At 41.4% G+C, this 72,089-nt stretch overlaps 1 long non-coding RNA gene across 1 annotated transcript; it reads left to right on the top strand.

Annotated features, from left to right (window-relative positions):
- The first annotated feature begins 25,865 nt into the window (after positions 1–25,865).
- Positions 25,866–39,821, top strand: LOC117128190. The gene is made up of 3 exons (XR_004451411.1): positions 25,866–25,989; positions 32,692–32,699; positions 37,784–39,821. It is a non-coding gene; the product is annotated as an uncharacterized LOC117128190 (long non-coding RNA).
- Positions 39,822–72,089: the final 32,268 nt, after the last annotated feature.

Raw genomic sequence — 72,089 nt, forward strand, 5'->3', positions numbered from 1 at the left:
TGACAAGCCATTCATACAATCCTAGTTTAGTTTTGAATGCAGTTTTCCATTCATCACCTTCCTCCATGCGAATTTGGTGATAACCACTTTTCAAATCAATTTTAGAAAACACAGAGGAACCGTGCAACTCATCCAGCATGTCATCAAGCCTAGGGATTGGATGCCTATACTTTACCGTTATGTTGTTGATGGCTCGGCAGTCCACGCACATGCGCCAAGAACCGTCCTTTTTGGGCACAAGTAGAACAGGAACGACACAAGGGCTGAGGCTCTCCCTGATGTATCCCTTCTCGGACTGGTGGCAATCCCTTAGGATTCTCATCTGGAAACAAATCAGAGTATTCCTGCAACAGATCTGTAAGATCACTCGGAATTTCTGGTGCAATGTTAGAGGAGGAAGCCATTAGAGTTTCTTTATAAACGAGCAAAAGAAACGGCTGTTCTGAGCATAAGGATTTCTTTACCTGGCTTCCCTTGATAAAGAAGTTAGAGTTCCTAGGAGATACCTCAGGTCCGAATGGCTTTGTGATAGACCATATATTTTACCCATTTTTAATCATGGTCTATAAGTGTTTTAAAGTGTTTTAAGATACAGTTATTATGTTTTAGAGTCTATTTAGAGTATTTACAGGTTCAGGGACGTTCAGGAGAAATATGGTGATTTTGGATTTTTTTTAGCCTTTGGAGGTGCAGAGTTGCACAGACGCGTCAGATGTTTAGCTATGGATGGAGACCTTCCGACCGTTAGATTGAGCCCATATTTGACACAAGATAGAGATTTGAGTTAGCTTTCCAATGCCACCGCTCTCAGGTCAATCAGCATCCTTTAACAGATGTTATGCCCGTTTTACTGAAGAGTGGTCAGTCTGCCTCACGAGAGGAAGCTGCCGAGAAAAAGAAGCCACGTCGATCGATGCAGCACTCTGCACGTCGATCGATGGAGATCCCAGATCGTGGGCCTTGTATATTTTATGACTGCGTGAAGCCCAGAAGCCACAAATTACCAGAATGCCCTTGGACGACCAGAAACCCTATTTATGTTATTTCTAAGCCATTGTTGACGGCTACGCTTTCTACACGCTTTCATTTTCATTGTTTCTCTTAGAGGAGAGAAGGGAGGAACTCTTATCAGAGTCCTCCTGGAACTCCATTGGTTTTCTTATCTATTCTATTTCAGTTTTATATCTATTCATCTATGATTTCTGTTTTCATGTCTGATTAGATCCACCTGTTAGAATCATGGTTCAGATAGGTTTGTGGGATTAGCCCCAAACTATAGATCTGCCTTGTTGTGATATTCATGATAGATCTATACTTATTGCTTGTTCTAGAGTAATTAACTAGAATATTGATCATAGGATTGGATACACAAGCATCCTTTTTATCCCATCCTGACATCTATCTATCATATTAGGATTGCTAGAGAGGGCTAACCGCCAATTTAGCATCCTAATATGGCAAATCATCTCGCGCATAGGCCTGGCTAGAACCCGTCGATCGATGTCCTCAACTGACTATCGGTCAACGTAGGTAAAGGTGTATCGGTCGACGTCCCAATAGGACCATCGATCGACACTCTTTCGTTGTCAACATACTAACCGTTGAGACACGAGACCTAGCGAGTTAACCAGTGAAACATGCGACAGCTGATCACTGAGTTAAGCGGTTGAGCTCTAACATATCATGCATGCAACAAATAGGTACCTATAGGAATTATAATCTCCACCACCTGAATAGAAACCCTAGATCTAGCAACCATCCTTCCATCAAACAACCCTTGCCAAGCTGAACAATTGACTTGTTCAACTTGCTTACTGCTTTATAATCTATTAGCCTAGTTTATTATAAATTGTTTAGATCTAATTGGTTCCCTAGTTCCTTGTGGATTCGATCCCTAAGTACTATAACTCGACCTCTTTTGATGAGAGTAATACTTTTTAGGGTAATTTGAGTGATATCAAATTTGGCGCCGTTGCCGAGGAGCTTTGATCGCCATTAGATCTTGTTTAGTTAGATTTAGTCTAGGTTTTGTTACTGTTCAAAAAACTCATAAAATTTTTTCTTCTATTTCAGGTACATAACTCTTAGTACCAGAAAACAATGAAGAGAGGATTTCTACAAGGAAGGAGCCTGCTGGTTTATGCACGATCCGTAAGTCAACGAGGGATGTATCGATCGACACCCTCCAAGCAGCATCGATTGATAGCATGAGCCAAGCGTCGAATGACACTATTCATCATGTGTCGGAAAACACTATTCGTCGCGGTACTATTCATCCAGGTACTGCTCATCATAATACTATTCATCCTAGTACTGTTTATCGCGATACTATTCATCGCGTCACTATACATATCCCGTCGATCGAAACTGTTCATCCCGTATCGGTCAACACTATTCATCTTCCGTCGATCGACACTGTTCATATTCTGTCGCTCGACACTGTTCACCCGAACACTGTTCATCGTGATACTGTTCATCGAAACACTATTCATCGCGGCACTGTTCCTCCAATGACGAACACCACTTACGGAGAGATAGAGAAGGTCGAAGCGCTCATACTTAAGATCGACAAGAAAGGTATTTTGCGAGACGAAGAAGGTCGCCCTTGTAGCCCCACAGGACAGTTGATTAATGCAGAGGGTAGTGTAATCCCTGACGTAATTGTTGTGGCTGAGACGAATACCTTTAATCTGACAAGTCAATGGTATGATTGGGGAAGTGAGGATCCATTTTACGGTCTTCCTCATGAGGATCCCAAAGATCTTATCAAGAGACTTGAGGAGTTAGCCTCAGCAAACAAGCACGATGTAATATCTGCAGACCACATTATCTGCAAGATCTTCCCCTATTGTTTATCTAGAGATGATTTTAGTTGGTTCAGTAAGCTGCAACCAAGATCTCTAACCTGCTGGGAAGACATCAAAGAAGCCTTCATAGGCAAATTTTTCAGCGAGGCTGTAGCAACTTGAAGTAAAAGGCTTGATTACATGATTAAAGAACGGGAGAAAGGAATAATGATTAGTATGAGTCAGATTCTTGACTTAATCTACAGCGAGGAGAATGGAGATATTGAAACACCGACAACTCATGTCAAGCAGCCAGACATTCAGGTTCACCATGCAGATGATAGTAAGCAGAAGGACGAACTGAACAGAGAAAAGCTGATCAACCATGATACAGTTGAGGATGATGAATATCATGTATCAAGAGAGCAGAGCAAAGTAGAAGAAGCTGATACAAAAGATCCAACTTCAGCATCGATCGACAATAGTAACTCAGAAACAATCGATATCCGCACATCAGAAACGATCGATACAGATATTTGTCATCGATCGATACCTTCTACAATCCCTGATGCTACCACTGTGTATGTTAGGACTGGACGACCAAAGGCAATTAGAGACTATAACAGTCCTGAGGATGCCTATGCTAACAGGTCTGCATTGCGTCGTTCAGCACTTCAGAATATTGTCCTTGAGCTGCACCCTGCATATATCTCTCTTGTGGGTCAGCATTCTTTCCATGGTTTTCCTCATGAAGATCCCACTAGCCACCTAGAGACATTTATAGATCTGGCATCGACCATCAAATGCAATGGAGTCTTTGAAGACTACTATTTATGCAAATTATTCTCATACTCTCTTGCTGGAGAAGCAGCATATTGGTTCAGGAAGTTGCCACTAGGATCTTTCACTACCTGGAATGAGATCAGATACGCCTTCCTCAACAAATTTCTCTATGATGCTGCAGCAAATCTAGAGATTGAGATAAGGTCTATGCTGAAATATATGGTGGAGGATGATGAGCAACATGAGTCTGGAAAGCTGAGCACAGTAGAAGTAGCTGATATTACTGACACGAGCTCATCATCGATCGACACCCTTACCATAACATCGATCATCACCCCCACCTCATCGTCGATCGACCCCAGTACCTCAAAAATGATCGACACAGACTTTTGCCATCGATCGATTCCACTTGAAATCCCTGAAAGATCGAGTTGTCCTCAGGACATTGCAAACTCGACACAAGAGAGCATCAATGAATCAAGCTGTGATCTTACCTCAGATGTCGACAAAGTCACTCTGAAAGACTTTCTGGAGTTGGAAGAATGGCTTCGGCAGAAGCTTGATGATCAGCCCGCTTCGGGAAAAGGTCTGGAAAATTCCTTAAAGGCTAACGACATCGACCGATATAAACCTGATGAGATCAATCGACACCCACCCCACGACATCGATCTACAGTCGCCGTCTAACATCGATCAACATACACCCGACTGTATCGCTTGATACCCACCCGATTGCATCGATCGACACCCATGTTTGGATGAACTATCAGGATACATGATTGAACCAGAACTGGTTGGAAGAAAAGAACACATGTCTGGAGCCTCACACCTTGCTGTCCCCGAAAATCTAAGACCACCTCTATGCGAAGAAGAAGCTGTTGGGATTTGCAAAAGAGTGAAGAGGATACATGATCATGTGAAGTTTGTTGTTCCATATGAAGTGTTTGAAGCTGAATCTCCTATCCCACCAGATAAAAGTATGGAGTTAAGTTCCTATGGTGGAGTATTTGATGATAATAAGTACGTAGAAGCTTCTCAAAGAGGGCTGCGATTTAGAGATGAAGTAGATAACTGCCCAGCAGAAGTACCATCGAGCGACATCAACAGAAAAAAATCGATTGACACTATCATTTCATCATCGATCGATACCGGTCAGATACCATCGATCGACACCCTTCGCGAATCAGAGCATAAAGAGTTTGAAGTGTGTCAGAATCATTTTGATGGAGGCACCACCATGCGACCAGACAAGTCTGGGGGGGGGGGAAAGAAGAGGCGGAATTGGAAGAAGAGGAAAAGGATCAAGGGAGATCCTCAGTTATCATTGATTCCCCACTTCTCAGATGGTGTCAGAAAACCTAGGGTGCACAGCAGATGCTTCTCACAGCCTTTTGCAAAGCTCAAAGCACTCCTTATTGCTGAAATGATAGACAAAGGAGAAGGGTATATGGAGGAGGCTTTCACACAAAAATGATAAAGTTTCAAAGAGTAGACATTGAGACTTGGTTTGGAGCAAGTTCTCATTCTTATGCGGACTTAATCAGATCTCCAGCAGTCAAGCTAATGACTAAAAATAAGCGCTGAGTGGGAGGCAACCCACTGTTAGGTAATTTTAAATATGGTTTATCTTTCATTTATTACTGATTCTTGGTTTTCTAAAGATTTCAGGTAAAAAAAATAAAATAAACAGTAACGACGGTATTGTAACAGAGACACTGTAGCAGCAACATCGAGCGACACTGTAAAAGGACAAGATCCGAGGAAGACGAGATTGCAGGAGAATCGATGATGGCTAGGTAGAATCGATCGACAGAGCATCAAGAGTATTGATCGCCACTTAACTGTGTTGCTCGACACTCACATCCAAGCAGGTATACCGTTTTTTCTTGTTAAATATTGTCCTTATGATTTATTTTCCCACAAATCTTAGACTGGATAGCGCTAGTGATAGTGTTGTTTAAGTCTGGGGGAGGAGGTTCTACTAATATTGTGTTTTAGTTAGTTAAAAAAAAAAAAAAAGACAGATCCATGTAGACGATTGCTCAGCACATCGACCGATGACACCAACTCGATATCGATCGATAGCGCTTCATATCCAACAATCGATTGCCTCTTCATTGTGTCGAATGATTGCTCTAGCCATCGACCGATGAGACCATGTCACTATCAATCGACAACACTTCATCAACATCGATCGATTGTCTATTCATTGTGTCGATCGACACTGATGTCGAGCAGGTTATCGTTCTTACTTGTTAAATTGTCTACTTATTATTTATGTTCTAACCATAACTCCGACTAGATATACACTGGGGACAGTGTAATTTAAGTCTGGGAGGCTGTTTACTGATATTTGCTTATCTATTGACTTTTATAAAATGTTTTCAAAATTGTTTTTATTGAGTCAAGAAGGGGATAATGAACTTATTAGATTCATGCTTGTTATCTAACCACTCTTTAGCACCATTCTAGACTTACTAATTGCAGATAGTACTAAAGATACTAAAGTGGATCAACCTGTCAACTATGTTCACACTTGCTGAGATTGTTTGAAGGAACTGAAGCTGATCTCCAACCTAATTTGACTTAACTGCTTGTCTTGGGGCTTGGTATACACTGGATCGGATTCCTCTGTCAGGTCTGAAAGGTAAAAGTCTGAGTGATTTTGGTTTCCTTATCTCCTCCCTTTGGCATCCTAATAAAATAAAATAAAAGATTGAGATGATTTCTTGCGGTTTAGAGGGATGGGTACATTACCGATGACCCCATTATTCTACTCTACTAGAATGATCACCCATTGTTGGAAGCGAGGAGTAGGTAAATTACCGATGACCCCACTATTCGCCTACACTTTGTCAAGAAAAGAAAAAAAAAATAATAATAAAAAAATTGAAAAGAAGGTGAATAAGATAGACTGCATCAGTTCCTTTGTTCATTGGAATTGTGATAAAAAAGGATTCAGAGAATGGAGATATAGAGTAAGAGAAACCAGAACAAGACTACCTGTTTAGTCAGATACCTGTTGGGGTAAGAGTCCATGTGTCTTGTGATCGATAGTCCCAAGGTAAAGCATACACATTTATTTATGTTAAGAAATGAGGTTGGTAGAGGGGAATGTCATACATGATTTGCTAAGATGTTGGCTAGGTGAATTTGGTTGCTAAGCTAGGATATTGTATAAAGTGCTTATGTGATTAGGACTTCTTAGATGTGGATTGCAATATTGTAGAAGTGATGATTCTAAGTTTTAAATCATGTGAGTCCCTGCTGTTTTCAAAACCTCTTTCAGAGAGACTGCCCGTCTGTTTTGCTTGAGGACAAGCAAAAGGGTAAGTCTGGGGAGTTGATAGACCATATATTTTACCCATTTTTAATCATAGTCTATAAGTGTTTTAAAGTGTTTTAAGATATAATTATTATGTTTTGGAGTCTATTTAGAGTATTTACAGGTTCAGGGACGTTTAGGAGAAATATGGTGATTTTTGAGTCTTTTGGAGCCTTTGGAGGTGCAGAGTTGCACAGACGCGTCAGATGTTTAGCTATGGATGTAGACCTTCCGACCGTTAGATTGATCCCATATTTTGACAAAAGATATAGCTTTGAGTTAGCTTTCCAATGCCACCGGTCTCAGGTCAATCAGCGTCCTGTAGGAGATGTTATGCCCGTTTTACTGAATAGTGGTCAATCTGCCTCGCGAGAGGAAGCTGCCGAGAAGAGAAAGCCACGTCGATCGATGCAGCACTCTGCACGTCAATCGATGGAGATCCCAGATCGTGGGCCTTGTATATTTTATGACTGCGTGAAGCCCAGAAGCCACAAATTAACAGAATGCCCTTGGACGACCAGAAACCCTATTTATGTTATTTCTAAGCTATTGTTGACGGCTACGCTTTCTACACGCTTTCATTTTCATTGTTTCTCTTAGAGGAGAGAAGGGAGGAGCTCCTATCAGAGTCCTCCTGGAACTCCATTGGTTTTCTTATCTATTCTATTTCAGTTTTATATCTATTCATCTATGATTTATGTTTTCATGTCTGAGTAGATCCACCTGTTAGATCCAGGGTTCAGATTGTGGGATTAGCCCCAAACTATAGATCTGCCTTGTTGTGATATTCATGATAGATCTATATTTATTTCTTGTTCTAGAGTAATTAACTAGAATATTGATCATAGGATTGCATACACAAGCATCCTTGTTATCCCATCCTGACATCTATCTATCATATTAGGATTGCTAGAGAGGGCTAACCGCCAATTTAGCATCCTAATAGAGCAAATCATCTCGCGCCTAGGCCTGATTAGAACCCATCGATCGATGTCCTCAACTGACTATTGGTCGACGTAGGTAAAGGTGTATCGGTCGACGTCCCTATAGGACCATCGATTGACACTCTTTCGTTGTCAACATACTAACCGTTGAGGCACGAGATCTAGCGAGTTAACCAGTGAAACATGCGACAGCTGATCACTGAGTTAAGCGGTTGAGCTCCAACATATTATGCAGGCAACAAATAGGTACCTATAGGAATTATAATCTCCAGCACCTGAATAGAAACCCTAGATCTAGCAACCATCCTTCCATCGAACAACCCTTGCCAAGCTGAACAATTGACTTGTTCAACTTGTTTACTGCTTTATAATCTATTAGCCTAGTTTATTATAAATTGTTTAGATCTAATTGGTTCCCTAGCTCCTTGTGGATTTGATCCCTAAGTACTATAACTCGACCTCTTTTGATGAGAGTAACACTCTTTAGGGTAATTTGAGTGATATCACTTTGGCTCTTTGTCTCGGCTCTTCTTCAGCTGGAGCTGATCTTGGTGGACTTCGGCCGGTGCGAGGGGAACTATGGTGATCTTCTTTCCCTTATGATCAAAGGAGTGGCGGTTGGTGTATCCGTCATGTATAGTCTTTTTGTCAAACTGTCATGGTCGTCCTAACAGAATATGGCATGCATCCATGGGCAGAACGTTGGACAGGACCTCGTCCTCATATCGTCCAATAGTGAGAGGGACCGCGACCTGTTCCCGGATGTACTGTTCTCCAGTGTCGTTCAACCACTCCAATCTGAAAGGTCGAGGATGTGGTTTGGTCACGAGTCTTAACTTCCTGATAAGAGACTCACTAGCAACATTAGTGCAACTACCACCATCAATAATCAAAGAACAAACTTTTTCTGAAACTAAGCATCGAGAATGAAAAAGATTCTCCCTTTGTTCTCGTTCGTTGGTTTTGGGTTGAATACTCAATGTTCTTCTGGTAACAAGAAGTGGACCGTAAGCTGGGTAGTCGAGATGTCCATCCTCATCATCATAGATCGGCTCAAGTGTCTCATCAAAGGCCGGTTCTAGATCAAGGTCTGAATGTTCTTCAAAGATCGGAAAAAGTCTTTCGTCTGTGGTTCTCCTGGCAACTAGAAGTGGCCCTTGGCGTGGGTAGTCAAGAACTCTCCTTCCTCATCAAATATAGGACCATGGTCGCCCGTGTCCTCTAGATCGTCCTGATCATCCTCGGACTCAACCTCGCCATTCTCCATGAGGATCATCACTTTCCGGTTCGGACACTTCCTGGCATAGTGGCCAAGGCCTTGACATCTTTAGCACCGGATGTCTCGTGCCCTATTGTTAGTCTCAACTGCTTTGCCTTTGTCAACATGAACCGGGGTGTTAGTCTTAACAGCAGTATTTGTTGTGATTGGAGACTTACCTTTGTCTTGATAGCTAGGCTTGGGAGCAAAGGCCGGTTTAGATTAGCCCTTTCTTTTGGCTTGTTGCTCCATCAAAATAGCCTTGTGTAGCATTTTCTCCAAACTGGTATACTCTTGATGCTCCATTCGATCTTGAATGTCTCTGCTGAGACCGGACAGAAATCTGGCCATAGTGGCGTCTAGGGGCTCGTCCACATCCGCCTTTAACATCAAGACCTCCATTTCTTGGTGATAGTCCTCCACGGATTTGGTTCCTTGAAGAAGCCTTCTGAGCCTTTGGTGAAGTTCCTGGTGATAATGTTCAGGAACAAAACGTCTCCTCATCATGGCCGAGAGCTCGTCCCAAGTAGAGATTGGTGGTCCACCATTCCTTCTCCTGTGAGTCACAACTTGATCATACCAGTTAATAGCATAGCCAACAAACTCAGATGCGGCCAATCTAACCTTTTACATTTCAGAGAAGTTTTGACAATCAAAAACAAGTTCTCCCATTCAAGAAAAGCATTTGGGTCGTTTTTAATCAAAAGTTGGGATCTTAAGTTTCACTCCTCCTAATCCCTCATTAATTTGATCAGTTCTAGCTAGCAAAAGGATTAACATCACTTGGGTACGGTTTTGGGTTCTTCTCCTAGGGCGGTTGATGGAACGGTCGTCTTGGTTCTCATCCTCTCCGACTTCTTCATTCGGCCGGTTGTTCTTCCGTGGGTGATCTCGCCTGGTTCTAGATCTGGCCGGTTGGCTACCCTGGATCTCATCAAGTCTGAGATGGATCTGTTCTAAACCTGCATTCAAAAGGTTAGTCATAGAATAATTGAGAGCTCTCATCTGCAAGTTAGATAAACAAGCATAAGAATTCCCGGTTTGGTTCCTATCTTCTTCACTCTCCATAGTTCCTGAAAAGTCTAACACAAAAGATTAGTTCGCAAAATTCCTCACGCACTCAAGTGTTTGATCTTGCCCACTATGTTTCTCTCGGAATTTGGATGGTCACTCAATAAGTTGTCTCTCAAAGTTCTAAGAGAACAAGACTAGTAACAAGTTAGGATCTCCAAGCAAACAGGGGTAGTTAGATAGAAAGATAAGAAGTTTTTGGGTTTTGAAATCCGTATTAACCACTCTAAGGATGGATTTCTCTTCAACAGCAGGATTTCTCTTCCACCACCTAGCCACTAATCGAACTTTTGATTATTTTTTTTTTATTATAGATAGATCTATTTTTCTCTTTTTTATTTTTTATATAGATCTAGTGGCTGGTAAAGAGATGGCCTGGATTTGAGAGAGATAGAAGAAGATGAACAGATTTAGAAAATGAAGATGAGAAGACGAAACGATTTAGAAAGATGAAAAGATGATACCGGTTGAGTGGCTCTGATACCACTTTGATACGTCCTAGATTCGGACAAGGATCACTCAACAGGACTTTGGATATGAACTCGCCAAAGTAGGGAGATCTGATGGTTTGATTGGCGACACACAAGGTTGCGGAAAGACCTTATGATACTAACGGCTTTGATTGTGGTTTCGGAATGTTACGTCAAGACCAACAAGGGAAGATATGTTTACTTGGAGAATCACTCGATAAGAAACAAGACTGTTCTAAACGAAGAACAAAGAGATAAACTCATAAACTTTGAAAGAAAATCGATTTTTCTGATAATGAAGAAGAGTTTACATATTTATAATACTTGTGGTAAATGAAAGACATTAATAAAAACACTTAAAAAAAACAAAATTGACTGAGAATGTGGAAGGTCAGTCAAGAAACTCTTCATCTTCAGATCTGGTCGATGTGACTCTTCGGCTGATGTCTAGATTCATTCGATCAAGTTGAAGTCACCGTGGTAAGGAGCTGGACGAATGCGGGACGGTCTGGACAGTTCGTGGCCTGATCAAGCAGTGAACTGATGCGGCCTAAGTCTTCAGATGGTTGGATGATTCGTGCCTTACAGAAATCTGAATGATAGAAATCCAAGAGAGAGTCGGACAGGAGGGTTAGTCCATTGGCTTGATAATTGGAACAGTCAGTTCGTGCCAAACTGACCAAGAGAGATAAGTCTCGATCATTTTGGGAAACCTCACGATCCAAGTCAAGTCTGGCATGATCCAAGTCTAGTCTGGCATGATCCACGTCAAGTCCGGCATGATCCATGTCAAGTCTGGCATGATCCAAGTCAAGTCTGGCTCGGCTGTTAACTTTGGCTTGTCGAGATGGTTGGGAAGGACGCATACTGGTCCGGTCAGATTGGTCTTTAGGACATGGACTTGGTCGAAGCTTTATTCCGGATGTAAGTGGGTCGAGGCGGTACACGGCTCGATCGTCCTGGGGGTACGACTAGAAAGGCGAACCTCGGCTGAGCTGTCCTGAACGGTCTGATCTCCATTCTGGTACGTTTCCATGTACTGATCCATGGACTGAGGTGCATCACACGCCCTCCAGGGTGCGACCCCATCGTTGTTTCTTCGTGACCTTGTTCCGTATCGCAAGAACAATGTAATGGGGAACTTTCGGGAGAGTGAGTATACAATAAGACTTCACATGATTTATACTAATATATTTAATAATATACATATATATTAGTACTTGAGAACAAGTACTAAGGTTTGGAATAAATCTCTACGATCATTCATAAATATTTATTGAGTGTTCACACTAAGTAAACACCTCACCAATTCAATATTTGATCAAGAGACAAAGCCTATCAATCATTTACATTTTCAATCATGCAACACTAATTCATAACTCTTTAATCAACTATCTAGACTCACCTTAAAATCCATGAGATTGGTTAAGGAAGACTACACTCGAGCTCAAGCTAATCACACTCGGCTTCTGGAACATTCTTAATTGAAAACCACAACAAGGATCCGACTGATCCGACCAGTCTCCTTGACCATCTAGACTGTGTATGGTTCTACTGGATGAGCAAGGTTGAGCCTTTAAACTTTACTCAACTACTGACCTGAAACGGAACAATTCGGAACATGATCATCAACCCGCCAGTTCGGTTCTGAAGAAGAAATTTAAATCAGTTCCTAACAGCTCGGTTCTGGACAAGCTTAATCAATTCAGTTCAAGTGTAGTTAAGGCCATGATCAGCTCAGTTTAGATTAAATCCAATCAGTTCATAACAGATGAGCTAATTATTTCAGCAAACTGATTTAATCTGAAATAAATAAATCTGAACCGAAGAAAGGCTTAGACAATTGATCCATGATAACCGCTTAACTAAATAACATATGATTCTGACCAACACAGTTTGAGACAAGAGACTTAAGCTTACAACAGCAACTGATGGATATGAACTCAGATAATCCTCCCCTTGAAACTGAACTCATGGCTGGACTATTTTAAAAACATAAATCAGAATTGGTTCATCACAAAAACAGAACAAGGCCTAGGGTTTACTCTGGGTACCTCACCTTATGTTATTCTACACAGCAGGGAACTGAGCTAGAGGATGGAACAAAGTGATCTAAGGTCGTGGCTAATTTTCCCATATTTGTTTATGATTTGTTTCTTACTTTTTCTCTTCTTTCTCTTGTTTTCTCTCTTAAAATTTCTCTTGTTATGCTGCAGGTTATGAACGTCCAGAGGAGAGAAGAAGGTGTTTTAAAGCATAAGGAGTTACTTCAGATGATGGTTTACTCCCACACAAGGCAAAGCTGAGTCTAGACAGGTGGAAACATGCTTCAGCACACCAAGCAGCACAAGCAGCTTAACTTTTCCTTCCCATGAAGAAAGCTACAAGCAACTGAAGCAAGTAGCTTGTGAACGCATGTGACTTATTTAATGAACAAGTAGGCAGGTAGCTTGTGACAGTCACATGATAATCTAAATGAAGAAAGCAGGCAGAAATGAAGCAAGCAGGCAGGCAGCACAAGACATGCACATCACTCGCAAGCGGCTGAAAGTATTCCCGACCATTTCTCGATCAAATGTTTCCCGTCCATCGGTTTCGCCTTGCTTTTATATAAACCCTTACGGATTGAATAAAACTTGACCACAATAATTAAAACTTGACCATAATAATTAAAACTCGACCAGAACTATCAAGAGTAGGTATTTTGGCCACGAGACAGTCCCGTCGAAGATAATTCACCAGGTCGATTTTTATTTTTAATTCTAGTTGAACCAACTCAAAATTGGTCGAGTGGAATTTTTCTCGACCAAAATTCTATCTTCTCATGAGGGTTATGACACCGGAAGTCATCTGGCAACCCCAGAGGTTTTCCTAGACCCTGACATCACATTTGGGATCCGGAGGTCATAGGGCAACCCGGAGATTCTCCTTTAGATCCTGAAATACTATCTGAAACCCGGAGGTTCTTCTTTAGATATTGGGATCATGACTGGAGCCCGGGGGCTGTATGGGAACCCGGAGATTCTTCCTTAGATCCTGAGACCAAATTTGGAGCCCTGACGCCATACAGGAGCCCTGAGGTTCTTCCTTTGATCCTGATATCTTTGCTAGGAACCCGTAAGCTATATGGGAACCCAGAGGTTCTTGAAGTCGTAACTGGACCCTGAGGTCATGTAGGAACCCGGAGGTTCATGAAGTCGTAATGACCCTGATGCGCCTTAGGCTGCACATGGGTTCTAGCTTCTTCCTGAGATCATATTTGGAACCCTGAGGCCATACATGAACTCGAAGGTTTTTCCTTAGATCCTAAGATCTTTGCTTGGAACCCGGTGGCTATATGGGAACCCTGAGGTTCTCGCTTAGATTTTTTACATAGGACCCGAGATTGTATGGGGAACCGTGGGTGTCCTCTTTAGATCGCGGGCTGGTATATAGGCTCAGAGTTCCCTTGGGAACCCAGAATATTTGTTTTCACAAGGACTGTACTCCGCCTTTCTAGGCAAGACTACTATCGGTACCTGTTCGGATTTTGCATTCTTCCGCTCGGAAGCTGGCCACTATCGAAATTCTATTATGTATTCTACTTCTGCAGAAAGTCACTAACAGGCTTAGAGGGTGCTTGTATGGGTGTAATGACCCAAGTGCCAGGCTTTGCTGCTTTCCACGTCTGGATTAGCAAAGATTATGAGGTGCTCCTGGACTTTTGCACTTTCGCTCCCTGTATTTTACAGTATTTTTGCAAGTATACCCAGTGTTCCTTGTGTTGTATAGCACGTAGAGTTTTAATACATATACTTTGACATGTGGTACTCTAGGGACCCCGATGCGCCTTAGGCTGCACATGGGTTTTAGGTAGTTTTGACAGCATACTCAGGCTTGCGCATACCCATTCATGCTTTATGTCTCATACCCATTTTGATTTTCTGTGGACGTGCCACTGTTGACATGCTACTTTTTGATAAGGGTTGGCCAAGATCGGAGGTATCTGGAGACCTGATCCAGCTCGTATGCCCCTTTAAGTATAGTGACCTTACAGTTGGAACTATTTTTATTATAAGCTTTGTCTGGAGACGTTTAGCATACATAGGAGTAGGAATCATAAAGCTTAAATAGTATATAGTAAGATAGTAGAAATCATGGTTCGGAGACCGTATTAAAAATGATAGGTTTTGAGGGTGATACCACTCAAATTACCCTAAGGAGTGTTACTCTCATCAAAAGAGGTTCATATGTAGTACTTAGGGATCGAATCCACAAGGAGCTAGGGAACAATTAAATCTAGTGTTTATTAATTCTAAGAGTTCTAAATGTTTAAATGGAATAGCAATAGTAACAAGCGAAGTAAATAGTAAATGTAACTTGGTTGGAAATGATATTAGATGCAGGGCCACTATTCAGCTGTTGGAGATTATAATACCTATAGATGCCTATTTGTTGCATGCATGATATGTTAGGACTCAACCGCTTAACTCAGTGATCAGCTGTCGCATGTTTCACTGGTTAACAAGCTAGATCTCGTGTCTCAAGGGTTAGTATGTTGACAACGAAAGAGTGTCGATCGATGGTCCTATTGGGACGTCGACCGATACACCTTTGCCTACGTCGACCGATTGTCAGTTGAGGACATCGATCGATGGATTCAAGCCAGGCCTATGCGCGAGTATGATATGCCCTATTAAGATACTAAATTGGCGGTTAGCCCTCTCTAGCAGTCCTAATATGATAGATAGATGTCAGGATGGGATAACAAGGGTGCTTGAGTATGCAATCCTATGATCAAGTTCTAGTTAGCAAGGCTAAAACAACCAATGAATAGTTTGGGGCTAATCCCACAAACCTATCTGAACCCTGGATCTAATAAATGAACTACTCAGACATAGCAAAGCAATTCATAACAATGAAGAAATGGAAATTCATAGTGTAGTTGAAAAGAAATGAAAACAAGGAGTTCCAATCACAAGTGATATTCTCTCCAAAACTCTCTCTTCTCTCTCAAAGTGAAACTGTAACAAAAAGCTCTCCTCTGCCGTCAAAACACTTAGGCAGTATATAATCTACTAGGTTAAAAACTCGTCAGGGCTTTTTCGTAATTTGGCTTGGACTTGGATTTTAAGTCCGCTGGATCCAAAATGTCGCGTGTCCAATGTCTCGACATCGATCGATCTACCATCGATCGATATTAATCTTCATCTGTCGAGGCATCTCTTGGTGTCGATCGACAACACTACATGGTCAGCTCGGGTGAAATGTCCTTTAAGCTTCAAAATGCTCCAAAGTCATAGCTTTACTCCGAAATGCACCTGAGCCTGAAAACATACCTAGAAGAGTAGAAAACATAGATATATATATAGTAAAACACCTATATAACATGGATGAAAACGGGTCAAATCCAAGGTATATCAACTCCCCCAGAATTACCCTTTTGCTTGTCCTCAAGCAAAACATACATGCAGTCTCTCTGAAAGAGGTTTGAAAATATTAGGGACTTAAGATTTTAAACCATAGAAATCTTTTCCTCAGCAATTTTGCAACCACATTTAAAAAGTCCTAATCACAGAAGCACACTATGTAGTATTCTAGCTTAGCAACCATTTCTAACATAACACAACTCAACAATTCACGTCTGACATCCCCTCTACTGACTTCATTTCTTAGCATAAATATAAAGTGAATGCTTTACCTTGGTAGTATCGATCATAGGATGCAAGGATTTCAGACAAGTATCGGAAGCTGCATGTAAAAGTTAGTTCCTAGTTTCTCTCTCTCTAATTTTCTCTTCTGAGTCAGAGTCTGCTTCCATTGAATCAAGATTGGACAGGCTTCCATGAATCAAAACTTAATGGTGGTTGCCACCAATCTCTGTTCACTTCTTTTTGACCTATATCCAAGAGTTCTTTGCGAAAGCGAGCCTTGAAGATTTCCGCCTCCAAGTCCCGTTTCGAACTCTTTTATTGGAGTCTTTATGAATCAAGCCTTAATGGTTTTAGCCACCAAGTCCTGTTCAGACTCATCCTAAGTAAACAATAGATCTTATTTTATTTTATTTTTTATTTTTTTTGTAATGTAACTCACTAACTATTCTAGGGTCGAAATTTAGAGAGAGAAAATGTGATAAATAATCTACACAAGGCGTTACCTTCCAGACTTGCCTGAAGTATCCGATCCCATGTATACCAAGCCCCAAGACAAGCGGTTATGTCAGGTTTAGTGTTGGAAATCAGCTTTGGTTACTTCATACGTTCAAGGCAAGTGTGTAGTTGATAGGTTTATCTGCTTTAGCATCTATAGTGCTATCTGCAATCAGTAAATCTAAAATGGTGCTAAAGACTGGTTAGATATTCAAGTTTAAATCAATATAAGATTATAGTCCCTATTTTCAATAGCTAAGCATAATTTATTAAAATTCCTTTTATATAAGAATAAAATAAATCATATCAGTAAATCTCTCCCCAGACTTAAATTACACTGTCCCAGTGTAACTCAGCCGGAGTTATGATGGAATAGTTCATGATGTACGAAATGTAACAAGTTGGGAAGATACATCTGACCGGATTAGATATCGATCGATGGGAAAATGTTACATCGATCGTCCTGTGGTTGTCTATGTCGAGCGATGTCGACGTTTCATCGGCGGTCGATATTCAGGTCCTCCTACTTGGGTCTCCTAAATCTGAAAGAAATAAAACGAAAGTAAATAAATGCCAGCTAATAAAACCAAACTAAAATACCTAATAGTTGGTTGCCTCCCACTCAGCGCTTGGTTATAGTCATTTAGCTTGACTGTAGTAGTGATTGGCTATTTGGTGGAGAAACAGCTGCTTGTTGGAAAACAAGCATCCACGTCATCTCTGCACATTCTTGACCAAGATGCAATGAAAGTTCTTGTGGCCCCATCATTTCTTGTCCATTTGTCATCCATCTTCTCAAGTACATTGGAGATGTTCTGTAGCCTATCTTGAACGTTGTCAATGCTGACCTGGTGCCAGCCTATGTTGTCATAGGCGTATGCTGAAGGTTCTGTCAGTTCTTGTGCATTGACTCTATCATCTTGTGTATCAGCTGCTCGCCGGCTGGTGTAGACTCGGCGTCGATCGATGCGAATATTTGTTCGTCGGTTGATCTCGGCGACTTACCATCGAGCGATTTCGCTCGCTTCCTGTCGATCGATGTTGATATCTGGTGCTGAGCTGCGAGTTGCCTCTGAATGGCTTTGACTTCTTTATGTAGCCATTCTGCGTGGCTACCTAGTCCATTGATTTTGTTGTCGAACGAAAAGTAGATGTCATCGCAGTGTTTGTCAAGTCGTTCCTCCATGGTGTCTACAGCAGTGTAGATCTTGAATGTGATGTTGTCAACCTCTGCTTCTGTGTAGGGGAGTAACTTCTCAGAATACTTGCCATTGATCCAAGGCCCTCGTAGCCTGTCGATCGAAGATGAGTTTGGCTGCAAAAATTTTTTATTAGTAATGTTATCAATATCCCCTTGGGCATGAAGTATTTGACTAGACAATTTGTTTAAATCTAGCATGACTGGTGATACGAAGCGGTCATGCATGATTTCGTAAGTCTGCAGCCTATTATCCATGGCTGAGTTCTTAGCGTCGAGCGATGTGATAGTATACACATCGATCCATGTGGCTGGTTGTTGGTCCTTCTTGCGAATGGTGTCTAGATCTTGCTGTAGTAGCTCAATTTTAGTGCTCGGCCAGTCCACGTTGTTGTTGAGAGGGTAGTACACGTCGTTTATTCTCGTGTCGATGTATGAGACTTCCCATTCATCCTTGTGTTTTGCTGAACATTGTGGTTCTGCAGGGATCTGGTCTGTAGGAAGACTGACGTCGATCGATGGTGCATGTGGTGCGTCGATCGATGCTGAGGTCGTGGCTTCCTTCTCAAGTTGCTGACGTAAACTCTCAATTTCTGTCCTCATTTCTACCATACTTCTGAAAAGCTCATTGTAGCCTCTATCCAAAGGTTGATGTGTATCTTATACCAATGACTTGAGCTCCTCTCCCAGTTTTTCCTGAGCTCCACAAATACCAGTCACCATCTCATTGATTTCATCTTTGGTGTAGAGTTCTGGTGCCAGTCTTGTGAGTGTGAAGGAAGTGGCATGTTCTGGAAAACAGATGTGGCTCTCTTCAAAAAGAGATGCTCTTTCCACTATTTTCCTGATGTCATCCTTTGTGACAGGTATCATCTCACCAGCTACGCCTCGGGCGTGTCCACACTCATCTCTGTAGACTCCATACTCGTCTCTTTGTTCCCAAGTGAACTTTCTGGCTCCGTACATGTCATAAGCGCGATTTCCAAATTCATAACGTCTGTCGATCGACGTCGGGTCATCCCTATCGTTCGACAGTGGTGTTATCCTGTCGATCGATGTCTCAGTTATCCCGTCGATCGATGCTTGCCTTTTGGTTGGCATGATAGATCTGGATTGATTTCTGTTGCGGCGACTCCTACGTGTTTGTTTGGATCGGTTTGAATGACGTCTGGAGTGCCACATTGCTATGAGAATAGGTTGTCAGGTCCATTGGCCACTTGAAGGATATCTGCTATGTCCTCTCTGGACACTTGTAAGATCCTTCCATCTATTGCACGTGCGTTGCCATTTGTGTCCCTAAAACTACCAAATTCATCAGCTGTTAGAAAACCATAATCAATGTTTGCATTATCAGTCAATTTAGAAATAGAAATATTAGGGTTTAGAGTAGTATCGATCGATGTTGATACTGATGCTTCGATCGAGGGCAGAATAATTTCTGCAGAACTTGTGTTCTTGAGATGATTGCTCTTCATGGATTTTCCTGTTGATGTAGTTGGAAGAGTGTTCATCTTTTCTGCTTGTGTGTCTGCTCTGGTGTGTGGAGGTGGTTTCAGGGGTGCAAAACGTTTTAAATAGGTATCTATAAACCTAGTTGGAGAGGGAATATTCTCCTGCTCCTGAATTTTTGCTGCGGCGCGAATATCGATCGATGTTCCTGTATGGGTGTCGATCGATGTGAGCGGTTGTTTTGCTGGACGAGGGTGGGTATCGACCGATGTGGAGTGCACTTCGTCGAACGATGTTGGAAACGTGTTGGTGAACTTATGTGTTTCAAATCTTTCATCCTGCGAAGACATTTCTATTGCACGTTCCTTCCAATAATCCTCATCGTATTCCTCTGTATGTTCCTCGTTAGGTGAAGTAATTACAGTGTCAACTGCAAAGCTTTCATGGAAACCACTGTCTGCCCAACTGCCTATGGAATAATCATCACGTCCTCTCTTGCTTGGATGTTGGAAGGCAAAGTGTGGGTAACAATGATTAGGTGGAGCGAAATGGTTAACCGACTGATCAACGTCGAGCGTTGTGTTGTTGCGGTTATCGGTCACTGTTGACTCATTGGAATCGATCGATGGAAAAGTGGGGGTGTCGATCGATTTCGAGTACTCTGTTTCGTACTCCGATTTGAATTCTGCTCCACAATGGCATGCGTCAATGAAGCCAAGTTCTTTCCCGTAATCCACAGAATTAATAACCTTTCTCTTAGGTTGGATAGGGTCGTATAATCCACAGAATTAATAACCTTTCTCTTAGGTTGGATAGGGTCGTAGTAGATGTTGGGGTCTATCAGTGTCAGACACAATTTGTTTTTGTTCATGTCACAAACAGATCCTACTGTAGCTAGGAAAGATCTTCCAAGCAGAAGTGAAGAGTTCTAGTTAAGCTTGATTTCTAGGACATAAAAATCTACTGGGACAAGGGCATTACCAATCTGTACCTCCAGATCTCTTATGATACCTCCTGATCGTTTTTCTGAAAGATCCACGAAGGTGAAGGATTCTGTTGAAGGTTCGATGGTCAAACCAAGCTGGTCTGCCATGATCCTAGGGAGGATACTAACTGATGCTCATGTGTCACACATTGAATGGGGAAATTCAACACCCTTGACTACGCATGGTATTGCAAACTTCCCAGGATCACTATTCTTCGTCAATGTGATCATGTGTTTCATCTTCTCTCTGACTTGATGAAACATTCTCCTCCTCAGTTACCTTTGTTTCTCTGAAGAACATCCACAACCGGTGTGTGAAGTAAGCTTCATCAAAACTTTTTCGATTGGGATTCTGAGGATTCTTTTAGTGAAACCATCCATCTCCTTATCGTTAGCTTGCCTCTTAAGGTTCTTAGAAATTTTCTCCTCTCTTTTCCTTAACCTTCTCCCTTCAGTTTCCTGATCGTCTTGAACTGGTTCTGGTGATCTATTTAAAGGGTTGGTATTTGGTTCTGGTGGGCTAGCTAATGGTTTAGGTGGTGGTCTGACTGCGTTGATATAATCATTATCGATTGAGGGTAACCTCACTCGGTATGTCAGAGGTGCCTGTCGATCGGTGGGAGGTGTGTTGTGACGATCGACGTCGGACTCACTCTGTCGATCGATGGTTGGGTCAACCGATCGATAGATTTTATCATAGAAAGGGGATGGTGGGTGAGGATGCTTAGCTGAGAATTCCTCATGAGTTAGAATTCGAACTGCATTGCATTCAGTCGATTTAGCGGACAACGTCGATCGATGACTGGAGTAATCCGTCCATCGATCTTCGCCATAGTCTGTCAATCGATGCGAGTTCATCGACATCGGTCGACGCCATTGGGATCCGCCGAGACTCATGGAGCTTTCGATTTCGAAGTCTCCTTCCTCAAGCTTTTCATGTCTCACCACTTGCCAGAAATCATCATCTATGATGGCATTTACGTGGTGTTTTCCTTTATCAGCTCCTGCCTCTCTAGCGAAAGCTTCTTGCCTCCTTATAGTCTCGCCAGACTGAATCACTTGCGTTTCATGTTTTCTCACCTGAGTCCCTAAGGTCTCGATTTTTGTGTTCAGATTGTTGTAGGCGGAGTCTATTTTACCATTGAAATCCACGGTGATTTGTTGTTGTCCCAACAGTACTCGATCAAGCATTTCTTCGATTTTGCTTTCCTGAGTATGGGTGGTGAATTCTGGTAGTAGGAGTTCGAGTAGCTTTTGCTGTTGTTGAAGGGTTTTTGAAATTGTGAACTCTGGTTACTTCTTTAACCATTTCCAAAGAAGTTAATGTTTCCGCCCTAGTTTCCAAATTTCTGGAATCTGGTACCTCCGATGTAGTTCACATTTTCTTCTCCTTCCGTATATGATACTTCTCCTTCAGCTAAACACACTTGCTTCCTAAGAAGCTCGTGCACCACATCTAACTTAGCTCTTACTTCGTCCATATGTTCCTTCCCGATAGAGGCTACAGACTTCTTCCGTTCAGAGTCAGTGTTTTTGGTGCTGCTGTTGTTAGCAACGTTTTCGATAAGTCTCACAGCTTCCAACGGATTCCGAGTAGTGAAGTTTCCTTCACTCGCCATATCAAGAGCCATTTGATACTGAAAGGTGAGACCTCGGAAGAAATTGCTTAGCAGCTGCACTTCGTTAAATCCGTGGTGTGGACAGTCTCGCTGGAAGAACCTTAATCTAATCCACGCATCTTTGAAGGACTCTCAAGCCTCCTGCGAGAATGTGGAAGTTTTGTTCCGAAGTTCTTCAGCGCGCGCCTTATCAAAGAAGTTTCGTAAGAAAGCATTCTTTATGTCGGCCCAGGATGTTAAGGATCCTGTGGGTTGCTGCCTAAGCTGGTGCATCGCTTCTCCATTCAGCGTGTATCTGAAGAGCTTGCACAATATGTAATCTTCGGGGACTCTTTCCATCCGAATAGCAGCGATTAAATCCTCAAACCGTTCTAGATGGTCCATAGGATGCTCGTGCGGTAACCCAGAGTAGGGTATCTGCGACACGAGAGTGTAGTATTGGGATTTCAGCTCGAAATTCTGCTTCTGGATCTCCGGAAGTCGAATAGCTGATCTGTTGGAATAGTACTCATCTGGGCGATTGTAGTCGGCCAGTGGTTTCGATCGAGCGTCCTCGTGTACAGGTTGAGCAGCTCCTGTAGCATCAGCATCAGGGGTTACAGTACCCTGAGCGTCTATTTTCTGACCTGTTGCATTACGGAGATGACCGTTCTGGTCATACAGGTTTCCGTTCTTGTTCTGTGTTAGAATAATAATGTTTACCATTTTTGACGACACGGTATCGATCGACGTACGCGGTGTAGTATCGATCGTTGTCGAATGATTAGAATCGATCGACGATGAAGGTCTGGTGTCGGTCGACGGTTGGTTGTGAGTATCGATCGACGACGAAGTTGTTGCGTCGAGCGATGTGGAACGTTGACCTCTACGGATGGTGCGTTCCAAATGAGCAGGATCGTCTCCGAACAGCAAGTCTTTCTTCTTGTTGCTTCTATTACCGCTGGGCATGCACCTGAAAAGACAAGAAAAAGATTATGTTAGAAAGGGGGTAGAGAAAAGAATAAGAATCAATAAAACTAAATCTAATGGCGATCTAAGCTCCCCGCCAACGGCGCCAAATTTGATACCACTCAAATTACCCTAAGGAGTGTTACTCTCATCAAAAGAGGTTCAGATGTAGTACTTAGGGATCGAATCCACAAGGAGCTAGGGAACAATTAGATCTAGTGTTTATTAATTCTAAGAGTTGTAAATGTTTAAATGGAATAGCAATAGTAACAAGCGAAGTAAATAGTAAATGTAACTTGGTTGGAAATGATATTAGATGCAGGGCAACTATTCAGGTGTTGGAGATTATAATACCTATAGATACCTATTTGTTGCATGCATGACATGTTACGACTCAACCGCTTAACTCAGTGATCAGCTGTCGCATGTTTCACTGGTTAACAAGCTAGATCTCGTGTCTCAACGGTTAGTATGTTGACAACGAAAGAGTGTCGATCAATGGTCCTATTGGGACGTCGACCGATACACCTTTACCTACGTCGACCGATTGTCAGTTGAGGACATCGATCGACGGGTTCTAGCCAGGCCTATGCGCGAGTATGATATGCCCTATTAAGACACTAAATTGGCGGTTAGCCCTCTCTAGCTGTCATAATATGATAGATAGATGTCAGGATGGGATAACAAGGGTGCTTGAGTATGCAATCCTATGATCAAGTTCTAGTTAGCAAGGCTAAAACAAGCAATGAATACAAATCTATCATGAATATCACAACAAGGCAGATCTATAGTATGGGGCTAATCCTATAAATCTATCTGAACCCTGGATCTAATAAATGAACTACTCAGACATAGCAAAACAATTCATAACAATGAAGAAATGGAAATTCATAGTATAGATGAAAAGTGATATCACTCAAATTACCCTAAAGAGTGTTACTCTCATCAAAAGAGGTTCAGATGTAGTACTTAGGGATCGAATCCACAGAGACTCTAGGATTACTCAACAGACTTAAATAATTAGAAATGAAGATAGACTAAAATGTTTTAATAGTTTTAAAAGCAATAAATGATAAATCGAAAACAATAGTGAAACGATAGATTGAATTGAAGTGGTTTTAAGAATGGGAAAGCAGCTAGATTCAGGTAAATCTCAGGTATGAAATACATGCACTTAGTTTAGACTAAAGGGTTTGATGGTTTTTAAACTAAACAATGGTTTAACCGGATAGGTTATTTTCGTTAGATCTCGGATCTCAACTGTCGTATTTTAATCTCGAGAGAGTGTCGATCGATGTGACTTTATGTTCATCGACCGATACACCTTTGTAACGATCGACCGACATAACGATAGTTGCATCGATCGATGGTTATTCTAGCGAGCTTTGCGAACGGGTTTAACTTGTTATCTAACCTTCTCAGACCAACTGTCGTTGCGCCTGAGTTAGTTAGATCACGCAAGTGGGTTCAGGTATTGAGGGGAAACGGTTAGTTGGACTCAATTAATCCTAAGATCTAAAATAAAGGTGATCAATCTCAATTTTAGCATTAAGTTCACAAGCAAATGAAAGAACAATCAAAACACCTTTTTAATAGTCATATTAGCAGTACATAATTTCAACCATGGTGAGAAACCTAAATCTAACAATTGGTTTACTCAAACATATTCATGAGAGACAAAGTCATGATGGCATGAAATAAACTCAAATGAAACATAGAATACAAATAGATGGAGTATTAGAAATAAAGGAGTTCAAGATCTTCTCTGTTTTGCAGTCTCAGATATATCTCTCCAAATCCTAAGCTCTTCTAATGGTAGCCAAAATGCTCATTCTCCAAACTAGGTCTTTTGCAAGTGTCTACCTAAAATGATACAAAACCCTAGTACATATAGCCTAACAGGCGGCTAGGGACTTAAGTTGCAAATAATAGATCTTCTGGGAAATGAAATCTTTAATTCGCGATCTCATTCGTGTAACTGGGCATCGATCGATGCACATGTATGTTTGCCGATCGATGGTAAGTGACTATGATCGACCGATGTTGCTCTTCAAGCATCGATCGATTTTCCTTGCGTAAAAGTATTCCAAAATGTCCCAAAAGTATCATTTCCTTCCATCAGGTGAATAAACCTGTAATTGCTTTGAAAAGACTCTAAAACATGATTAATACATCTTAAAACCTTTATATACCATGTATAAAAACGGGTGAAAATCATGGTATATCAACTCCCCCAGACTTATCTTTTGACTTGTCCTTAAGTCAAACCAACGGATAGTCTCTCTGGAAGAGGGTTGAAAACATCAGGGACTCACAGATTTGAAACATTGAAATTATCACCTCTGTAATATTGCATTCCACATCTAAAAGTTCCTTCTTACAGAAATACATTATGCAATATCCTAGCTTAGCAACCAAAGTCATCTAGCCAACAATCTTAACAAATCTTATTATCAATCTCCTCAATCAACCTCATTTCTCAATGTAAAAAGTGTAAGCTTTACCTTGGGAGTATCAATCATAGGATGCAAGGAATTCAGACAAGTATCTGGAACTGCAGGTAAAAGTTAGTTCCTAATTCTTCTCTCTCTAATTTTTCTCTTGAGTCAAAGTCTGCTTCCATTGCAGGATCGGTGACCAAGATTGGACAGGCTTCCATGAATCAAAACTTAATGGTGGTTGCCACCAAGCTCTGTTCACTTCTTTTTGACCTATATCCAAGAGTTCTTTGCGAAAGCGAGCCTTGAAGATTGCCGCCTCCAAGTCCCATTTCGAACTCTTTTATCGGAGTCTATTATGAATCAAGCCTTAATGATTTTAGCCACCAAGTCCTGTTCAGACTCATCCTAAATAAACAATAGATCTTTTTAAAAAAAAAAAATTCTAGAATAGAAATATTAATTACTAATTAATCTAGGGTCGAAATTAGAGAGAGGAATGTGATATATTAATTACTACACAAGGCTTTACCTTCCAGACTTGTCTGAAGAATCCGATCCCATGTATACCAAACCCCAAGACAAGCAGTGAAGTCAGGTTAGTGTTGGAGGTTAGCTTTGGTTCTTTCTAACAAGCTAGCATGCGTGTATAGTTGACTGGTTGATCCACTTTAGCATCTATAGTATTATCTGCAATCAGTAAATCTAGAATGGTGCTAGTAAGTGGTTAGACATTCAGGTAGAAATCATTAGTTCATAATCCCCTTCTTGACTCAATAAAATTATTTTTGAAAAGATTTTTGACAAAAACTCAAGAAAGTGGTGTTAGTAACTACCTCCCCCAGACTTAAATTGCACCGTCTCGGAGCAAAGTGCCCAAGGGTAGTTTAAAAGCAAGTTAGATGTTTGAGAATGTTAGAGTAAAAATGACGTACCTATCCGTACTACACTTCGATCGATGTAATCCTCTCCATATCGATCGATGTTACTCGCCGAGAATCGATCGATGTAATCCTCTCCAAATCGATCGATGGCGAAGCACAAATATTTTGCATGTGCTTGGAGTCGAACTTGAAGTTCCTGCCTAATGTTAGCTCTGTTAGACATCCAAGCATAAGAAATAATAATCATTCTCAGACATAAAATATAAGTTTAAGAAAATAAATCCTACAAGTTCAGAAAATAAATAAACAAGTTCATAATAGGAAGATAAGAGATAGAGATATGATGACTAGTCGGTGTCCTCGTTAGTCGCCTCATCGTACTCCGGGGAAGGGTCCCTGCGTGCTGCTGCTGGTGCTGGTGCATGCGCTCCTGTAGATCTCCTGCTCCGATAAGACACTCTAGCCCAGATTGCCTTAAGAGCGTCCACAACGAACCTCTGAATGTCTCCCTGGTCGTGCATGGGGATATCCGGTATGTTCGGGAAGTCGGGGAGAGGCGGTGCCTGTGCGTCCTGAGCTTTGGTACGGCGAATGCTGGGAGGTCGGCGTGACATATTCCGGGGGGTTGCGGAGGAATGCCTCGTCTGGCATGCATCGAAGCTGCTCCATGATGTTTCCGAAATCAGTGATCCTGCTATCCGGTAGGGGTAGAAGGCGATGCTCATCGCGGATCCTGAAACGCCGAGTTTCCCTTCCTCGAGCCATAGCGAGTGCACCAAGTGCTGCTCGTCGAGGAAGGTGTGGTCGCGGTCGGCAGAGTGAGGGTCGAGGCGGATGCCGAGGTACTGGAAAATCGGGGTCAGAAGACTCCCAACTGTCTCCTTCGTCTTACCCTTGCCGTTGAAGGGCTTCTTCTTCAACTCTACCAAGTGCGCGGCAAAGACAGCTCCGAGGTTCGGCGGGCTTACTTCGCCATCCTCATTCAACTTAACCAAATCCACCACGCCATTCACTGCGCAGAAAAGTAATGTGAGCTCCTTTATCCTGACCTTGTTTGACTCCATCTTGCAAACCAGTATGTTTGCAAGGAGCCGTAGGAAGTAGCGAAGTGCAGGATGGCAGATGTCTGATAGCACGGCCCTGTTTGTGTCCCAAACTCCTGTGCCGGCGATGTCCCAGAATCTCTCGAGGTGAGGGAAAGGGGGGACCGTGTAGGAGGCGACGCTCTCATCGAAACCGTAGATGCGGCAGAGCTCGGTGATAGTGATCCTGTAGCGTGTCCCTCTGGCGAAGAAGGTCAAAGTACCATCTCCCGCTACCCTCGCTGATGAAGTCCTGTAGGTGACCTCAACAGTGGCCATGAACTGGCGGACGAGATCGGGGTAGAGGTCGTAAGCGCGAGAGGGCATGGTGCCGAGTCCTAGCTGTGTGATCATGTCCTGAATATCTCCCTCGATCCCGAGCTTCTTTAGGATGGGTCGGTCGAGGACCATGGGCGCTTTTGCTGGTGGTTTTTCCCAATAATGCTTAACTCGTTGGCCATTCACTGTAAATTTCTGGCCTTTATCATTTTGTAAGGTGATAGCTCCAGAGGGTTGAACGTTTGTTACGGTGAAGGGTCCAGACCAACGGGATTTTAGCTTTCCAAGAAATAAAGTTAATCTAGAGTTATAAAGGAGGACTTGATCATCCGGTTCGAAGTACCGGGATATGATCTTTATAAATTTTCGAATTTTAGAAAGCTAAATGTCTGATTTCATCAAGCTCGTTAAGCTGGATGAGTCTCCTTTCTGCAGCTGGTTTGATATCAAAGTTCAAAAGTTTGGTAGCTCAAGCCGCTTTGTGTTCCATTTCGACTGGTAAATGACATGATTTGCCATAAAGGAGGTGGAATGGTGTTGTTCCTAACGGCGTTTTGTAGGCGGTCCTGTAGGCCCAAAGTGCATTATCTAGTTTCCTAGACCAATCTTTTCTGGAGGTTCCTACGGTTTTTTCTAAGATTTCCTTAATTTGCCGGTTAGAGACTTCTACTTGTCCACTGGTTTGTGGGTGGTATGGTGTGGCTACTCTATGATGAACACCATTCTTTTTAAGCAATCTATCAAAGATTTTGTTAATGAAATGAGTTCCACTGTCACTAATGACTACTCTTGGAACTCCAAATCTCGGAAAGATTATACTCTTGAAGAGTTTAATAACCACAGATGCGTCATTGGTAGGAGAAGCTACTGCTTCGACCCATTTGGATACGTAGTCTACAGCGACTAGTATATATTTGTTTCCATATGAAGACGGGAAGGGTCCCATAAAATCGATACCCCAGCAATCAAATACTTCAACTTCAAAAATGAACTTCTGTTCCATTTAGTGTCTTTTGTTTATTTTTCCGCATCTTTGGCATCTGTCACATTGGGTTATAAATGCGTGGACATCGTGAAAAGTGGTCGGCCACCAAAATCCTGCTTGGAGAATTTTCGAAACCGTTTTAAAGGTAGCGAAATATCCTGCATAATCAGCTTCGTGACATTGGTAAATAATGTCTGGAATTTCAGCTTTGGATACGCATCGTCTGTATATGCCATCAGAACAATGCTTATAGAGGTAAGGTTCATCCCAATGATAGCGTCTTACTTCTCTGAAAAATTTCTTCCTCATATATCCCTTGAGTTCGTCTGGCTCAACCTCATCTGCCAAATAGTTAACTATGTCGGCATACCAGGGTCGGTTATTTGAGTTTCTACCAATCGCGTCTACCTCCCGTTGTGATAATTCCTCAGGTGTGAGATTAATCTCATCACCGGAAACATTAACTTGTAAATTAAAGGTTATTTTAATAGACGGGGGTTCGTGATCTTGGTTATTGGAGAGTTGAGAAGTTACATCAGTCTCGTCATCGATCGATGTATCATTACGTGAATCGACCGATATGCCATCTCTCTCATCGATCGATAGATCTTCAGATGTGAGAGATATTTGACCGACGAAAGATGTATCTATGTGTGCAACATTCTCTGTGGGGAAGAAGTCGTCTATAGGGACATCATCCTCTATTCTTATCCGGGAAAGATGGTCAGCGACTCCATTATCTACTTTTCTCTTATCCTTAATCTCAATGTCAAACTCTTGGAGTAGTAGAATCCAGCTTATGAGTCGAGGTTTAGCATCTTTCTTTTGCATTAAATATTTGATGGCAGCGTGATCAGTGTGAACTATCACTCGTGAGCCAATCAAGTATTGACGGAATTTTTCAAAAGCGTAAACTACAGCTAATAGTTCTTTTTCTGTTGTTGTGTAATTCCGTTGCGCTTCATCAAGCATGCGGCTGGCGTAGTAAATGGCATGTAGCTTTTTATGTTTCCTTTGGCCTAAAACTGCTCCAATTGCGAAATCGATCGCATCGCACATGATTTCGAAAGGAAGATTCCAGTCGGGGGCTTGTACGACGGGGGCAGTGATAAGGGATTTCTTTAAATCTTCAAAAGCTTTCATGCATTCAGCAGTAAAATCGAATTTAATATCCTTGCATAAAAGGTTATTTAGAGGTCTAGCGATTTTGCTGAAGTCCAGTATAAATCTCCTGTAAAAACCGGCGTGTCCGAGAAAATTTCGTACGTCTTTAACAGTTTTGGGTGGAGGTAAACTGGTCATTACTTCAATCTTAGCTCTATCTATCTCTATACCAGCAGCAGAAACCCTATGTCCTAACACTATTCCATCGTTAACCATGAAACGGCATTTTTCCCAGTTGAGGACAAGGTTCTTTTCTTCGCATCTTTCCAATACTTTTCATAAATTAACGAGGCAACTCTTAAAATCTGATCCGTAGACAGAAAAGTTATCCATGAATACTTCCATGAAGTCCTCGATCATATCTGTAAAGATTGACATCATGCAACATTGGAAAGTGGCGGGGCGTTACAAAGACCAAATGACATTCTGCGATATGCGAAAGTTCCATAGGGGCATGTAAACGTTGTTTTTTCTTGATCATCCGGGTGTATAGGAATTTGGAAAAGTCAGGAATATCCATCAAGAAAACAGTAATACTGGTGATTAGCTAATCTCTCCAGCATCTGATCAATAAAGGGAAGGGGAAAATGGTCTTTCCTAGTAGCGGCATTCAGTTTCCTATAATCAATACACATCCGATGACCAGTAACGGTAGGAGTCGGAATGTGTTCGTCCTTTTCATTCTTCACTACAGTGATACCATACTTTTTGGGTGCAACATCTACGGGGCTTACCCATTTGCTATCCGAAATAGGGTAAATAACTCCAGCATCAAGGAGTTTTATAATTTCCTTTTTAACTACTTCCTTTAGATTCGGATTCAATCTCCTCTGCTGCTCTATTGACGTTTTAGCGTCATCTTCCAAGTTGATTCGATGCATGCAAAGATCGGGACAGATTCCAGGAATGTCATCGAGAGAATATCCGATCGCTTTCCTGTACTTGCGTAATTTATTCAGTAATAAAGCAAGTTCTCCGCTAGTGAGATTGGCGTTGACGATAACAGGGTAGGACTGGTCATAAAGGTAACCGTACTTAAGACCGCTAGGTAGAGGTTTTAATTCTACCTTTGGTGAGTCATCATTTTCTTCTACGTTTGCAACTTCTATGCTAACGTCCATTAGTCGCACGTAATCGTCTGTCCTATCTGATATGCTGAAAATTTCATTTTCCACGTGGTTAAGGGTGTCTTCTAAGGGGTTGTCTGAACACATGTTTATGAAAGAGTCTTTTTCATCCTCAGAAACTTTTTCCACGTAGAAGGCCTGGTCATCTATTAGGGGTCGCTTAATCAGTTTTTCCATATCAAAAGTCATCGAGATATCCCCTATTTCAAATTAATTCGTCCTTCTTTGACGTCAATGATTGCTCCAGCTGTAGCTAGGAATGGCCGACCAAAATGAGGGGTCTTTGGGTTCTTGTCTATATTTTAACACAACAAAATCCGTAGGCACGATGCAATCGTTAATCTTTATGGGAACATCTTCGAGAATTCCTTCGGGTACCCTAATAGATCTATCAGCTAAAACCAGGGTGATCGGAGTTGGCATAAACTCTTTATATCCTAACGTTACTGCAACAGAGTAAGGCATAAGGTTCACGCTAGAGCCGAGGTCACACAATGATCTAGGAAAACGCGTGTTTTCTATTTTACAATCTAGGACAAAAGTACCAGGATCTGGTCTCTTTGTTGGAGTTTCTCCTTTAATCATAGCACTTACTTCTTCTGAAATCATCATCACGCTATGTTCTGTAATTGGGTAGTTTGGAGATGTCATGTCCTTTATATACTTCTTAATTGAAGGTGCTATTTTTATAGCATCACTAAGGGACATCTCAACAGAAATCTTATCTAAGGCTTTCTTGCAGATCGCGTTCTCTAATGATTTCTTAGTTTGCGTTTTGGGAGGAAAAGGGGGTAGAGTTCTATAGACTCTTTCAATTATGGGTTCGGGTTGAGTAGACCGTCGATCGACGGGTTTTTCAGGTTGTTGGTCGATGGTAGGTCTTTCAGGTCGATCAACGTCAGTTCCGTACTGCCGATCGATTTCGTCTTCAATCTCCGTGTCTTCTTCTAATTCTAAGTCTATTGCCTTTTCCTTAGCCTTTTCAGCGGTGGTTTTCCGGTTCTCTTGAGATGGATTTAGATCAAGATCGTTAAGAAGAATAAGATGAGAGTTGCTTTTTCCGGTCTTGTCAGTGTCGTCAGGTTTTCCAACATCTGTGTTATTCCTCGTATCTGCTGCGAGGTTCTTCCCGCTGCACAACATTACGGCACTGCCTTGACGTCTCGGGTTTAAATCAGTTCTCCCGGGAAGACATCCGGCATCTCTTTTTATGGCAGTTGCAATCTCAGATACTTGACCTTCTAATTTTCGGATTAGTTCTCCCAAAGAATCTGCTTTCTCCATTAATTCTACGTAAACCATATTTATTTTTCCGTAAAACTCCGATTTTGTCCTACGGTTGCCAGTAAGAGCTTGTCTGATATTGAACCTCTCTCTTCCGGTACGTGATTTTACAGTAGTGTCATAAGCTTGGGTAAAGCTATCGACATTAAGCACAGCGTAGAGATCGGAACAGTTTGTTCCTTCATCCAAATAATCATCGGTGTCAGACAAAGCGTTGTCGTCGATCTGGGCTATATCAGATCGGTGTTTGTTTTGAAGAAAGGAATGAAGGGATTTAAGGGAATTCTTAATTTCTATCAAATTAGAATTGTCTTTTGGACTTGTGAAATTTCCTATCTCTTCATCCATCCTTTCATAGGATCTTCCCGTTGTCATATTCTTGATAAGGCGTCTAGCTTCTTCGGGATACCTAGTGATGAAATTTCCATCACTGTATCGAGTGTGGTTTTATAGCTCAAATTAACACCTCCATAAACGATGTTAAGAAGTTGTGGTTCTGAATAACCATGATGGGGACATTCAAGTTCATAGCCTCTGAATTGTCCCCAGGCGTTTTTAAGCGATTCGCGTGGACCTTGGCGAAATGTAGAAATTTGCTTTCTTACTTCCCAGTAGCGTTCATCAGTGAAAAATTCTCTAAGGAAGGCACTTCTAATCTCTTCCCAACAAGTGAGTGATCCTGCTGCTAAACAGTTTAACCATCTGAGGGCTTCTCCTTCAAGGGAGAATGAGAATAGTTTGCAACGATCATATTCATCTGGTATTAATTCTTCCAAAGTTTCAATATGATCTTGTGGGTGCTCTGGGAGGGATCCACATAATGGGTTTTGACGAACCATACGGTAGTAATCTGCGTTAAACTTAGATTTCTTGGTATCGTCTCCTGGTATTTTGATAGCGGACCTATTGGAATAGGTCTTACCAGGATCAAGGTAGTCTTGTATGGACAATTGTATATCTTCACCTTTAGTTAAGGTGGGATTTTCCTTAACAGGGATTTCAGTCCCCTGTTTAGTTTGGCTAGCTTCATTGCTCGTTTGACCATTTAGTTCAGTTTGGACTACTTTCTCATTAGCGGGCTTGGTAAGAGAAAACTTACCTGCTTCCGGCTGGGCGGTATTGATCGATGTCGGCAGCTCTGTATCGGTCGATTTTTTTGACTCAATGTCGCTCGATGGAAACGTGTCTTCGTCGATCGATGGTTGGTCGCGCTCTGTGTTCTCCATTCTTTGTGTCTGCGTAACAGGTTAAGAAAGAAAACTTTAGCAAGTTTTTCGTAACAAGTCTATACTAAATTCTAAATTAAATATAATGGTAATAAGAAAGAGTCCCCGGCAATGGCACCAAATTTGATATCACTCAAATTACCCTAAAGAGTGTTACTCTCATCAAAAGAGGTTCAGATGTAGTAAAAGGTTTTAATAGTTTTAAAAGCAGTAAATGATAAATAGAAAACAATAGTGAAACGATAGATTGAATTGAATTGGTTTCAAGAATGTGAAAGCAGCTAGATTCAGGTAAATCTCAGGTATGAAATACATGCACTTAGTTTAGACAAAAGGGTTTGATGGTTTTTGAACTAAACAATGGTTTAACCGGATAGGTTATTTTCGTTAGATCTCGGATCTCAACTGTCGTATTTTAATCTCGAGAGAGTGTCGATCGATGTGACTTTATGTTCATCGACCGATACACCTTTGTAACGATCAACCGACAGAACGATAGTTGCGTCGATCAATGGTTATTCTAGCGAGCTTTGCGAACGGGTTTAACTTGTTCTCTAACCTTCTCAGCCAACTGTCGTTGCGCCTGAGTTAGTTAGATCACGCAAGTGGGTTCAGGTATTGAGGGGAAACAGTTAGTTGGACTCAGTTAATCCTAAGATCTAAAATGAAGGTGATCAATCTCAATTTTAGCATTAACTTCACAAGCAAATGAAAAAACAATCAAAACACCTTTTTAATAGTCATATTAGCAGTACATAATTTCAACCATGGTGAGAAATCTAAATCTAACAATTGGTTTACTCAAACATATTCATGAGAGACAAAGTCATGATGGCATGAAATAAACTCAAATGAAACATAGAATACAAATAGATGGAGTATTAGAAATAAAGGAGTTCAAGATCTTCTCTGTTTTGCAGTCTCAGATCTATCTCTCCAAATCCTAAGCTATTCTAGTGGTAGCCAAAATGCTCCTTCTCCAAACTAGGTCTTTTGCAAGTGTCTACCTAAAATGATACAAAACCCTAGTACATATATCCTAACAGGCGGCTAGGGACTTAAGTTGCAAATAATAGATTTTATGGGAAATGAAATCTTTTAATTCGCGATCTAATTCGTGTAATTGGGCATCGATCGATGCAGATGTATGTTTGACGATCGATGGTAAGGGACTATGATCGACCGATGTTGCTCTTCAAGCGTCGATCGATTTTCCTTGCGTAAAAGTATTCCAAAATGTCCCAAAAGTATCATTTCCTTCCATTAGGTGAATAAACCTGTAATTGCTTTGAAAAGACTCTAAAACATGATTAATACATCTTAAAACCTTTATATACCATGTATAAAAACGGGTGAAAATCATGGTATATCAAAAAGAAATGAAAACAAGAAGTTCCAATCACAAGTGATCTTCTCTCCAAAACTCTCTCTTCTCTCTCAAAGTGAAACTGTAACAAAAAGCTCTCCTCTGCCGTCAAAACACTTAGGCAGTATATAATCTACTAGGTTAAAAACTCGTCATGGCATTTTCGTAATTTGGCTTGGCCTTGGGTTTTAAGTCTGCTGGATCCAAAATGTCGTGTGTCCAATGTCTCGACATCGATCGAGGGTACTTGTGTTCATCGATCGATATTAATCTTCATCTGTCGAGGCATCTCTTGGTGTCGATCGACAGCATTGGATGCGCATCAATCGATTGTTCTTCCTCTCGTCGACCTCTACATGGTCAGCTCGGGTGAAATGTCCTTTAAGCTCCAAAATGCTCCAAAGTCATAGCTTTACTCCGAAATGCACCTGAACCTGAAAACATACCTAGAAGAGTAGAAAACATAGATTTATATATAGTAAAACACCTATATACCATGGATGAAAACGGGTCAAATCCAAAGTATATCAGAGGGGCAGGGCGTTCCAGAAGTTGGGTTGTATTTTACCTTTTCTATCTTGTAGCCTGTAGGCTCCTGCTCCCCGCACCTAGATTGCCTTATAGGGTCCTTCCCACCCGGGGGTGAGTTCCCTGTTGTTTTTTCTACTCGTCGTAGAACCCAATCTCCTTGCTGGAAGGTCATTGTTCTGACTTTCTTGTTGTATGTCCTCGCGGCGTCTTGCTGGTAGGACCAGTTTCTTAGCCGAGGGCCTCTCTCTTTTCGTCGAGTAGTTCGAGGCTCAACATCATCAGTTCATCGTTCTTTTTTTAAGAGGTAGGCTGATATCACTCAAATTACCCTAAAGAGTGTTACTCTCATCAAAAGAGGTCGAGTTATAGTACTTAGGGATCGAATCCACAAGGAGCTAGGGAACCAATTAGATCTAAACAATTTATAATAAACTAGGCTAATAGATTATAAAGCAGTAAAATAGCAATTAAATAAACAAAGCAGTAAACAAGTTGAACAAGTCAATTGTTCAGCTTGGCAAGGGTTGTTCGATAGAAGGATGGTTGCTAGATCTGGGCTTTCTATTCAGGTGTTGGAGATTATAATTCCTATAGGTACCTATTTGTTGCATGCATGATATGTTAGAGCTCAACCGCTTAACTCAGTGATCAGCTGTCGCATGTTTCACTGGTTAACTCGCTAGATCTCGTGTCTCAACGGTTAGTATCTTGATCACGAAAGAGTGTCGACCGATGGTTCTATTGGGACATCGACCGATACACCTTTACCTACGTCGACCGATAGTCAGTTGAGGACATCGATCGACGGGTTCTAGCCAGGCCTATGCGTGAGATGATTTGTCCTATTAGGATGCTAAATTGGCGGTTAGCCCTCTCTAGCAATCCTGATCTGATAGATAGATGTCATGATGGGATAACAAGGATGCTTGTGTATGCAATCCTATGATCAATATTCTAGTTAATTACTCTAGAACAAGCAATAAGTATAGATCTATCATGAATATCACAACAAGGCATGTCTATTGTATGGGGCTAATCCCACAAACCTATCTGAACCCTGGATCTAACAGGTGGATCTACTCACACATGAAAACAGAAATCATAGATGAATAGATATAAAACTGAAATGAAATAGATTATTAAAACCAAAGGAGTTCCAGGAGGACTCTGGTAGGAGTTCCTCCCTTCTCTCCTAACAAAACTATGAATCAAAGAAAGTGTGTAAAAAGCGTTGCTGTCAACAATTGCTTAGAAATAACATAAATAGGATTTCTGGTCGTCCAAGGGCATTCTGGTAATTTGTGGTTACTTCTGGGCTTCACGCAGTCATAAAATATGCAAGGCCCACGATCTGGGATCTCCATCGATCAACGTGCAGAGTGCTGCATCGATCGACGTGGCTTCCTCTTCTCGGCAGCTTCCTCTCGCGAGGCAGACTGACCACTCTTCAGTAAAACATGCATAACTTCTGCTACAGGATGCTGATTGACCTGAGACCGGTGGCATTGGAAAGCTAACTCAAAGCTATATCTTGTATGAAAATATGGGCTCAATCTAACGGTCGGTAGGTCTCCATCCATAATTAAACATCTGACCCATCTGTGCAACTTTGCACCTCCAAAGGCTCCAAAAGACTCCAAATTACCATATTTCTCCTAAACGTCCCTGAACCTGTAAATACTCTAAATAGACTCCAAAACATAATGATTGTATCTTAAAACACTTTAAAAAACTTATAGACCATGATTAAAAATGGGTAAAATATATGGTCTATCAACTCCCCCAGACTTACCCTTTTGCTTGTCCTCAAGCAAAACTAACAGGCAGTCTCTTTGAAAGAGGTTTAAAAACAGCAAGGACACAAAAGATTTTAAAACTCAGTCATCATCTTTCTAGTAGTGCAAACCAAATCATAGACATCCTAACTTTAGAAGCACATTATACAATATCCTAGTATAGCAACCAAATTCAACTAGTCAACAACTCAACAGATCCCGTCTGACAATCCCCTCTACTAACCTCATTTCTTGCATAAAATAAAAGTGCAGGCTTTACCTTGGGAGTATCGATCAAGGAACACATGGACTCAACTCAAGCAAGTAGGTAGTTTCATATGATTCCTTTCTTCTCCCTATTCTCTTCTCTGAATCTCTTTATTAGTTTCAATCCCAATGAATTTCGATGTTGATTAGACATCGAGTTCATCTTATTGACATGATGCTCTTTTCTTCTTTTTTTTTTCTTTTGACAAAGTGTAGCGAATAATGGGGTCACAGGAGACACTCCTACCACCTCTGCCTCTTCCAGGAAATCATTTCAATCTTTTCTTTATATCTTTGAGATGCCGAAGAGAGAGAAGGAAGGGAACCAGTAACACATATGAGTGTTTACCTTTCAGACTTGCAGGAGGATTCCGATTCCTTGTATACCAAGCCCCAAGACAAGCAAATCAAGTCAAATTAGGTTGGAGGTCAGCTTTGGTTCTTTCAAACACTCTCAGCAAGTGCAAACATAGTTGACAGGTTGATCCACTTTAGTATCTCTAGTACTTCTGCAGTCAGTAAATCTAAGACTGGTCTAAAGAGTGGTTAGATGACAAGTAATAAATCGAAATATATCATCACCCCCTTCTTGACTCAATAAAAACAAATTTTGAAAATATTTTAAATAAGACTCATAAAGGTAGATAAACGTTAGTAACCCCCCCCCCCCCCCCCCAGACTTAAATTACACTGTCCCCAGTGTAACACAGTTAGTGGTAAGGTGAAAATCATAAAGCAGAAGTACAAAATTTAACAAGTAAGAACGATAACCTGCTCAGTATCAATTGATACTATGAAGTGACAATCGATCGTTGTTGATGAAGCGTTGTCGATCGATATCGAAATGGTCTCATCGGTCGATGATCTGAGCAATCGTCTACATGGATCTGTTTTTTTTTTTTTTTTTTTCATAACTAAAACACAATATCAGTAGAACCTCCCCCAGACTTAGATAACGCTGTGACCAGTGTATATCCAGTCTGAGTTATGGTGTAAATAAATCATAAGTACTCAATTTAACAAGTTAGAATTATATACCTAACCGGAGTGGATCGATGTCGATCGATGTAAACGTGTTGTCATCGGTCGTGGAAGATGTAGCAGTGTCGATCGATATCGACTTGTTCTCGTCGGTCGATATCATGGCAATCATTTACTTGGGTCCCTATTCTAGATATCTAACTAACTTTGATGTGAATATTGACCAACGTAGTTAAGTGGCGATCGATACCCTTGATACTCTGTCGATCGATGTTAGCTAGCCATCGTCGATTTCTATGGAAACTCGTCTTCTTTGGATCTTTTCCTTGTACCTAACATAAATAAAACACTAAAAGTCTAAATGTTAGTAATATATTACTAATAAAACCAATTCACTAATAAATTTTTTTTTTCTCGATGAACAGTAACTCCCGATTTTCTGCTACAATGTCGGTCGATATTGCTGCTAAAGTGTGTTTGCTACAGTACCGTCGTTACTGTTCGCACACTTTTTTTTGGTTTTTTTTTTTACCTGAAATCATTAGAAAACAAGAAAAATCAGTAATAAATGAAAATTAAACCATATTTAAAACAAACCTAACAGTGGGTTGCCTTCCACTCAGCGCTTATTTTTAGTAATTAGCTTGACTTCTAGAGATCTGATTAAATCCGCATAAGAATGAGAACTTGCTTCAACCCAAGTCTCAATGTCTACTCTTTGAAGCTTTATCATTCTTGTGTGAAAGCCTCCTCCATAGACTTTTATCCTTTGTCTATCATCTCAACAATAAGGAGTGCTTTAAGCTTTGCATATGGATGTGAGAAGCATCTGCTGCGCACTCTTGATTTTCTGATACTATTTGAGAAGTAAGGAGTCAATGGTAATTGAGAACCTCCTTTGGTTCGTTTCCGCTTCTTCCAATTTCTCCCCTTCTTTCCCATAGACTTGTCTGAATGAGTGGTGGTATCTCCATAAAAAATATTCCCACACAATTCATACTCATTATGCTCTGATTCGCGTCTGGTGTCGATCGATGATGAAGTGTTAGTGTCGATCAATTCTGATTTGCTGATGTCGTTCGATGGTGCTTCTGCTGGCCCTTCATCTACTTCATATCTAAATCGCAGCCCTCTCTGAGAAGCTTCTACATGATGTTTATCATTCAATACCTCAATGTAAGAACTCAGATCCACACCTTTATCTGGTGGGATAGGAGATTCAACTTCAAACACTGCACATGGAACCATAATCTTCACAGGATCATGTATCCTCTTCACTCTTTTGCAAATCTGATATACCTTGGATTTGACCCATTTTTATCCATGGTATATAAGTATTTTACTATATATATATCTATGTTTCTACTCTTCTAGGTATGTTTTCAGGTTCAGGTGCATTTCGGAGTAAAGCTATGACTTTGGAGCATTTTGGAGCTTAAAAGACATTTCACCCGAGCTGACCACTTAGAGGCCGACGAGAGGAAGAATAATCGATCGATGCGCATCAGTGCTGACGATCGATATCAGGAAATGCCTCGACAGATGAAGATTAATATCGATCAATGTACACAAGTACCATCGATCGATGTCGAGACACCAGACGCGACATTTTAGATTCATCAGACTTAAAAACCAAGGCCAAGCCAAATTACTAAAATGCCCTGACGAGTTTTTAACCTAGTAGAATATATACTGCCTTAAGTGTTTTGACGGCAGAAGAGAGGAGAGCTTTTCTAGACCTAGTTTTGTTACAAGTTTCAATTAGGAGAGAAGATCACTTGTGATTGGAACTCCTTGTTTCTATTTCTTTTCATCTATTCTATGAGTTTATATTTCTCTATTGATATGAATTGCTTTGCTATGTCTGAGTAGTTCAACTGTTAGATCCAGGGTTCAGATAAGTTTGTGGGATTAGCCCAAAACTATAGATCTGGCTTGTTGTGATATTCATGATAGATTTGTATTCATTGCTTGTTTTAGCCTTGCTAACTAGAGCTTGATCATAGGATTGCATACTCAAGCACCCTTGTTATCCCATCCTGACATCTATCTATCATATTAGGATTGCTAGAGAGGGCTAACCGCCAATTTAGCATCTTAGTAGGGCATTTCATACTCGCACATAGGCCTGGCTAGAACCCGTCGATCGATGTCCTCAACTGACAATCAATCGACGTTGGCGAAGGTGTATCGGTCGACGTCTTAATAGACCATCGATCGACACTCTCTCGTTGTCTGCATACTAACCGTTAAGACACGAGATCTAGTTTGTTAACCAGTGGTACATGCGACAGCTGATCACTGAGTTAAGCGAATGAGCTCTAATATATCATGCATGCAACAGTTAGGCATCTATAGGTATTATAATCTCCAACACATGAATAGTGGCTCTGTATCTAATATCATTTCCAACCAAGTTACATTTATTATTTACTCGCTTGTTACTATTGCTATTTCATTTAAACATTTACAACCTTTAGAATTAATAAACACTAGATTTAATTGTTCCCTAGCTCCTTGTGGATTCGATCCCTAAGTACTACATCTGAACCTCTTTTGATGAGAGTAACACTCTTTAGGGTAATTTGAGTGGTATCAAATTTGGCGCTGTTGCCGGGGAGCTTTGATCGCCATTAGATTTAGTTTTATTAATTCTTTTTTTTTCTTTACCCCCTTTCTAATAATCTTTTTCTTGTCTTTTCAGGTGCATGCCCAGCGGTACCAGATGCAACAAAGAGAAAAACTTGCTGTACTCAGACGATCCTGCTCATTTGGAACACACCATCCGTAGAGGTCAACGTTCCACATCGCTCGACGCAACCACTTCGTCGTCGATCGATACGCAAAACCAACCGTCGACCGACACCAGACCATCATCGTCGATCGATCCCAATCATTCAACAACGATCGATACTACACCGCGTACGTCGATCGATACCGTGTCGTCAAAAATGGTAAACATTATTATTCTAACTCAGGACGAGAACGGAAACCTGTATGACCAGGCCGGTCATCTGCATAATGCAACAGGTCAGAAAATATATGCTCAGGGAACTGTAATCCCTGATGCTGATGCTACAGGAGCTGCTCAACCTGTAGATGAGGACGCTCGTTCGAAACCAATGGCCGACTACAATCGCCCAGATGAGTACTATTCCAACAGATCAGCTATTCGACTTCCAGAGATCCATAAGCAGAATTTTGAGCTGAAGCCTCAATACTACACTCTCGTGTCGCAGATACCCTACTCTGGGTTAACGCACGAGCATCCTATGGACCATTAGGAATGGTTCGAGGATCTAATCGCTGGTATTCGGATGGAAGGAGTCCCTGAAGATTACCTGCTATGCAAGCTCTTCAGATACACGCTGAATGGAGAAGCGATGCACTGGCTTAGGCAGCAACCCACAGGATCTTTAACATCCTGGAGCGACATCAAGAATGCTTTCTTACAAAACTTATTCGATGAGGCGCACGCTGAAGAATTTCCATATTCTCGCAGAAGGCTGGAGAGTCTTTCAAAGATGCGTGGATTAGATTTAGGTTCATCCAGCGAGACTGTCCACACCACGGATTTAACGTAGTGCAGCTGCTAAGCACTTTCTTCTGAGGTCTCGCCTTACAGTATCAAATGGCCCTTGATACGGCGAGTGAAGGAAACTTCACTACTCGGAATCCGTTGGAAGCTGTGAGACTTATCGAAAACCTTGCTAACAGCAGCAGCACCAAAAACACTGACTCTGAACGGAAGAAGTCTGTAGCCTCCATCGGGAAGGAACAGATGGACGAAGTAAGAGCTAAGTTAGATGTGGTGCACGAGCTTCTTAGGAAGCAAGTCTGTTCAGCTGAAGGAGAAGTAGCAGATACGAAAGGAGAAGAAAATGTGAACTACATCGGAGGTACCGGATTCCAGAAATTTAGAAATCAGGGCGGAAACAGAAACTTTTTTGGAAATGGCCAAAGAAGTAAACAACAGCAAGAGCTACTCGAACTCTTACTACAAAAATCCACCACCCCAGACTCGTATTGAAATAAACTTCGGTAACACTCCATGAGTAACTCCAAGCAACTTTCGCCTAAGATCAAAATCACAGCAGAAACGTTTCTCGTAAAACCCGCAGAAACAACGCTACTTTGACACATATATACATATCACTGATTTACAACCTTCTTAAAACCGGTTATATGATATGATAAATTATCGTATAGCCCACAATCAGCATATGATAAATTCTTCGTAACAAAACTAAGTCCTAACAATCAAATAGTTAACGAAAAATCTAAACTTTTCGACAATCGACCAAGTTCGATACATTCCACAATTCACTTTAAGCCTGCTATGTTTTACCCATAATACGCGGCATGTAAGGAAAAATTCGTAAGAAAGCTTCTAGAGCTATACGAAACATCCTCAAAAATGCACGAAATAGATCTCGGAAGGCCAACACTTCACAAAGCACTATGAAGGAAATCGCTTCTTCCCATAGACAAATTGACGCGACACCTCAGTCCTAATTCCTCGATCGAAAATCAAATTATTAGCATCTAAACAAGAACAACAATTTTTGCTGCGAACATCCGTAGTCAAACAAGAACGTTTCTCAAACGCAGGGCTAAGACTAAACCCTTGCAACATCGCGAAACATCTTCAAGCCCGCAAATATTTCAAGCACGAAACACGGCATACGAAAAAATAACAAATCTTCAGCATCGCGAGACGTCGCAGACGCCTGAAGATTCATTCTTCGACGAAATTTTCTTCCTCGATAAAAACATTTTCTTGGAAGACCAGACAGTCATACGCACTAACATCTTCTCAAAACATATCCTTCGCGAAGATTCGAAATGGTATTTTTTACCATTAAGTTTGTTGCTGATCACAACAAACTCTCAACGTCCTAAACAGACTTAGCCATCTCGTAGAGATGACTCTCGTACATCCGACACAAGGATAATAGCGCTATAGAAGAAACCCAAAAGTTTTGGTCAGCACTTCCAGGAGGCTTAAAAATTATCCTTGGAGAGATGCTCGGTTCCAACCATACAAGTCGTATAAGCCGAGAACCTATCGCAGACTTTAAATCGGTATGGAATCAGGATGAAACTGAAACGGGATACGTAAGTCGAATTAGTCATCGCACCCTCTAAAACCAGGAGTAAACCTAGGTCTTGCCCAAAACCCAGCGCACTGGTCTCTAACATCTCTAGGCATAGTATCAAACACCCTGATACGAGATCCCAAAATTTGTCTCTTTGCCAATATTCGAGAATCTTCAGAAATCCCGCAAGTTTACACATTGCGGAAAACTCTCGAAACAGATTACAGATATAGCAGTTCACACAGAGTTAGATTACGAGATGAAAACTCGTAGTCTTCCTTTTTAACAAGGAGTTCCAATCACAAGTGATCTTCTCTCCAAAACTTGTAACAAAAAGGTCTCTACCAAAAGCTCTCCTCTGCCGTCAAAACACTTAGGCAGTACATAATCTACTAGGTTAAAAACTCGTCAGGGCATTTTGGTAATTTGGCTTGGCCTTGGGTTCTAAGTCTGCTGAATCCAAAATGTCGCGTGTTTGATGTCTCGACATCGATCGATGGTACTTGTGTACATCGATCGATATAAATCTTCATCTGTCGAGGCATCTCCTGGTATCGATCGTCAGCACTGATGCGGATCGATCGATTGTTCTTCCTCTCGTCGACCTTTACGTGGTCAGCTCGGGTGAAATGTCTCCAAAATGCTCCAAAGTCATAGCTTTACTCCGAAATGCACCTGAACCTTAAAACATACCTAGAAGAGTAGAAAACATAGATATATATATAGTAAAATAATTATATACCATGGATGAAAACGGTTCATATCCAAGGTATATCAACTCCCCCAGACTTACCCTTTTGCTTGTCCTCAAGCAAAACATACAAGCAGTCTCTCTGAAAGAGGTTTGAAAATATTAGGGACTTAAGATTTTAAAGCAAGAAATCTTTTCCTCAACAATTTTGCAACCACATTTAAAAAGTCCTAATCACAAAAGCATACTATGCAATATCCTAGCTTAGAAACCATTTCTAACATAACACAACTCATCAATTCACGTCTGACATCCCCTCTACTGATTTCATTTCTTAGCATAAATATAAAGTGAATGCTTTACCTTGGGAGTATCGATCACATGATGCAAGGATTTCAGACAGGTATCTGGATCTGCAGGTAAAAGTTAGTTCCTAGTTTCTCTCTCTCTAATTTTCTCTCTTGAGTCAAAGTCTGCTTCCATTGCAGGATCAGTGACCAAGATTGGACAGACTTCCATGAATCAAAACTTAATGGTGGTTGCCACCAAGTTCTGTTCACTTTTTTTTTACATATATCCAAGAGTTCTTTGCGAAAGCGAGCTTTGAAGATTGCCGCCTCCAAGTCCCATTTCGAACTCTTTTATTTGGAGTCTTTATGAATCAAGCTTTAATGGTTTTAGCCACCAAGTCCTGTTCAGACTCATCCTAATTAAACAATAGATCTTATTTATTTTTATTTCTTTTTTTTTAAATAATACTCACTAACTAATCTAGGGTCAAAATTTAGAGAGAGAAAATGTGATAAATAATCTACACCAGGCGTTACCTTCCAAACCTGTCTGAAGAATCTGATCCCATGTATACCAAGCCCCAAGACAAGCGGTTATGTCAGGTTTAGTGTTGGAAATCAGCTTTGGTTACTTCATACGTTTCAAGGCAAGTGTGTAGTTGATAGGTTGATCCGCTTTAGCATCTTTAGTGTTATCTGCAATCACTAAATCTTAAATGGTGCTAAAGATTGGTTAGATATTCATGTTTAAATCAATATAAGATTATAGTCCTTATTTTCAATAGCTAAGCATAATTTATTAAAATTCTTTTTTATATAAGACTAAAATAAATTATATCAGTAAATTTCCCCCCATACATAAATTACACTGTCCCAGTGTAACTCAGCCGGAGTTATGATGAAATAGTTCATGATGTACGAAATGTAACAAGTAAGGAAGATACATCTGACCGGATTAGATATTGATCGATGGGTACGTGTTACATCGATCTTCGTGTGGTTGTCCATGTCAAGCGATGTCAACGTCTCGTCGGCGGTCGATATTCAGGTCCTCCTACTTGGGTCTCCTAAATCTGAAAGAAATAAAACGAAAGTAAATAAATGCTAGCTAATAAAACAAAAATAAAATACCTAGTAGTGGGTTGCCTCCCACTCAGCGCTTGGTTATAGTCATTTAGATTGACTGTGGTATTGATTGGCTATTGGGTGGAGAAACAGCTGCTTGTTGGAAAGCAAGCATCCACGTCATCTCTGCACATTCTGGACCAAGATGCAATGAAACTTCTTGTGGCCTCATCATTTCTTGTGCATTTGTTATCCATCTTCTCAAGTACATTGGAGATGTTCTGTAGCCTTTCTTGAACGTTGTCAATGCTGACCTGGTGCCAGCCTATGTTGTCATAGGCGTATGCTGAAAGTTCTGTCAGTTCCTTTTGCATTGACTCTATCGTCTTGTGTATCAGCTGCTCGCCGATTGGTGTAGACTCGGCGTCGATCGATGCGATTAGGTGTTCGTTGGTCGATCTCTGCGAGTTGCCATCGATCGATTTCGCTCGTGTCCTATCGATCGATGCTTGTGGGAACCGAAATTCGCACTGTCGATTTCTGTTTAAATAAGGAAACTAGGAAAACCCTAATTTCCCAGAGGTCCCGGATCTCTGCGGGAGCCAACGACAAGTGACCAAATATATGCGGAAATTATGAAAAGATAATAAACGAGTTTAGGGAAAACAGTTGATCTTATTTCGAGTCCGCGTAAGAGCGTTGCGATCATTACAAGAGATCATGAAACCTTTGGCCGCAAAGGCTGTCAGCGAGTTACTTAGTTCTAGCGGCCTAATAGCTCAAACCTAGTTGAGTCGCAGCTCGATAACGAAAGACGAAATAGATAAAGAAAAGGTTTTTTGATTGATTTCGGACTGAACCTTGTTAAAGGCTGCCTACGTACCCCTTTCGAGGATCAAGCCGAACGTAGTTCAATTGATAGAGCTGGACAAGAGATCGAACTGCCTGGGCGAGTTCGTCTAGTAGTCGAGTGCCAGTCATAGAAACCGAACTTGTCGAGAATAAAGCCTAAAGTTTCTAAGTGCAGAGAATTCCGAGTCTAAAAAGCTCTCCCTTATGCTCCTCGCCTAGGACTCCTTATATACTAGCTCCAAGGTCGGTTTACGCTTTTACTCTTCTGCCCTTAAGCGTCATAGCATAAAAATGGAGATATTCCATTTTTCCCGATTTTCACAATTATCTTCAAAACTTCCGTATTTATCCGCGGAAACTTGACATTTATCCTTCCTTGTGGACCTAGCGTAAAACGGGCTGTGGTTTACGGGCTTTTGGTTAAGAAATCGCAGGATGGGCCTCGAGTCGTGTTTTAGGTCCCTTTGGGCCGTCTTCCGACTCGAAGAGTTTACTACGATTTCTTTCGACAAAGAAAGAACTTTCCGCGGTTTCTAATCCGTGAAGTTTGATCGATGATTTAGAATAGCGGAAAACATAGACTGAGCTCGCTACGGTCTTCGGGAGATAGCATTTGAAGGTTTGACAAGAATGCATGGACTGGTGTCATACCGATGTTCGGAAGAGCTCGGTCGCTACGCAGCGACCAAACTTTGGCTCGAGCCCGGTCGCTACGTAGCGACCGAGCGAGACGGATGCTCGGTCGCTACGTAGCGACCAAGCGAGACGGACGCTCGGTCGCTACGTAGCGACCGAGCTTGGCTCAGGCTTGGTCGCTACGTAGCGACCGAGCTTGGCTCGGGCTCGGTTGCTACGTAGCGACCGAGCGAGACGGACGCTCGGTCGCTACATAGCGACCGAGCGAGACGGACGCTTGGTCGCTACGTAGCGACCGAGCGAGACGGACGCTTGGTCGCTACATAGCGACCGAGCTTGGCTCGGGCTCGGTCGCTATGTAGCGACCGAGCTGTGTGCATGCTTGGTCGCCGCGTACCGATCGAGCTTGGCTTGTCTGCGGTCTGATTTCCATACTCGAGCTTGTCCGCGGCCGATTTGGATACATGTCTGTTGCCTTCGGACAATCGGTATTTAGTGGTTCGATTGAGATTTAGACGAGATTTTACTGCAAGGCTCTTCGTAAAGATATCTTTACGAAGATTACTTTTCGTAAAAACGTTTATGCTGATTTTTACGGACTTTCAAACATTGATTCCGTCGTGACCGATTTTGACCCCAACAGTTAGCCCCCCAGCTCGTTAGAACCATGAGCTTCTAGCGTGAGGTTCTAGCGAGTGGCTTGGCAGGTTAGGCAAGTTAGGTGAGTTAGGCGGAATTAATGGTTGAAAAGGTCTGTGGTAAGTGATCTTCTCGCTCTCCTAAAAGTAGAAAACGCGATAAGATTGGGGCTGCGCCTTATGACGGCTGCCTACGTACCCTTGTTGAAGGGATCAAACCTTTCGTAGTTCGTCTTGGAGTTAAGGATCTTATGACTAGTTTTCCAGTAGGACCTTTATGGTCTAGTTTTTATGTAGCGGTTATAAGGCGTGTTGCTGCCGATGGCATTTTGTATGGGTGTAGAGGGAAGACTACGAGTTGTCGTCTCGTAATCTAACTCTGTGTGAATTGCCATATCCATAATCTGTTTCGAGAGTTTTCTGCAGTGTGTAAACTTGCGGGATTTTCTGAAGACGTTCGAATATTGGCAAAGAGACAAATTTTGGGATCTCGTATCAGGGTGTTTGATACTATGCCTAGAGATGTTAGAGACCAGTGCGCTGGGTTTAGGGCAAGACCTAGGTTTACTTTCGGTTTAAGGATTGTGCGGTGACTGGCCGGCTATCGTTTTTCCTGTTGCGATTTCTTCCTGATTCGTATCGATTTAAAGTCCGCGATAGGTTCTCGGCTTATACGACTTGTTTGATACGAATCGAGCATCTCTCCGGAGACCGGAAGTGCTGGACCAAAATTTCGGATTTCTTTTATAGCGCTATTATCCTTGTGTCGGATGTAAGAGAGTCATCTTCGTGAGATGGCTATGTCTGTTTAGGACGTTGAGAGTTTGTTGTGATCAGCAACAAACTTAATGGTAAAAAATACCGTTTCGAGTCTTCGCGAAGAATATTTTTTGAGAAGATGTTAGTGCGTATGACTGTTTGGTCTTCCATGAAGGTGTTTTTATCGAGGAAGGAAATTTCGTCGAAGAACTAATCTTCAGGCGTCTGCGACGTCTCGCGATGCTGAAGATTTGTTATTCTTTCGTATGCCACGTTTCGTGCTTGAAATGTTCGCGGGCTTGAAGATATTTCGCGATGTTGCAAGGGTTTAGTCTTAGCCATGCGTTTGAAAAACATTCTAGTTTGACTACGAATGTTCGCAGCCAAAATTGTTGTTCATGTTTGGATGCTAATAGTTTTATTTGCGATCGAGGAATTATTTGTTCATGGGAACAAGCATTTTCCTTCATAGTGCTTTGTGAAGTATTGGCCTTCCGAGATATATTTCGTGCATTTTTTAGGATGTTTCGTATAGCTCTAGAAGCTTTGTTACAATTTTTCCTAACATGCCGCGTATTATGGTTAAAACGTTGCGGGCTTAAAGTGAATTGTGGAGCGTATTGAACTTGGTCAATTTTCGAAAAGTTTAGATTTTCCGTTAACCGTTTGGTTGTTAGGACTTAGTTTCGTTACGAAGAATTTATCATATGATTTCCGACTGTGGGCTATACGATAATTTATCATATCATATAACCGATTTTACAAAGGTCGTAAATCAGTGATATGTATACATATGTCAAAGTAGCATTGTTTCTGCAGGTTCTACGAGAAACGTTCCCGCTGTGATTTTGATCTTAGGTGAAAGTTGCTTGGAGTTACCCTTGGAGTATTACCGAAGTTTATTTCAATACGATATAGTCGCGGAACGTTTTTCATAGGTTTTCGAGAGGATTCTCATGACACATTCGTTTCTTGAACGAATTGGTCAACCAGAAGTGGATCTAGCTAACCATCGGGAGGAAAGTGCTCCTTTTAATGTGCAAGATGCTACATATATTCTCGAGTTTTCTTCGTTGCAAATGTTTTCGATGTTTTTCCGTGACTTACTTGGTACAACGGAAACTGAAAGAAATGCTTTGGTGATTGAAGATTTCTCGTATAAATTTTTAAAACGAAACTGGCTTTCTGAAGCCGGAAAAGGATTCAATATTTTGGCTAATCGTCGAGATTCAGTTTGATATTGGTACAAGTTTTCTGTACGCATGATTGCGACAAGAAATGATGTATAGTTTTTGAGATTATGTTCACGATCGTCTGGATATGTTGCTAGCGTTTAGACGAATATTAAGATTGTCGTTTGCCTATTCTTGACGATTTGCAGAAGTTTTTTGAGGTTTGGGAGTATACGAGTATAGTATACGTACCTACTCCCCCTTTTTTTTACGAAAGAAAACGGTTGAACCGATACTTTGAAGGGTTGTGTACGTTTCCTCTTCTGATGTTTGGAATGATCGATAATTCGGGACGATTTATAGACGACGCTTGGACTGTGATTTGGTTGTTTCCACGTTGACGACTTGGGATATGTCGGTGTCGAGAAAATTGCCAGAAACGAATCGGTTTCAAGACGACGTTCATGTCTCTAACTTTTTCTCTTTTTAGGAAGCGAGCTTGATATGCGTGGCGATCGTTTCTCGACTATCGGAGAGTTTAGATCGGTTTGCAAGATCTGGATGAACAATTATGGAACAATATATCGAGACATGAAAAATCGCTTAAAACTTAGTTCGCTAGACTATCCGCCTAGGTTTTACGTTCCCTAAAGTTCTATGGCAGCCTCAAAGTAATTTCCTACGAAAATTCCAAGTCTGATTTCAAAAATTTCAAGTCGGAAATACCTTAGTTCTCTCAAAGATGCAGTTTTGTTCCTTCTCAGTTTTGCGTGCTCATTTCCGTTTCCTATTCTCGTGTATGTTCGCCATTTCCGATATTGATGTTTATCCTTTGAAACTAGACATTTATCTTCCGAACTTGACTGTTGTCTTCTCCTTAGATAAGACGTCGATTTTTGTAAAAAAGTTCAACATAATCGTATAGTTAAGGCGGCTAAGGTGTTAAGTTAATCGTCGCCGTTTTATACGATTAATCTGAATCCATGCGAGAAAATAGGTCTTTGCGGTTTTTTTTTTATATCATAAAGTCTCAATGGTAACTTCAAAGGCCTGACAAGTCGCTATAGCGAGTGAGGACGTCATCTCGGTCGCTATAGCGAGTGAGGACATCATCTTCAATCGAGGCGAAATAAGAGATGTTTCGATCGAGATTCGAAAGTGAACGCAAAGATGGAGGTAGGGTGAGCAGAAACAAGCCAAGAAGTTTAAGATGAGTTTTACTTGTTTTTGTCGTAAAATCTCAACGGAATCTCCGATTGAGACGAAACGAAAAGCGTTTCGATGAGAATTCAAAGGAGAACGCAAAGGAGGACCCCTTTGAGGCCTGACAGGTCGCTACGTAGCGACAGACGGTCTGACAGGTCGCTACGTAGCGAGTGGAAGCAAGCCAAGAAGAGTCCTACTTGTTTTCGTCGTAAAATCTCAACGGAAACTCCGATTGAGACGAAACGAAAAGCGTTTCGATGAGGATTCAAAGAAGAACGCAAAGGAGGACCCCTTTGAGGCCTGACAGGTCGCTACGTAGCGACTGACGGTCTGACAGGTCGCTACGTAGCGAGTGGAAGCAAGCCAAGAAGAGTCCTACTTGTTTTCGTCGTAAAATCTCAACGGAAACTCCGATTGAGACGAAACGAAAAGCGTTTCGATGAGGATTCAAAGGAGAACGTAAAGGAGGACCCCTTTGAGGCCTGACAGATCGCTACGTAGCGACTGACGGTCTGACAGGTCGCTACGTAGCGAGTGGAAGCAAGCCAAGAAGAGTCCTACTTGTTTTCGTCGTAAAATCTCAACGGAAACTCCGATTGAGACGAAACGAAAAGCGTTTCGATGAGGATTCAAAAGAGAACGCAAAGGAGGACCCCTTTGAGGCCTGACAGGTAACTACGTAGCGACTGACGGTCTGACAGGCCGCTACGTAGCGAGTGGAAGCAAGCCAAGAAGAGTCCTACTTGTTTTTGTCGTAAAATCTCAACGGAAACTCCGATTGAGACGATACAAAAAGCGTTTCGATGAGGATTCAAAGGAGAACGCAAAGGAGGACCCCTTTGAAGCCTGACATGTCGCTACGTAGTGACTGACGGTCTGACAGGTCGCTACGTAGCGAGTGGAAGCAAGCCAAGAAGAATCCTACTTGTTTTCGTCGTAAAATCTCAACGGAAACTCTGATTGAAACGAAACGAAAAGCGTGGTGATGAGGATTTGCAATAGAACCCAAAGCAGGACCTTTCTGAGGCCTTACCGGTCGCTACGTAGCGAGGGAAGAGTTGGCTTGAGCTCGGTCGCTACGTAGCGACCGAGCAGTGTGCGTGCTCGGTCGCTACATAGCGACCGAGCGGTGTGCGTGCTCTGTCGCTACGTAGCGTTTTGTGGCCATGAGTAAGAGTAATCCGTTACCTCCCCTCCTTCTAGCGCCAAACTGTGGGAACCGAAATTCGCACTGTCGATTTCTGTTTAAATAAGGAAACTAGGAAAACCCTAATTTAACAGAGGTCCTGGATCTCTGCGGGAGCCAACGACAAGTGACCAAATATATGCAGAAATTATGAAAAGATAACAAACGAGTTTAGGGAAAACAGTTGATCTTATTTCGAGTCCGCGTAAGAGCGTTGCGATCATTACAAGAGATCATGAAACCTTTGGCCGCAAAGGCTGTCAGCGAGTTACTTAGTTCTAGCGGCCTAATAGCTCAAACCTAGTTGAGTCGCAGCTTGATAACGAAAGACGAAATAGATAAAGAAAAGGTTTTTTGATTGATTTCGGACTGAACCTTGTTAAAGGCTGCCTACGTACCCCATTCGAGGATCAAGCCGAACGTAGTTCAATTGATAGAGCTGGACAAAAGATCGAACGGCCTGGGCGAGTTCGTCTAGTAGTCGAGTGCCAGTCATAGAAACCGAACTTGTCGAGAATAAAGCCTAAAGTTTCCAAGTGCAGAGAATTCCGAGTCTAAAAATATCTCCCTTATGCTCCTCGCCTAGGACTCCTTATATACTAGCTCCAAGGTCGGTTTACGCTTTTACTCTTCTGCCCTTAAGCCGTCATAGCATAAAAATGGAGATATTCCATTTTTCCCGATTTTCACAATTATCTTCAAAACTTCCGTATTTATCCGCGGAAACTTGACATTTATCCTTCCTTGTGGACCAAGCGTAAAACGGGCTGTGGTTTACGGGCTTTTGGTTAAGAAATCGCAGGATGGGCCTCGAGTCGTGTTTTAGGTCCCTTTGGGCCGTCTTCCGACTCGAAGAGTTTACTACGATTTCTTTCGACAAAGAAAGAACTTTCCGCGGTTTCTAATCCGCGAAGTTTGATCGATGATTTAGAATAGCGAAAAACATAGACTGAGCTCGCTACGGTCTTCGGGAGATAGCATTTGAAGGTTTGACGAGAATGCATGGACTGGTGTCATACCGATGTTCGGAAGAGCTCGGTTGCTACGCAGCGACCGAACTTTTGCTCGAGCCCGGTCGCTACGTAGCGACCGAGCTTGGCTCAGGCTTGGTCGCTACGTAGCGACCGAGCGAGACGGACGCTTGGTCGCTACGTAGCGACCGAGCTTGGCTCGGGCTCGGTCCCTATGTAGCGACCGAGCTGTGTGCATGCTTGGTCGCCGCGTACCGATTGAGCTTGGCTTATCCGCGGTCTGATTTCCATACTCGAGCTTGTCCGCGGCCGATTTGGATACATGTCCGTTGCCTTCGGACAATCGGTATTTAGTGGTTCGATTGAGATTTAGACGAGATTTTACTGCAAGGCTCTTCGTAAAGATATCTTTACGAAGATTACTTTTCGTAAAAACGTTTATGCTGATTTTTACGGACTTTCAGACATTGATTCCGCCGTGACCGATTTTGACCCCAACATGACATCTGGTGCTTAGCTGCGAGTTGCCTCTGAATGGCTTTGACTTCTTTCTGTAGCCATTCTGCGTGGCTGTCTAGTCCACTGATTTGGTTGTCGAATGAAAAGTAGATGTCATCGCAGCGTTTGTCAAGTCATTCCTCCATAGTGTCTATTGCAGTGTAGATCTTGGATGTGATCTTGTCAACCTCTGCTGCTGTGTAAGGAAGTAACTCCACAGGATTCTTGCCATCGATCCAAGGCCCTCGTAGCCTGTCGATCGATACTGATTTTGCCTGCAAAAAACTTTGATTAGTGATGTTATCAATATCCCTTTGGGCATGAAGTATTTGACTAGACAATTTGTTTAAATCTATCAAGACTGGTGATATAAAGTGGTCATGCATGTCCTCGTAAGTCCTCAGCCTCTCATTCATGGTTGAGACCTTAGCGTCGAGCGATGTGATGGTATACACGTCGATCGATGTGGCTGGTTGTTGGTCCTTCTTGCGAATGGTGTCTAGATCTTGCTGTAATAGCTCGATTTTAGTGCTTAGCCAGTCCACGTTGTTGTTGAGAGGGTAGTACACGTCGTTTATCCTTGTGTCGATGTATGAGACTTTCCATTCATCCTTGTGTTGTGCTGAACATTGCGGTTCTATAGGGATTTGGGCTGTAGGAAGACTGACGTCGATCGATGGTGCATGTGGTGCGTCGATCGATGCTAATGTCGTGGTTTCCTTCTTAAGTTGCTGACGTAAACTCTCAATTTCTGCCTTCATTTCTGCCATACTTCTGAAAAGCTCATTGTAGCCTCTATCCAAAGGTTGATGTGTATCTTCTACCAATGATTTGAGCTCCTCTCCCAGTTTCTCCTGAGCTCCACAAATACCAAACACCATCTCATCGATTTCATCTTTGGTGTAGATTTCTGGTGCCAGTCTTGTGAGTGTGAAGGAAGTGGCATGTTCCGGAAGACAGATGTGGCTCTCTTCAAAAAGAGATGCTCTTTCCAGTAATTTCATGATGTTGTCCTTTGTGACAGGTATCATCTCACCAGCTACGCCTCGTGCGTGTCCACACTCATCTCGTCATACCCTTGATTGCGAGTCCATGTGTTGCCCGTGGTCCGACCTTGATCCGAATTGATCGCATAGTTATGCGCTCCTTGGAGATCTTCCCCCTCGTGATGGACATACTTGTCGTTACGAGAGTTCTTCTTTTTCCCCTTCGGATCTGCGTCTTTCGAGGATGGTCTTGCCGGCTTATGTTTTTGCGATAAGACTTTAGTTTCTTCCTCCACTATGATATAGTCCGTTGCTTTGTGGAGGGCGTCCTGGATCGTTCGCGGTTTGTCGAGAGTTATCCATTTTCTGAGTTTCGACTTGTACCAGAGCGTCTTTCTCAGCGCGTCGATGGCCACTTTGTCGCTTATCCCGCTGACCCTGGACATTATCAGTTTGAACCGACTGATAAACTTGCGGAGGGGTTCGTCTTCCCTCTGGGAGAGACTCCAGAGGTCAACATCGGAGGTTTCCCTGTCTATGAATACAGAGTACTGTTTGAGGAATTCCGATGCGAGCTGTCGAAAACTCCCGATGGTGTTGCGACGAAGGCGTGCGAACCATTCGAGCGCTGCTCCTTCAAGATTTTCGACAAACAGGCGGCAATAGCCGGCTTCCTTTTCACCGTCCTTCAGTCTTGCCCTTCCCATCGCGATGTGGAAAGCCTGAAGGTGCGCTTTCGGATCGGCCGTACCATCGTACTTCGGTACTTTGATCTTTCCCGGATCGGACACCCTCATGTCCGAAATGCGACTGGTAAAGGGGGTCTTTCGAGCTCCTTCCAGCAGTCGATCGATCTCGGGGGCAGCACTAGTAGCATGATGGATTTGAGACTTTACGGCTCTCACTTCTGCCGCAGTCTTAGTGATGTAGTCGCAAAGATCGCGGATATCCGATGTCTCGTCAGTGGATTTCCGAGCCTGTCGGCGTTTACTGCGAGTGAGCTCGGTTTGCCTTTCGGCCAGCTCCTCTTGTTCGTTCCAATAGGCGACTTCTTCTTCTTCCGTCATTGGTTTTTCGAACGGGGAGCCTTCCCGAGCGGATCGGCTTCTGGTCCTTCTTGGATGTCTGTCGACGTCCTCGTCGGTGTCGTTGGAGACATCGCTAGGATCCAGGTCAATGTGTTCGGCTTCGTTATCCTCCGAGTCCTTTGCAGGGGGCGGAAGACTTTCAGAGTTCCCCTTTTCGATGGGAGATTTCTCGCTGGGGTTTTGACCGGGAGGTCGTTCCCGCGCGACTCCTGCTCTATCGAGTGGGGTGGCGAAGTCGAGCCTCTTCCCGCGGATTTTGGTGGTTCCGCGGGGACGGATAGCTTGGGTCCTCGCCGTTAAGGTTTCAACCTGTTTGGTCAAGGTATTCACGAGCTTATCCTGTTCTTCCGACCTTTTTTCATAGGTGGCGAACATCTTTTTAAACTCCTCGAGCGTCGCGGCGTTGGCTTGCGCGTTGGCCGCAGATACGTCCGCTACCGGAGTGTGGAGATCGGTGCCGCTGCCTCCGTTAAGGGGAGTTTGCACGTTATCCGCGTCGTTGGTTGACATGTCTGACTGTGTGTGGCTTTTGCGGGCTAGATTGATCCGTAAGGCCCCTTCCTTCTAGCGCCAAACTGTGGGAACCGATATTCGCACTGTCGATTTCCGTTTAAATAAGGAAACTAAGAAAACCCTAGTTTCCCAGAGGACCCGAATATCTGTTAATTACCACACGTCAAGCAATCAGAACACGAGAATAACGACGATAAAGATAAGAAATCGAAAAGAGAGCAAAGTAGATCTTATTCCGAATCTGCGTATGAGCGTTACAACAAGGTATAAGCCTGGGCTCGAGAGCTGTCGGCGAGATTCCTAGTTCTAGCAACCCTAAGACGGCTAAACCTAATTGAGTCGCAGCTCGAAATAACAAAAACGGAAAATTGCCTAAATCGCTCTAAGTGCTAAGTTTGCTCTGAAAAAGTCCTCCTCTTTGCTCCTCGCCTAGGACTCCTTATATACTAGCTCCAAGGTCGGTTTACGCTTTTACTCTTCTGCCCTTAAGCCGTCATAGCAAAAAATGGAGATATTCTGTTTTTCCCGATCTTCACAATTATCTCCAAAACTTCTGTATTTATCCGCGGAAACTTGACATTTATCCTTCCTCGTGGGCCAAGCGTGAACTATGATGTGGTTCACGGGCTTTTGGTTAGGAAAAATCGTAGGATGGGCCTCGAGTCGTGTTTTAGGTCCCTTTGGGCCGTCTTCCGACTCGACACGTTTACTACGAGTTTTCCACGGTTTCGGATCCGCGAAGTTTGATCGATGAATTAGAATAGCGGGAAACATGAATTGAGCTTGCTACGGTCTTCGGGAGATAGTATTCGAAGGTTTGACGAGAATGCAAGGACTGGTGTCGTATCGATGTTCGGAAAGGTTCAATCGCTACACCGCGACCGAACTTTGGCTCGAGCCCGGTCGCTACGTAGCGACCGAGCGGGACGATCGCTCGGTCGCTACGTAGCGACCGAGCTTTGGCTCGAGCTCGGTCGCTAAGTAGCGACCGAGCGGGACGATCGCTCGGTCGCTACGTAGCGATCGAGCTTTGGCTCGAGCTCGGTCGCTACGTAGCGACCGAGCGGGACGATCGCTCGGTCGCTACGTAGCGACCGAGCTTTGACTCGAGCTCGGTCGCTACGTAGCGACCGAGCGGGACGATCGCTCGGTCGCTACGTGGCGACCGAGCTTTGGCTCGAGCTCGGTCGCTACGTAGCGACCGAGCGGGACGATCGCTCGGTCGCTACGTAGCGACCGAGCTTGGCTGAGCTCGGTCGCTACATAGCGACCGAGCGGGACGATCGCTCGGTCGCTACGTAGCGACCGAGCTTTGGCTCGAGCTTGGTCGTTACGTAGCGACCGAGCGGGACGATCGCTCGGTCGCTACGTAGCGACCGAGCTTGGCTGAGCTCGGTCGCTACGTAGCGACCGAGCTTGGCTCGGGTTTGGTTTGTTCGGTTTGAATCCCAAAGGATACTTCTTCGTAAAAACCTCGTATAGGTTATTTTTACGAAAATTACATCCCTTCTTTTACTAACTCTTTCGGAAATACGATCTCAGAGGATTTTCGGGTGGTAATTCCGTCGTAAACGTTTTTGACCCCAACATCGATATTGTCGTGTTGGAACAATCGGGCAAGAGAGCATCGGTCGATGCGAACGAGTTCATATCGACCGATGTCGAATCGCGAAACCTGCAACATCACTCAACTCCAATTCGCGTTTATACGAATCAAAGGGCATAGAAATCACAAACCGAACTCTAGATAAGCAATATGAACTACAAAAACATCTCTCAATCACACTAATCAAACGTTCTAGTCAAACTCAAAACGAAAACCCTAATTTTTTGAAAAATTTAAGATTTCGAGTGCATACTTGGAATGTTGATTTCGGGAGTGGATTTAACAGTTACAGAGTGAAAAAACCGAGTGGATTTAGGCGAAGAACGGACGAAATCCGTCAAGAATCGAGAGAGAAAAGGGGTGTTTTTGTTTTCGGTTTCGTTTGCGAGTGTGGAAGAGGAAATGGGCCGATATCGAGTGAAATAAGTGTTTTAACCGTCTATATTTCCGCATCGATCGATGGCAGTAATGCCTCGTCGATCGATGTCCTTTTTAAAAAATAAATCCCAATTTCTAAATCTTCTATTCTAATATTAAGAAATACGAAAATTACTATTAATTACTATTAAATATAATTTATTAATTTTAATTAATGATTTTTAATTAATTTTTTTTAATTACATCTTTTTTTTTTATAAAATGGGTTGCTTCCCATTCAGCGCTTAATTTTTTAAAGTCTTCCTCAATAAACTAATTATCAGGTTCATGCAGCACCATGGGCGCTTTCGCTGGTGGTTTTGCCCAATAATGCTTAACTCGTTGGCCATTCACTGTAAATTCTTGGCCTTTATCATTTAGTAAGGTGATAGCTCCAGAGGGTTGAACGTTTGTTACAGTGAAGGGTCCAGACCAACGGAATTTTAGCTTTTCAGGAAATAAAGTTAATCTAGAGTTATAAAGGAGGACTTGATCTTCCGGTTCGAAATGCCAAGATATGATCTTTTTATCGTGATAAGCTTTAGTCTTCTCTTTATAAATTTTCGAATTTTCGAAAGCTAAATGTCTGATTTCATCCAGCTCGTTGAGCTGGATGAGTCTCCTTTCTGCAGCTGGTTTGATATCAAAATTTAAAAGTTTGGTAGCCCAAGCGGCTTTGTGTTCCAGTTCGACTGGTAGATGACATGATTTGCCATAAAGGAGGTGGAATGGTGTTGTTCCTAACGGCGTTTTGTAGGTGGTCCTGTAGGCCCAAAGTGCATTATCTAGTTTCCTAGACCAATCTTTTCTGGAGGTTCCTACGGTTTTCTCTAAGATTTCCTTATTTTGCCGGTTAGAGACTTCTACTTGTCCACTAGTTTGTGGGTGGTAAGGTGTAGCTACTCAATGATGAACACCATTCTTTTTAAGTAATCTATCAAAGATTTTGTTAATGAAATGAGTTCTATCGTCACTAATGACTACTCTCGGAACTCCAAATCTTGGAAAAATTATACTCTTGAAGAGTTTAATAACCACATATGCGTCATTGGTAGGAGAAGCTACTGCTTCGACCCATTTGGATACGTAGTCTACAGCGACTAGTATATATTTGTTTCCATATGAAAACGGGAAGGGTCCCATAAAATCGATACCCCAGCAATCAAAGACTTCAACTTCAAGAATGAACTTTTGTTTCATTTAGTGTCTTTTGCTGATTTTCCACGTCTTTGGCATCTGTCACATTGGGTTATAAATGCGTGGACATCGCGAAAAGTGGTCGGCCACCAAAATTATGCTTGGAGAATTTTCGAAACCGTTTTAAAGATAGTGAAATGTCCTGCATAATCAGCTCTGTGACATTGGTAAATAATGTCCGGAATTTCAGCTTCGGATATGCATCGTCTGTATATGCCATCAGAACAATGCTTATAGAGGTAAGGTTCATCCCAATGATAGCGTCTTACTTCTCTGAAAAATTTCTTCCTCATATATCCCTTGAGTTCGTCTGGCTCAACCTCAGCTGCCAAATAGTTAAATATGTCGGCATACCAGGGTCGGTTTATCCGAGTTTCTACCAATCGCGTTTACCTCCCGTTGTGATAATTCCTCAGGTGTGAGATTAATCTCATCACCGGAAACATTAACTTGTAAATCGAAGTTGATTTTGATAAATGGGGGTTCGTGATCTTGGTTATTGGAGAGTTGAGAAGTTACATCAGTATCATCATCGATCGATGTATCACTACGTGAATCGACCGATATGCTATCTCTCTCATCGATCGATAGATCTTCAGATGTGAGAGATATTTGACCGACGAAAGATGTATCTATGTGTGCAACATTCTCTGTGGGAAAGAAATCATCTATAGGGACATCATCCTCTATCCTTATCCGGGAAAGATGGTCAGCGACTCCATTATCTACTCCTCTCTTATCCTTAATTTCGATGTCAAACTCTTGGAGTAGTAGAATCCAGCGTATGAGTCGAGGTTTAGCATCTTTCTTTGCATTAAATATTTGATGGCAGCGTGATCAGTGTGAACTATCACTCGTGAGCCAATCAAGTATTGACGGAATTTTTCAAAAGCGTAAACTACAGCTAATAGTTTCTTTTCCGTTGTTGCGTAATTCCGTTGCGCTTCATCAAGCGTGCGGCTGGCGTAGTAAATGGCATGTAGCTTTTTGTCTTTCCTTTGGCCTAAAACTGCTCCAATTGCGAAATCGCTCGCATCGCACATGATTTTGAAAGGAAGATTCCAGTCGGGGGCTTGTACTACTGGGGCAGTGATAAGGGATTTCTTTAAATCTTCAAAAGCTTTCATGCATTCAGGGGTAAAATCGAATTTAATATCTTTGCATAATAGGTTATTTAAAGGTCTAGTGATTTTGCTGAAGTCCAGTATAAATCTCCTGTAAAATCCGGCGTGTCCGAGAAAGCTTCGCACGTCTTTAACAGTTTTGGGCGGAGGTAAACTGGTCATTACTTCAATCTTAGCTCTATCTACCTCTATACCAGCGGCGGAAACCCTATGTCCTAACACTATTCCATCGTTAACCATGAAATGGCATTTTTCCCAGTTTAGGACAAGGTTCTTTTCTTCGCATCTTTCCAATACTTTGCATAAATTGTCGAGGCAACTCTTAAAATCTGATCCATAGACTGAAAAGTCATCCATGAATAATTCCATGAAGTCCTCGATCATATCCGTAAAGATTGACATCATACAACGTTGGAAAGTGGTGGGGGCGTTACATAGACCAAATGGCATTCTGCGATATGCGAAAGTTCCATAGGGACATGTAAACGTTGTCTTTTCTTGATCGTCCGGGTGTATAGGAATTTGGAAAAATCCGGAATATCCATCAAGAAAACAGTAATACTGGTGATTAGCTAATCTCTCCAGCATCTTATCAATAAAGGGAAGGAGAAAATGGTATTTCCTAGTAGCGGTATTCAATTTCTTATAATCAATACACATCTGATGACCAGTAATGGTGCGTGTCGGAATGAGTTCGTCCTTTTCATTCTTCACTACAGTGATACCTCCCTTATTGGGTACAACATGTACGTGGCTTACCCATTTGCTATCTGAAATAGGGTAAATAACTCCAGCATCAAGGAGTTTTATAATTTCCGTTTTAACTACTTCTTTTAGATTCGGATTCAATCTCCTTTGCTGCTCTATTGATGTTTTAGCGTCATCTTCCAAGTTGATCCGATGCATGCAAAGATCGGGAGAGATTCCTGGAATGTCATCGAAAGAATACCCGATCGCTTTCCTGTAGTTGCGTAATTTATTCAGCAATAAGGCAAGTTCTCCGCTAGTGAGATTGGCGTTGACAATAACAGGGTAGGACTGGTCATAAAGGTAAGCGTAATTAAGACCGCTGGGTAGAGGTTTTAACTCTACCTTTGGTGCTTTATCTTTAGACCAATTTGATTGCAAGGGAGGTTGTCGATCGACGTTATCTTGTAGGTATCGATAGATGACAACTTCTGAGTCGTCATTTTCTTCTATGTTTGCAACTTTGATGCTAGTGTCCATTAGTCGCATGTAATCGTCTGTCCTATCTGATATGCTGAAAATTTCATTTCTCACGTGGTTAAGGGTGTCTTCTAAGGGGTTATCTGAACACATGTTTAGGAAAGAGTCTTTTTCATCCTCAGAAAATTTTTCCACGTACAAGGCCTGGTCATCTATTAGGGGTCCCTTAATCAGTTTTTCCATATCAAAAGTCATCGAGTGATATCACTCAAATTACCCTAAGGAGTGTTACTCTCATCAAAAGAGGTTGAGTTATAGTACTTAGGAATCGAATCCACAAGGAGCTAGGGAACCAATTAGATCTAAACAATTTATAATAAACTAGGCTAATAGATTATAAACCAGTAAAATAGCAATTAAATAAACAAAGCAGTAAACAAGTTGAACAAGTCAATTGTTCAGCTTGACAAGGGTTGTTCGATGGAAGGATGGTTGCTAGATCTAGGGTTTCTATTCAGGTGTTGGAGATTATAATTTCTATAGGTACCTATTTGCTGCATGCATGATATGTTAGAGCTCAACCGCTTAACTCAGTGATCAGCTGTCGCATGTTTCACTGGTTAACAAGCTAGATCTCGTGTCTCAACGGTTAGTATGTTGACAACGAAAGAGTGTCGATCGATCGTCCTATTGGGACGTCGACCGATACACCTTTGCCTACGTCGACCGATAGTCAGTTGAGGACATCGATTGACGGGTTCTAGCCAGGCCTATGCGCGAGTATGATATACCCTATTAAGATACAAAATTGGCGGTTAGCCGTCTCTAGCAGTCCTAATATGATAGATAGATGTCAGGATGGGATAACAAGGGTGCTTGAGTATGCAATCCTATGATCAATATTCTAGTTAATTACTCTAGAACAAGCAATAAGTATAGATCTATCATGAATATCACAACAAGGCAGATCTATAGTTTGGGGCCAATCCCACAAACCTATCTGAACCCTAAACCTAACAGGTGGATCTATTCAGACATGAAAACAGAAATCATATATGAATAGATGTAAAACTGAAATAGAAATGATTAAGAAAACCAATGGAGTTCCAGGAGGACTCTGATAGGAGTTCCTCCCTTCTCTCCTCTAAGAGAAACAATGAAAATGAAAGCGTAAAGAAGTCTAGAAAGCATAGCCGTCAACAATGGCTTAGAAATAACATAAATAGGATTTCTGGTCGTCCAAGGGTTGGTAATTTGTTGTTACTTCTGGTCATAAAATATACAAGGCCCACGATCTGGGATCTCCATCGATTGACGTGCAGAATGCTGCATCAATCGACGCGGCTTTCTCTTCTCGGCAGCTTCCTCTCGCAAGGCAGACTGACCACTCTTCAGTAAAACGGGCATAACTTCTGCTACAGGATGCTGATTGACCTGAGACCGATGGCATTGGAAATCTAACTCAAAGCTCTATCTTGTGTCAAATATGGGCTCAATCTAACGGTCGGAAGGTCTCCATTCATAGCTAAACATCTGACGCGTCTGTGCAACTCTGCACCTCCAAAGGCTCCAAAATACTCCAAAATCACCATATTTCTCCTAAACGTCCATGAACCTGTAAATACTCTAAATAGACTCTAAAACATAATAATTGTATCTTAAAACACTTTAAAACACTTATAAACCATGATTAAAAATGGGTAAAATATATGGTCTATCAACTCCCCCAGACTTACCTTTTTGCTTGTCCTCAGGCAAAACTAACAGGCAGTCTCTCTGAAAGAGGTTTTGAAAACAGCAGGGACTCACATGATTTAAAACTTAGAATCATCACCTCTACAATATTGCAATCCACATCTAAGAAGTCCTAATCACAGAAGCACATTATACAATATCGTAGCTTAGCAACCAAATTCACCTAGCCAACATCTTAGCAAATCATGTCTGACATTCTCCTCTACCAACCTCATTTCTTAACATAAATAAATGTGTATGCTTTACCTTGGGAGTATCGATCACAAGAAACATGGACTCTTACCCCAACAGGTATCTGAGTAAACAGGTAGTCTTGTTCTGGTTTCTTTTACTCTATATCTCTCTTCTCTGAATCCTTTTTATCTCAATTCCAATGAACAAAGATGCTGATGCAGTCCATCTTATTCACCTTCTTTTCGATTTTTTTATTTTTTTATTTTTTTATTTTTATTTTTTTTCTTTTCTTGACAAAGTGTAGGCGAATAGTGGGGTCATCGGTAATGTACCTATCACTCGCTTCCAACAATGTGTGATCATTCGATTAGAATAGAATAATGGGGTCACATGAGACGCTCCTACCCCTCTAAACCGCAAGAAACCATCTCAATCTTTTATTTTATTTTATCAGGATGCCAAAGGGAGGAGAGAAGGAAACCAAAATCACTCAGACTTTTACCTTTCAGACCTGAAGGAGGAATCCGATCCAGTCTATACCAAGCCCCAAGACAAGCAGTTAAGTCAAATTAGGTTTGAGGTCAGCTTCGGTTCCTTCAAACAATCTCAGCAAGTGTGAACATAGTTGACGGGTTGATCCACTTTAGTATCTTTAGTACTATCTTCAATCAGTAAGTCTAGAATGGTGCTAAAGAGTGGTTAGATAACAATCATGAATCTAATAAGTTCATTATCCCCTTCTTGACTCAATAAAAACAGTTTTGAAAACATTTTATAAAACTCAATAGATAAGCAAATATCAGTAAACATCCCCCAGATTTAAATTACACTGTCCCCAGTGTATATCTAGTCGGAGTTATGGTTAGAACATAAATAAATAAATAGACAATTTAACAAGTAAGAACGATAACCTGCTTGACATCAGTGTCGATCGACCCAATGAATAGATAATCGATCGATGTTGATGAAGTGTTGTCGATTGATAGTGACATGGTCTAATCGGTCGATGGTTAGAGCAAGCATTCGACACAATGAAGAGACAATCGATTGTTGGATATGAAGCGCTGTCGATTGATATCGAGCTGGTGTCATCGGTCGTTGTGCTGAGCAATCGTCTACTCGGATCTGGTTTTTTTTTTTTAACTAACTAAAACACAATATTAGTAGAACCTCCCCCAGACTTAAACAACACTATCACTAGCGCTATCCAGTCTAAGATTGGTGGGAAAATAAATCATAAGGACAATATTTAACAAGGAAAAACGGTATACCTGCTTGGATGTGAGTGTCGAGCAACACAGTTAAGTGGCGATCGATACTCTTGATGCTCTGTCGATCGATGCTACGTAGCCATCATAGATTCTGCTGCAATCTCGTTTTCCTCGGATCTTGTCCTTTTACTTTGCTACAGTGTCGCTCGATGTTACAGTGTCGCTCGATGTTGCTGCTACAGTGTCTCTGCTACAGTACCGTAGTTACTGTTCATTCTTTTTTTTTACCTGAAATCTTTAGAAAACAAAGAATCAGTAATAAATGAAAGATAAACCATATTAAAAATTACCTAACGGTGGGTTGCCTACCACTCAGCGCTTATTTTTAGTCATTAGCTTGACTTCTGGAGATCTGATTAAGTTTGCATAAGAATGAGAACTTGCTCCAAACCAAGTCTCAATTTCTACTCTTTGAAGCTTTATCATTCTTGTGTGAAAGCCTCCTCCATATACCCTTCTCCTTTGTCTATCATTTCAGCAATAAGGAGTGCTTTGAGCTTTGCAAAAGGCTGTGAGAAGCATCTGCTGCGCACTCTGGGTTTTCTGACACTATCTGAGAAGTAAGGAGTCAATGGTAATTGAGAACCTCCTTTGGTTTGTTTCCGCTTCTTCCAATTTCTCCCTTTCTTTCCCACAGACTTATCTGATCGCATGGTGGTGCCTCCATCAAAAAGATGTTGACACACTTCAAACTCATTCTGCTCTGATACGCGAAGGGTGTCGATCGATGGTATCTGATCGGTATCGATGGTGCTTCTGCTGGGCCTTCATCTTCTTCATCTCTTAATCGCAGCCCTCTCTGAGAAGCTTCTACATGATGTTTATCATCCAATACCTCAATGTAAGAACTCAGATACACACCTTTATCTGGTGGGATAGGAGATTCAACTTCAAACAATGCACATGGAACCATTATCTTCACAGGATCATGTATCCTCTTCACTTTTTTTGCAAATCCCAACAGCTTCTTCTGCGCATATAGGTGGTCTTAGATGTTCGGGGACATCAATGTGTGATGTCTTAGACATGTGCATTATCTCCTAAATCGGTCCTGGTTCAATTGGGTATCCAGATAGTTCATCCAACCATGAGTATCGATCGATGCAATCGGGTGGGTATTGAGCGATACAGTCGGGTGTATGTTGATCGATGTTAGACGGCGACTGTAGATCGATGTCGTAGGGTGGGTGTCGATCGATCTCATCAGGTTTATGTCAGTCGATGTAGTCATTCTTTAAGGAATTTTCCAGACCTTTTCCCGAAGCGGGCTGATCATCAAGCTTCTGCTGAAGCCATTCTTCCAACTCCAGAAAGCCTTTCAGAGTGACTTTGTCGACATCTGAGGTAAGATCACAGCTTGATTCATCGATGCTCTCCTGTGTCGAGTTTGCAATGTCCTGAGGACAACTCGATCTTTCAGGGATTTCAAGTGGAATCGATCGATAACAAAAGTCTGTGTCGATCATTTCTGAGGTACTGGGGTCGATCGACGATGAGGTGGGGGTGACGATCGATGTTATTGTAAGGCTGTCGATCGATGATGAGCTCGTGTCACTAATATCAGCTACTTCTACTGTGCTCAGCTTTCCAGACTCATGTTGCTCATCATCCTCCACCATATATTCCAGCATAGACCTTATCTCAATCTCTAGATTTGCTGCAGCATCATAGGAAGGCGTATCTAATGTCATTCCAAGTAGTGAGAGATCCTAGTGGCAACTTCCTGAACCAATATACTGCTTCTCCAGCAAGAGAGTAGGAGAATAATTTGCATAAATAGTAGTCTTCACAGACTCCATTGCAATTGATGGTCGATGCCAAATCTACAAATATCTCCAGGTGGCTAGTAGGATCTTCATGAGGAAAACATGGAAAGAAATGCTGACCCAAAAGAGAGATATATGCAGGGTGCAGTTCAAGGACAATATTCTGAAGTGTTGAACGACGCAATATAGACCTTTTAGCATAGGCATCCTCAGGACTGTTATAGTCTCTAATTGACTTCAGTCGTCCAGTCCTAACATACACAGTGGTAGCATCAGGGATTGTAAAAGGTATCGATCGATGACAAATATATGTATCGATCGTTTCTGAAGTGCGGATATCGATAGATTCTGAGTTACTACTGTCGATCGATGCTGAAGTCGGATCTTTTGTATCAGCTTCTTCTACTTTGCTCTGCTCTCCTGATACATGATATTCATCATCCTTAACTGTATCATGGTTGACCAGCTTTTCTCTGTTCAGTTCATCCTTCTGCTTACTCTCATATGCATGGTGAACCTGAATGTCTGGCTGCTTGACATGAGTTGTCGGTGTTCCAATATCTCCATTCTCCTCGCTGTAGACGAAGTCAAGAATCTGACTCATACTAATCATTATTCCTTTCTCCCGATCTTTAATCATCTTGTCAAGCCTTTTACTTCGAGTTGCTACAGCCTCGCTGAAAATTTTTCCTATGAAGGCTTCTTTGATGTCTTCCCAGCAAGTTAGAGATCTTGGTTGCAGCTTACTGAACCAGCTAAAAGCATCTCTAGATAAACAATAGGGGAAGATCTTGCAGATAATGTGGTCTGCAGATATTTCATCGTGTTTGTTTGCTGAGGCTAACTCCTCAAGTCTCTTGATAAGATCTATGGGATCCTCATGAAGAAGACCGTAAAATAGATCCTCACTTCCCCAATCATACCATTGACTTGTCATATTAAAGGTATTCGTCTCAGCCACAGCAATTACATCAGGGATTACACTACCCTCTGCATTAATCAATTGTCCTGTGAGGCTGCAAGGACGACCTTCTTCGTCTCGCCAAATACCTTTCTTGTCGATCTTAAGTATGAGCGCTTGGACCTTCTCTGTCTCTCCGTAAGTGGTGTTCGTCATTGGAGGAACAGTGCCGCGATGAATATTGTTTCGATGAACAGTGTCACGATGAACAGTGTTTGGATGAACAGTATCGCGATGAACAGTGTTCGGGTGAACAGTGTCGCGATGAACAATGTTTGGATGAACAGTGCTCGGGTGAACAGTGCTCTGGTGAACAGTGTCGATAACACCTTACCTAAAACCACTATAAGGGTTCTGAAGACGTCTGATAGACCATGGATTTGATCCACTTTTACCTATGGTTTATAAGTGTTTTAACTACTATTTATTATATTATAGAGTCTATTTAGTATATTTATAGGATCATGAGTGATTTAGGAGAAAGTGATGATTTTGGAGCATTTTGGAGATTTTTGTGAGTAACCACCCGAGATGACCATCGAGCACGACCATCAGTCGATATTGAGGAAGAATAATTGTTCATGTTCACATCGTGACATCGATCAACAGCGAAGAGCGCAGAAAGCATGTTTGTTCTCAGCCGACTTAGAGCCCAAGTCTTCACCTATTTACAAGATTACCCATGACGAGTTTTAACCTAATTATATAAGCTTTGCCAACATGTTAGAAACAAAAGTGCGCTTTCTTGTTTTACTGATTTTACAGCAAAGGTTTTCTAAGATTTTTAGTAGATTGGAGAGAAGATCCAAAGAGATCTGTGATTGAAACTCCATTAATATCTATCTATTTATCTATGCAGTTTTTATACCTTATTTCTGTTATGAATTGCTTAGCCATGTCTGAGTAGTTATCTTTGTTAGATTTAGGGTTTAAATAGGTTATGATGGATTAGCCCCAACTATAGATTGCTAAGTTGTGATATTCATCTTTAGGATTGTCATTAATGCATGTTTCTAGATTAGCTACTTAGAACTTGCCCTAGGAGTTGTAGACATAAGCGATAGCTTGCATCTCACCTTGAATCTATCATAACTGAGCTAAGATTGCTAGAGTAAGGCGAAAGCTGATCTAGGAAGCTTAGTGAGCATATTGAATCCGTGCATTAACGCTTGACCAAGAGCGTCGGTTGATATTCCAATTGAATAATCGGTCGACGTTTAAACAAGTGTATCGATCGATATTCCTATAGAATAATCGATCGACACTTGTCAATAGAAAAACATAGAAAGCGGAAGCCTAATGGTTTGTTACTAAGAGTTGAGCTCTATAATATCATGCATACAACTTATTAGTCATCTGTAGGATTATAATCCTGACTACCTGAATAAAAGCCTAAAGTCTAGCTACTTTCATCTAAGTACCAAAAACCTAATCAATCAATCGAGCAATTAACTTTCTCACAAACTTGTCTTTTACATTTAAAAATAATCAACCTAGCTTAATTAGATTTATTAGGTTCCGTAGCTCCCTGTGAGTTTGATCCCAAAGTACTACAACTGAACCTCTTATTTGACAGAGTATAATTCACTCCTTAGGGTAATTTGAGTGATATCAACGTCTCGAGAGCTCGTAGACTGCGTTAGTGGCCTATACACAAGCTGCTACAAATGGGGGCTGTAGCAGCATCCCTAACGGTCTATACACATGCAGCTACAGTGCAAATTAACAGTTAACCAACAAATTTACTTTTACCCATAACTTTTGGGTTGATTCAGGATTGTTGGATCGACGCATCTCATTTTTAAACCTGTAAAAGTCATTTTAGAGGGATGAAAACCATAAACTACGAAGCATATATTTCTCTTTTAGATTTAATCTCTTGTGAATCTCTTATCTTTGTCTAAGGATTTATCTTGTTTATCTCTCTCTAATCTGTTGTTTATACATAAATCTATCATGGGTTTAGGTGGTTTCATAGTAATTACTGAGTAGATCCTTTAATAAAAGCTTTTGGGTTTTGTAGATTAGGGTGATTAGTGCTTCATTATATGATCTCTACTGATTGGTGTATTTAGTGCTAGATCAAAGTTGGGAAATCATAAGTTGTTTGATGAAATACTTGAATGAACTAGGCAATGTGCTTTACTTGCTTAGCCAACAAAAATTGATGCATGCATGCTTAGTGGCTTTTAGGACTTGAAATTCATGCATGCTTGATCATAATTAACCAATGGAAATTGATGTTAAAAAAATTGATTAGTATATGAGTTATTGTCATGTGAGTTGATTAGTTTAAATTAGTGATCTTAGGCTTAAACATTACCGTAATCCTGAATCATGGTTTTCAGACTTACTTTGAAATGGCTCTCCAAGATCGTATGATGTGTTTCCGTCAATTTGCGATAGATCTTTTTATCTCTTTAAAATTTTTTATTTTTAACTATATAATTCTTCACTTATCGAGTGGTCACTCTTCTTTTTGGTTTGCTAAGTTGTGGACATATTTACATGGGATTTGGGAGAACGGTGTAAACCCCATGGCAGGAAAATCCCAAATCATTTGGTCTGCTAAGTTTGTGGAGCACACTCTTCTTTTTTAGAACCGTGGCAGGAAAATCCCAAAAAGAAGAGTGTGCTCCACGAACTTATCAGACCAAACGATAAGGGTCGTAGCAAAAGAGTTTACATGGGATTTGGGAGAACGGTGAAAACACATTTCACCAATGCGAAAGAGATCACTACAACATTCAACTCATTGAGTGGAAGCACAATTGGATTAAGGAAAGGTACCGAAGTTGATTTACCTGACTGCTTGGGAGGAGTTGGAGGTGAAGAATATCATTGGTTAGTCTCTTGAATAATAAATGTTAAAACGAGGTGAAGAATATCATTGTATGTTAACATGAATTCCATTTTTTCAATTGTTGAGTCACTAAAATTATCTAGATTGTCAATGATAGATTGAAGTTGAAAATTGATGATGGATTGTTGTGTGTTAGGCCTGTGAATGTAGATTTGTAGTGTTTGTTGTGGATTTTCTCCTGAAGAATTTGTTGGTGTGAGACTGGATGAGATATATATGGCTCATTATTCACGTATGTGTTTTTGGTGGGTGCATACAGTGTTATAGATATGATTTATAGATGGTGAGTTAGATGTATTTTTCCTTACAATTTTTATGTTTGTTTTTAAAGATCATTTATTCAAGGGCGTTAAATATTTAGAGTTAATGGTTTGTTGTTAATTTCATGTTTTTGATTATGTTAAATTGTTACTTTTTTTATGAAGACTAATTAAAACTTGTCTCGCTGTTGGATACTCCCTCCGTTTCATTTTATTTGTCGTTCTAGGTTATGCACACAGACTAAGAAAACATATAATTTTATTAATTCCAAAACAAAAACACAATTACCTATACACATAACCATTTTTCAACCAATAGAAAAATAAAGTGGAAAATCTTATTAATAAATTTTGCATTGAAACTCTAAAACGACACTTATTTTGAAACGAAATTTTTTTCCTACAACGACAATCAATTCGAAACGGAGAGAGTATATTATTTATAGTCTGTGTTTAATGAGATATACTCGTATGTATATGTATCCTTGTATGCATCTTTTTTCTTTCTCCAAATAGGTGACCATTTGTTGTTCAATATCTTAAAAGGCGCTAACAGAAAATAAAGTTTATATCAGAAATGTTTATTTACCAAAAAAAATCTATACTATTAAAAGAGAAAAATTCTTAAAAAATCTACTTATAAAAGGTTATTGGACCTATTCATTAGAAACCTGATAAGTTTTATTATGTAAAGTTATATTTTTATACATTATATGGTTAGTTATTTTGTTTTTTTTTTCTAAATTGATGCAACTTATTTATTTTTCTTTTATTATAACATATAATGACATTAATATTCATCTTGGTTCGGACATACCATATTTAAGTGAATAAACTATAATAAACTGAATAAAAACATTACATTTATAAATATAGAAATTTCATGATCACTACAGTTGTCACGTTTTACAAAAATTCAAGGAAAGGACCATATAATACTAATTGATTTTGTGTTATGTGTTTAAAATAAAAATTTGTTAATTAATTTATAAATATAGGTGACCACTATGGTTGTGTAGTTCTCTAAACATCGATGAATAGTATACGATCGATACTATGTATTTCTGTTATATATTTATGATATAAATATATTAGTTTATGACAAAAGATTCTAAAATATATATATATATATATATATATATATATATATCACAAAATTATATACTAATTCATATATCACCAAAAGGATAATACTAAACTAACTTTTATTATTTACATTTAAAAATGTTTAATATCTATACTTAACAAACTACTAGACCCTGACCCGCGCGCCAGCGCGGATATAAATTTTGGTTTTTGGTTATTTATTTAACTAAATGATGCATTTGTAATATTTGATGCATTATATTCACCAAGTAAATATTTTTTTTGGCATCTTAAACCAACTATTTATGACGAATATTCGATATCATATAAAAAATTGAACAAATAGACGTAATTAGAGAATTGTAGACGATATATACAAATATTGGTTATTAATGTAAAATATAAAAAAATATTATATTATGACTTAGTATGGCATAAAA

The sequence above is a fragment of the Brassica rapa genome, chromosome A09 (assembly GCF_000309985.2).
Source record: "Brassica rapa cultivar Chiifu-401-42 chromosome A09, CAAS_Brap_v3.01, whole genome shotgun sequence".
Taxonomy (NCBI): domain Eukaryota; kingdom Viridiplantae; phylum Streptophyta; class Magnoliopsida; order Brassicales; family Brassicaceae; genus Brassica; species Brassica rapa.